Source organism: Toxorhynchites rutilus, chromosome 2 (assembly GCF_029784135.1).
Source record: "Toxorhynchites rutilus septentrionalis strain SRP chromosome 2, ASM2978413v1, whole genome shotgun sequence".
Classification (NCBI taxonomy): Eukaryota; Metazoa; Arthropoda; class Insecta; order Diptera; family Culicidae; genus Toxorhynchites; species Toxorhynchites rutilus.
Window position 1 is genome coordinate 298,375,405 of NC_073745.1, and position 72,089 is coordinate 298,447,493.

Genomic DNA, 72,089 nt, shown 5'->3' on the forward strand with positions numbered 1-72,089 from the left:
GTTCATCCAATTTCATGATCAACGCGAATCAAACAATTCATTGAAGTTCTCCTCGATTTTATTTGACGTTTAACATGCCGGACCAGTTAAAACGCAAATGTCGATAACTGGTCTTCCCTTTTCGCCCAGTTAGTGAATGTTTACTGTAGTCATTCAATCAATCTAGTTTTCGATGAGTTGTGCAAAAATATGGAGCGAAAAATGAAAGCCAACACGTCACGTCTTAACGACCTGTTTTTGAACAGCGTCTGAATTCTATAAATAATAACTCATCTCATGTTCACTTCACGATGAAAAATTGAAAAATTTTGAAACCTCTATAATTTAAAACATCATTATTGTTCAAGTCACACTCTCGCTCCAGCTAGCAGACTCTTTTTCAATGTTGATGTCACACACAACGGTTTGGCTCCATACAAAGGAGGAATGGGATGGAAGATAGATATCGCACACAGTGGTGCAATTTTGTTCTGTGTAGACCCCGCGTCGATTTCAACGTCGTCTGGCATAAGTCAAAGTTTCCAAAATGAAAGCGTTAGTTTTGGGATGCAAAGCTTTGAACGTTAATGCCTCTTTGTCGGCTGAACAATTTGGTATCACAATCACTTCATTCGAAAGATAAAAGTTCTATGAGTGATGTTTGTTACTTATGGACCCAAAAACTTGTTTCAATAGCTTTAAAATTGCTTTGAAATAAAACTTTTAAAATCCCAAAAATCTGTAAATATGGGTACCTGCTTAAAAGCCCATCTCAGTCAAGATTGGTAGTGAAGGCACTATAAATATTATTTTCGTCCTGGCGAACCTCTGTCTCTATTTTGCTACTGTGTTTCTTTTGCATTCGAAGAATACGCACGAAGCATGCATAGTGCAGAGTTTGCACCGACGCCAAGAAGCGAAGCCGAAGGAAAATATTAAATAGAACATACCGCGTTGGTTTCCATATATAACGGTTGGAGATTGTTCGTGTATGATTGAATCATATGTACAAATCGTTGATTTTATGCGTTTTCATTCGACTAAAGAACTATTTTTATAATTTCGACGTATTCTAAAATGATATCTCAAATAATGAAATGCTGATTGATGTTTATAGTTTTTGCTAGAAGAGAATTTGTGTGAATTAAGAAACATATTCAGACTTATTGGAGATGATGATCATGAAGTTCAGAATTGCAGAGGCTTTTAAATTCCTTAGTTCATTGCCTCTAGTCTAGAAGGTCAATTTGGAAAACCATATATGACTTTTATCCGATCGACAATTCAATTTTCGTGAATTCAAGCATTGTTTTTAGGTGGTGTCAATTGCAGCCGATTTCAAGCCGGATGTGAAGAAGGTATATTTCAGTGGCGAAAGAGCTGTTTTCTTCGGTTGAAAACAAAATGTGTAGATTTTTACTTCACTACTATGCTAAGATTTATACTACACTATTACAATACTACCACAACAATACCGATTCGGTTAGGTTAGTGTTTCAATGTCGCTCTAGACAGCGAACAATCAATAGTACATGTTAATGTTAAGAGCAGTGTTGGAAAAAATCATCTTCGCTAAGATCAAATGCATAGATTTTCGGGCTAGGTTGCATCGAAAACCTATATATTCCAAACGAAAATTAAAATGACAGATCCAGGCAACCATTGAATATGAGCAAATGAACTTTTGTCCTTCAATATGTTTTGATGTTTATTTTTTCCACCCAGTGTCAATTTCATCTTGATTATCGGAAACGTCAGAACTGAATTTCATTTCAGCCAAATGAATATCAGCTGTTGTTAACTTCTAACCTGAGGTTGCTGTGTGCGGTTGGGTTTTGCAGTTGCCGGATGCCGTAATCGGAAATACCTTATGAAATTTCCGATGTCGCAAATGACTTGACGGTAGCTAAAACCACTCGTTGTATCCATTCTGCATATGCCGTTGCTACCGTCTCGCCAAATAAAATTTATTTTGAACTTAAATTCACTGCCATAACGTATATCGTTTCGGATGTGATGAATATCAATTTGTTGCTTTTGATATCCAAAGTATAAATAACAGCGAAGTTATGAACCCCACTCAATGTTGCATTCATTCATTATAGCAAATTTGCTCATGCAACAGCGATATGAACAAAATGAACTCGTTTGTTATTGTCATCAATATAATGAGGGCAGTGTGTTTCAAGCTGAAAAAAAATCATTTACACTGGAACAAAATCATATTCGTTTCTCGTGAATATTTGTTGATATTTTAATACACTGGTTAAGAGTATGAGAGTATAGCACTATCTGATCAAATTGGCGTTTTATTGCTTAGCAAAGCGTTCGTGATTTTCACTCAGGGAAAGCATTTATTCATCAGCCTAAATTTATATAATATTTGTTCTCGCCGACAACAAGTATGGAATAGTTCATTCGCTCATTTCTCCACACCTGATTATAAATCACTTTTGTATATGCTTGGAATAATCATGGCGAAAAGAATGCAGCAAGCAATCGTGAGAATGCACGATGAATCATTTTACACTCCCCGACCATCTTCATTCGGGACTGATAGTGAACATAACAAAACAAAGAGTGGAAAACAACATTCAATGAATGAATACGCCTTTTGGAAGGATCGCACAAAATAAAATAACAAGTGAGTCAAAATAGACAGAATTTGCGTGTATGTATATTAATTTCCCTTGTACTCTTTTCCTTGTCAGCATTCAAGTGCACATGAATCCACCTTCTCGCTCACCAATAACTTGCGTTAAAATGGTCTTTTGCGTTGGCTTAGATCGTTTCATCTTCTTCTTCTTCTTCTTCAATGGCACTAACGTTCCTAGAGAAACTTCGCCGTCTCAACGTAGTATTACTTGCGTCATTTTTATTAGAACTTAGCCGAGATTTCTATGCCAAATAACACGCCTTGATGCATTCTGAGAATACGCGTGATCACAGTGCAAGTCGGAGGAAATTTCTTTGACGAAAAAAAGATCGTTTCATACTAGAAACAAAAAAATGTCATTGCAATCGTGCACAGGAAACAACTCGATTTCAACTATCTACCTATATTTTACTGCCGCGATCGAGGCTCAACGATTGCTATTTGAGTGAAAAACGAATGATTTTACAGAGACACTCGCTGGCTCAAGCAAAAGTTTCCAATTTGATTCTATCACCATCTAACGTCATTCCGAGGCAAATGAGGGAATGCAAATATTTCTGAGAATAGATGAGCGGAATCGAGACAGTATTTTTCCGTTCTAATCGAGAATGAACTTTGCGAAGAGGATAGGTGAATGTTTTCTGTCTCAAATAAAGTGAGGCATAAACGGAAGAATAGAAGGGTGAGTTTTATTTGTGAATGAGTGTTGTTGAACGAATTTCGATACGATTTTACCCATACCTGGTCGACAATAATTTCGTAATCCTACGTTAACAAAACCGTCGTGTCCTGAACACCACCATCGAACCGGCCAAAATTTTATTGAAGCCAAATGAAAATAAAGGCTCTATTGAATCCAAAAATCAAATTAATTTCCCGAAAAAGTACAATTTTGAGTAATGAGACACTGTTTAATGGCCATCAAAGCTAAAGTGTTCGGAATTTGAGACAAAACGGTAGTCTCCCCGGTAAAAAGTTATCAAAGTTATTCAAATTTATGTGACGTAGATAATCAATTAACGCTCACACAATACCCGTCGGCTACGGTGCGAATTGATTGTGGAGATAATGAACGATCTCCATCTGTGCATAATTACTTCCACTTTTTAATGTCTTTCAGCAATTTCCAAAATGCGTGCTGGCTGACGCAGCTCCGTCTTCTGCTGCACCGAAGTCTGCTAGACAGCATCCGTAACCTACGCGAGTATGTCATCGTGATGGTATTATTTCTAGTAAGTAATTGATCGTTTCATTTCAATTTCCATCCATCCGTCATCGCTTTTCGTGAACCCGCTAACCACTCATCGCAGAAACCACCCAATTCATGTTGGTACATTTGCAGGCCTCCAGTATCACCATATCGGCACTTTACTTTCACATCACCCCGACGAGTCAGACGGCAATCCAAGACATACGGGGGGCACTTTTCCTCATGGTATGCGAGCTACTGTATACCCTCGGTTACACGGTGTTCTACGTGTTCCCCCAGGAACTGCCGCTGCTGAGACGTGAGGTAGGCGAACGGATGTACCGCTTGTCGGCCTATTATGCCCACAAGGCACTGCTGACGGTACCGAAAGCGTTCTTCGAGTCATTTCTTTACGTCGGGATCGTGTACGCGTGTGTGCAATTTTCCACCGGTTTTGCCACCTACATCGGAATCGCCACCGTCTGCAGCGTGGCTGGCCTCTTAGCGGTCGCTTATGGTACGTTAGACCCAGGATGAATGATGAATGGGCATCTTGATTGAGAGAGAGAGAAAAGAAAAAAACACAGCTCTATAGCGTAGAGCGGCAACTGTAAATCAAAACAAAGGTCACTCGCACCCAAACTTCTGTTGCTCATTTGTCTATTTTACCTGAGTATTATCCTTAAAACCACATGCTTTCTCACCGTTACAGGCTACCTGTTGTCCTGCCTTACCGGCTCGATGGAACTGTCGATCGAATATGCAAATATAATCTTCTTACTGTACGGACTGCTGGGCGGCTTATATCTCAACATCCAGGCCTTTCCCATTAGCAAGTATTTTTCGTTCTTCTTCTTCGCCTCGGAGGGTGCTTCGGTTTATTACTGGCGAACGGTTGGCAACATCACCTGTGACCAGGTGGGAAACACTACCTGCCTAGCCGATGGGTACGCCGTGCTCGAGGATTACAGCTACGGGACGACACTTGACACCGTCTATTTCAACTACTTGCTGCTGGCAGCCGAGCTTCTGGTCGTTCATTTTCTAGCCTATCTAAGCCTGAGGAGGTTCGTCAACGGAATCGGATTCTACTGAACACAATTTAAAAAAAAACACACATGTGTGTAAGGAAGGGCAAACCGAATAAAAGCCAAGTTTTTCCAGGTAGCCAACTGCTCGCTGCTCGCTTTTCAATTAACCCGACCGCGCAAATAAACACACGTGATTAAAGTTCGAGCTAATTTTAGCCGCAATAATTATAGTTACTCGGACGTTCCAATTCAGCCACGCGAACTCTTTCTTGGGGGGTAACCTTTATTATACCCCCCTAGGCTACTGGCGCTGCTACTGGTCTGGTGGGTAGGTTCGTCATAACACCGGTGATCAGCGTGCAAAATCTTGTGCGCGGACCGCCAGCCGCAGCCGCCGCAGTGCGCCACTATTTTCGGTAAATGGAGTGGCATCAAACGAGAAAACAATTATTGGCTAAGGGGAAATATGAGCAATTATATCAAAATGAGCTGTGGTAGCGTAGCAGCAGCAGCTGCAGTGGTAGCGATAAAAAAAAAACTAACGCATACATCCTCCCCCCGCCACCAACATTCCACCCACAGGGGGAAGACGAGAGGTGCTTTTATGCGTTTTTGATTGTGCCTTACCTCGTTTGATTGGTACACATTTATACGTATTCATACTTTTTTCCTTCTGGTTTATCACAGTCATCGAAACCGTCAAATAATGAAGGTTGCTTATAGGGTTATTATCGATAAGTAGCAGAAATGGGAGGGCAACGGCGCATGCCGATTTTTCTCTGTGGTCAACGAAATTTAATAGCTTTGCATTCATCTTCGGGACTTTCCACTTCACCCAATACAGGAATCGTACAGCGAAAGTAGTAGTATTTGTACCCATTGTCTTGTTGCGATTTCAATTTAAGATTTCACCAACATGCCAATTTAGATTATTTTCTTTATCACGTTGACGAAGCCAGGATCGACGGTCAGGAGCTGTTTGCTGTGCGTTTAGGGATTATTACATTTTTAAACGGTCTTGTTTAGCTTGCCCTGTAATCTGTTTGTATGTTTGTAACATGTTTGACCGTAGCGTTGACCCACATTAATAGAAATTTGACCCTCTTTCTGTTGACCGATTGATCTGAAATTTGAAACACACCTTTATCTCAGTAGTCATTATAAAACTGCGTATTTTATGATCTTGAAAATCCAAGATGGCTGCCTCCGATTGGTTGATGTCTTACCTGACCGGTAGGAAAGCTTTTGTTGAGGTGAACTCAGCACGATCCACAACATTCGATATAGCGTCCGGAGTCCCCCAAGGAAGTGTACTAGGGTCATTGATATTTGTAATCTTCATAAATGACTTGTGCCTACGAATATCTTCTGGAAAACTATTGTTTGCCGACGACCTTAAAATTTTCCGAGTCATCAAATCAGCTGCGGACTGCTGCAGCTTGCAGGCCGATATCGATTCTCTAGCGCAGTGGTGCAAAGACAACGGCATGCGTGTGAACACAAGTAAGTGCAAGGTGATCACCTTTAGTCGTTGCTACGAGCCGATAAACTACCGATACAACATCGACACTCTTTTCTTGGATCGTGTACATTCTATCCGTGACTTGGGTGTTATCATGGACTCAAAGCTACGTTTCCACGATCACATCTCAGCTATCACCTCCAAAGCATTCTCTATCCTGGGATTTATACGTCGGAATGCGTCACAGTTCACCGACGTATATGCACTAAAAGCTTTGTACTGTAGTTTAGTGAGGAGCAACTTAGAGTACGCTGCACCGGTCTGGGCCCCATACCACGTTTCCGAGATTGTACGTATCGAGCGTGTACAGAAATGTTTCATTCGATTTGCATTGCGACATCTTCCGTGGAATGATCCCGTCCATCTTCCCCATTATTCGGAACGTTGTCGTCTAATCGACTTGGAATTGCTCACGGCAAGGCGACTGAAGATGCAACGACTGATTGTATTCGACATCCTCAGTGAAAACATCGAGTGTGCAGATCTTCTTCTGCATATTCCAATAAACGTTCCTCAACGTCAGCTGCGTTTCTCCACATTAATTGCTGTTCCCGGACATAGAACACGCTATGGCTACAATAATCCATTCAGTTCCTGCCTTCGAGCCTTCAACAATGTCTGCCAAATTTTTGATTTCAACATGACCAAAGATTATTTTAAAGCTAGGATTAAGAATATATCATAAGTATAACCAGTCTGTACGATACTCTCGAAGACGATGAATAAATAACCAGGTGAAATAACCAGATATATAAATAGTTCTGAGATCGTAAATTACGGTGATTTATTTTGAAATCAACCGAAGGAGCTTAGGACAATCGATATTCGACATAATCAAGTCGGAGATAAATAGGGCCTTGGCAACGTTTCGGCGTGAAGCTAATGAGTCCAGTCCAATCAATTTGCAGTGATCCTCGTATCTAGGGAGGTTTATTGGATCATTCCACGGTAAATTGCGCAAGGCGAAACGAACGAATTTCCGCTGTATCGACTCAATTCGCTGAACATTATTCTGGTAATACGGAGACCAAACCACGCATGCATATTCAAGGATCGAGCGTACCAATGAGTAATGGAGAGCCTTAATGCAGCGTACGTCCTTGAAATCCTTTGTGACGCGGAAGATAAAACCAAGTCTTTGAGGGTGTTGACACGGTCAAGTAAAACACCATGCAGCTTATATTCGAAGCTTATTGACGAACGCTTACGTGAGAATGAAATGACTGAACACATCCTGTTGGTTACACACCATTCGGCGAATATGTCTAGTTGCTGTTGTAAAAACTCAGCTTCTTCGATGCGGTTCACTGGGAGGAACAATTTAAAGTCATCCGCATATGAAAGTTTCAGACACTTGAGGCTAAAATTTACATCGTTAAGGTACAACAGAAATATGTATGGACCCAGGTGACTGCCTTGAGGAATACCTGATGTTACGATATAGTGTCACCTAATTTCACTGACATTTCGCGATCAGTGAGGTATGAATGAAGCCACTTCAAAAAAGGACAGCTGAATCCAAGACGATGGAGCTTAGCTATTGCAATGTCGTGGTTGATTAAATCAAACGCTGCAGAGAAATCTATGTACACCGCATCAATTTGATTTCGAGATTCTAGAGAGCGGGTGATGTACGAGGTAAACAGAACGAGATTTGTAGTCGTTGATCTCTTAGACATGAATCCATGTTGTTCATCGACAATGTAGCTGTTGCAAACTTGGGAAATGTAATCCAAAATAATTATCTCAAGTAGTTTGGAGATAGCGCATAGGCAGGCAATTCCTCTGTAATTCCTGACGTCCTTCCTCCAACTCTTCTTGAATACCGGGAACACGAATGACTTCTTCCAAACATTTGGAAAAGTGCCACAGGATGGAGCGGCGGAACAAGATGTTCAACGGTGTCGAGAGGTTGCTTGAACACTTCTTCAAAATAATAGACGGGATACCGTCAGGTCCAGCTATGCTATGGCTGATGAACTGCACCCTTTATGAACCTGACGTCGGATTGCAATTTATGTTAGAAGAGCTATCGGAGCAACCATCAGAAATTTCAAAGCAGCTGCTTGGAGCCCTGAAGAAAAGGATAAACGTTGTGTATAGGCAGATTTTTTCGCGTATAAGAATAATCATTCTGCTCGTGGTCGTGACTAGGATTGGGCGATCTTGGATCGATTTAGAGAAGATCGATCTTTTCCGTTTCGATTTTTTGGATCGATTCTTTGTACTCGAAAAAATCGCGAAAATCGATCTTTTTCTTCCGATTTTTTCGATCTTAGAAAAACTTTTTATAGATTTGATTTCCAGTGTAGCACGGACGGATTTCATGGGATGTTTGCTAGCTGAGTTCTGAACAAATACCTGTTGTTGAATTTCAAGTAATAATTTTCAATTTATTTATTCAATATTTTTTCAATAATTACCATGACCATGACAAAATTGCATTTCCCAGAGCATTCATGTTTCAAGATGCAATTTTTCTGAGCTTTAATTTTTTTTGTGGCCTTCATAATGAGTAACAAAATTTAATGTCTTTGATGTTTGAATAGAAATATAAAATGTGTATTCCCTGTTTAAAGAAAAAACGGCTCTCATATAGAGTAAATAAAGAAATTGTGAAAAAAAAAACATTTGGTTTTTCAAAGATCGATTCTTCATTACCGATTAAATCAGTGGATCGATTCCTACGCCGTTTAGAAAATCGATTGGTCAAGATCGATCTTTTTCTAAAGAGCGCCCGTTCCCAGTCGTGACATAATAAATGATGACTTCGGCGTCTTCTATCAAATGCCATTGAATGCATTGATCAAGCAGGCATTTGAAATCGTTCGTGACTTCAGACTTCAGTAGCTGGACAACAAGAGGGAAAAAATCCATTGGACGATGCAAAACCTGCAAAATAGTTGAGCATCAAGAGAAAACTTGAACGATGATTGTAGGAATCAAAGGTATTAACAGAGGGCATCAGAGGCAAATACATGACAATGGTATTCGATGCTTTTCGTACTGTACGCCCAACATCATTGAACTATGAACATGCGTTTTTCTCTCCTGGAAATTTCGTTCATATGATCTGATTAAGATCAGAAAACGACAAAATTAACATTATAACTTGTAAACTAATTATTATCAATAAAAGTTGTTTCTTCGAGAAAGTGGTTTATTTCAAAATATTTTTTCACCGGTAATTTACCGGTTTTACCGGTAAAGAAATTTTCATTACCGAATAACCGGTTATTGAAATTTTGGCACGGTAATGCAATCCCTACTACCAAATGGCGGATTACATATTATGTCAAAACCCCTTTAATATGGGTATCAAATGAAGGGGCTTGACTAGTAGTATACGGTTATTTATGAAAAATGCAAATCCAAGATGGCTACTACTACAAAATGGCGGACTATATGTTTTCTCAAAACCTCATTAATATGGGTATCAAATAAAAAGTGAAAGGGCTGGAATAGTACATTACAGTAGATCATGAAAAATCCAAATCCAAGATGGCCGCAATCACAAAATAGCAAATTACTTCATTAAACGGTTTTATTTAGCTTGAACTGTTGGTATGTATGTTTGTATGTCTGTAGGGTTGTCCCACATTAATAGAAATTTGACCAATAGAAACTGACCGAATTTATAAACCTTTATCTCTGCTGTCATTTTTAAATTGCTTGTCATGAAAAATCTAATTTGACTGTCGCTACAAAATAGCTGATTCCATATCATCTCAAAAAAAAAAAAGGTTGATTGAGGTATGTCTATCAAACGAACGAACTTGACTTGGAGGACACACTATGTATTTTCTGAAATCCACTCAATATTGGTATAAAATGATTTTTTTTTTGACTGATAGAATACAGTACAATAGTTTTATTGTAGAGACAAGCCGATATAGTGGTTCTCAGATTTTCGTGCAAAGTGGCAGTTTCTTTCTTTACCGCAAAATATTAGACCCATTTTTTTTTAATAGGGTCCCATATCCATTTTAGGGTGGTCCCATTTTTTCCCCTTTCTTCCATAATTGACTATTTTCAAAAAATGATAACTTTTAACTACTGAACCGATTCAGATGATCGGCATATCAAATTCAAGCCAATCAGCTAGTATTTCTTGAAAAATGTTATAGTTGCAAAAATTTTGATTTTGATTTAATGATTATTGATTGTATTTGTTGTTTATAGTTTACATGGTCTCGGGATCAATATTTCAATATATCAATATAATATATCAATATTGCGTCGCTGATATGAAATGTTTTTATATTATATCATATAGTGCTCGATAATTTCGAGAAAGTCGTTTGCGTTTTGGTACAGTTCTGCAGTTCTGCAGTTATTGCAAAACATCGTAAGGAAAGCAGCGCAACGCTAGTTTGTGCTGAAAAGAATGAATCACGGCTCAAACTAAATAAAAATTTCAAAATCATAGTTTGATTTTCTATTCTGCTAAGATATTTTCAACAAAATTCAGACATATAATTATTTGCATTACTTGTACGAAAGAGTGAGTGAACTGCTCAAAAGAGTTAGTTCGCTTAAGTGAACGGTTTTGCCCATCTCTAATTTGTTCCTAATTCAGTTTTCGTTTCCGTTTCCGTTTCCGAGGGTATTCATCATTGTTGGTAATTTAGCGTCATTATCAGCAAACCAGAAGTTAAAACAAGATTATATTCGTTTTCCGCTCGTCAGTTATTTTCACCCATTACCTCTATAATTGGGATTGTATGTCATTTCCGGCAATTGGGTCGGGTCAGGGCCTTCTTCCCCTATGTTTTATTGAGTCTGACATGAACGCATTATAAAATGTTCACGGCAAAGGGTGAAGAGATATTTAATCCAATTCGTTTGGAGGTGACACAATCTTAGACTAGCTGGCGGGCGCCTCAAAATACATAGGGGAAGTGGGGGTATAGTGGTCACCCTAAGGAATATGTCCTTTTCGAGCGTCCACATACCGCTTTAATTCCCGTTTCTCGAAGAATATTATATTTCAACTCATTGTTGTTCAAGATACCTAACGGCTTTTGTTATAAAAATTCAAAATAGTACACTTTTCTTCATTAGAAAAAAAAGGTGAAAAATCGAACTTTTTTTTTGCTTGGAGGTGTAAAGTGGTCACCTAGTGGGGGCAAAGTGGTCACTCGCACATATCAAGCCAAATGGCATAGATTTATGCGTTTTCTCGTCCATGTTTTTTCGAATCATATTTGATATAGTAGGTACATGTATGAAATAAGCTTGGCCTATTCACCTAGACTCTCAATTTACATTTTCTCATGCATACAAAAACGTAGTAAGAAACATACAACGTTTCACATAATGAGGCTTGGTTTTGTTGGAGTGGCATATTTTTCCAGGGTCAAAGCCACAAAAGGAACCTCGTCAAGAGTAAAATGTGATGAGGTATATCAGCTTTAGTAAGCAGAACATTTGCCCCCAAACATCAATGTAATTTCTATGCTAATTAACAGCTCAGATTGAATAAAATATCTGTTCACCTCTCCTAGAAAATGTGTACAGTCGTCTAAACTGATGATTTGTCCAACATATCAGATTGAATAAACTGAATTTCACGAGAAATTCCTTAGATACCATGCGCACAGAACTACGGCCGAATGGCTATCGAGAGAGCAATGTCTGTTTTTATTTATATTTTGACGTGCGACAGCTCTACTAAAGTACAGGGTGAATCAAAAGTCATTAAATTCTTCAAACATACTTCAAACAATACGGCATCCATAGTCGATATTATAATACCAAAGCAGGTGACCACTTTGCCCCCCAAGACCAATTTGCCCCCACTACCACTACGCGGGCGACCGGCAGATAATATGGGGCAATGAATACTGATCAAAAGTGGAAAAGAGATACAAAAACCGAAAATCATAAATGATTACGCGTGTGGATGTAATTTGTAATTAAATTCAACTAATTTAATTTGTAATTAAATTCAACTTTTTGGTCTGTTTTAATTCCAGTAAAAACATTGAAAAACATGTTTTGGGAAACATGAGTTTCCGAAGATACAGTGAAGCTCCTCTATACATGTTCGTCATACCCCCACTTCTCCTACAGTTTTAAAGTGAGTTGAATGAATGGCATTGTCTTTTAACCCTTTATAAGGCCGAGGCAACTAAAGGGTGTGTCACATCAAATTGCATCACGGAAAAAACGCTGTAGAAATTTAATTTTTAGGAATTATATCTTCAGCTTTCGCTTATAATCAGATAAGAGTGTATAGATCACGTCGGCCATGCTTCACTGTCAATTTTTCGTAAATTTGTAAAAATGTCGTCGAACGAAAAAGAGCGTCGTGAATTAATCCTGCGCACTCATTTCGAGAATCCGGAGTTGTCACATCGGGACATCGGTAAGATGCTGGGAATCGTCCAATCAGAGTACTAAAACGATACTTCGAGAACCTAACCATCGACCGGAAGGTGAAGAACGGCAAAAATGGATGCTCCGTCAGTGAAAAAGATCACAAGCGCGTAGTTAAGCAGTTTAGACGTGATCCGAGAAGTTCGGTCCGGGATGTCGCCAATAAGCGGAATTTGTCAAGTTCATTCGTCCAGCGGACCAAGCAGCGGGAGGGCCTGCGCACATACAAGGTTCAGAAGGCTCCTAACCGCGACGAAAGGCAAAACATGGTGAGGAAGACGCGAGCCCGGAAGCTGTACACCGAAATGATGACGAAGCCGCATTGCCTGGTAATGGACGACGAAACCTACGTCAAAGCGGACTTTCGTCAGCTGCCGGGCCTGTTGTTCTTCTCCGCAGAGGACAAATTCAGCGTTCCGGAGGAGATTCGCAAGCAGAAACTATCCAAGTTTGCCAAAAAGTACATGGTGTGGCAAGCGATCTGCTCTTGCGGAAAGCGGAGCGCCCCCTTCGTGATGACCGGCACGGTAAACGGGCAGGTTTACCTTAAGGAGTGCCTACAGAAGCGCTTACTACCACTATTGAAGCAGCACGAGGGCCCGACCATCTTCTGGCCGGATCTCGCTTCGTGCCACTATTCAAAGGACGTGTTGGAGTGGTACGAAGCCAACGGGGTCACCTTCGTGCCAAAGGAAATGAACCCGCCCAACGCTCCGGAGCTTCACCCAATAGAGAAATATTGGGCGATTATGAAGCAGGCCCTCCGGAAGAACCCAAAAGTTGTCAAATCGGAGGCGGACTTCAAGAGAAAATGGATTTCTGTTCAAAAAAAACTACAACCTGACGTTGTACAGAACCTTATGGACGGGGTAAAGAGGAAGGTGCGAGCATACGGACTTGGGCTCGAAGTATGAATAAAAAGAAAATGCCAAAAGTTGTTTAATACTTTTTATTTTACTGTCTAAAATTTTCAAAAGGATCTACTGGGCGAATTTCTACAGCGTTTTTTCCGTGATGCAATTTGATGTGACACACCCTTTATATTGCCACCCAGAAAGAAAATATTTTTTTCGCTGCACTTGGAATTATATTCCAATATTTTGCTTAACCAAAGAATTTTAAAGATATCTGGGAATACACCATTTCTTTAGGGTCGCGAAAAATGTACGATATTAATTTGCGAGTCATTTTTATGTAAAAAACGCGATTTTAGAGCGCCTGCAAAAAATTATGTTCAAATTTGTCGAAGATGCAACAAGTTGATAAGTGTTTAACTGGAAACATTCTATTTAGAATCTAATGTTAAAAGATCATGCATTTTTCAATAGAATAAATAGTGTATTTAATGAAAAATTCTAACAAAAAAACATTTTTTCTCGTTGCTCAATTTTAGAATGTTCTTTGGAATGACAATTTCATTGGACATCCAGGAAAATTTATCGTTGATTTTTATTTGCTATATATATATATATATATATATATATATATATATATATATATATATATATATATATATATATATATATATATATATATATATATATATATATATATATATATATATATATATATATATATATATATATATATATATATATATATATATTAAAATAGTTTGGACAAATTCCATATTTATACTCACCTCTCACAATGATAAAAACATTTTTTGGTTTGCAATACATCCAACAGATTTTGCATTATTTTATTTGCAGGCATTTTCCTAATATTAACATCTTTCGGTATAAAAGCTTTTTGGCTAGACGGGTATCTGGCAAGGAATTGATTTTGTATCAGTTTTAGAATAAATGCTGATAATACACCATCATTTGTGTGTGTGTGTGGTTTTGGCATCTCTTCACATTGAACTTCATATGTTGTTTGTTGAACTATTCATTTGCTCGTTTCTCCCCTTTAGGCTTTGGGCTCATTTCTCCCGTGTTGGACTGGACTTTATGCATATGTATACGTTTATAAAATAATCAATAACATAAAAATATCTAGTAAAGACACTGAGACATATGGGGCGGCATACGGTCAGCAGGGACAATTTTTCTTCGGATGGTTTTCCTCTTTTCCACCAACCAGGGCGATTCGGTCCACATCCGTAAACTCTCCGGCGTCTGTCTGTTTTTCATTCGTCAAAATCTGCACGCAAGAAAGAGATGTGTTGCTCAATAAAAGTGGGAAAACCATGCAACCCACTCGATTCATCCATACCTTATTGACTAACGAATTGGCAGCTTCCTCAATGTTTTTGTTCTCCTTCGCGGACGTTTCAAACCAACCTGCGAAGCCGTGTTCCTTAACGTATTCATCTACTTTTTCAGGAGTCGTTACAATACCTTGTTTGCGTTGGTCACTCTGAAAAGCACGGGTCAAATTGTGTATTATCCTGAAATGCGCATCATCCTCACCTTGTTCGCCAACAATATACACGGAATCGGCTTCCCGTTAGGCAGTTGAACCTTCGAGTCGAGATCCTGCTTCCACTTGATGACCGCATCGAAGGTAGCACTCCGAGTCACATCGAACACGATGAACGCCCCGACAGCTTCCTTGTAGTAAACACGTGTCATATTGCCGAACCGTTCCTGGCCTGCGTCGAGAGGAGATGATTACTCAGTTCGTATTCAGAGCTTTCTATACATACCGGCAATATCCCACAGCTGTAACCGAATGATGGTGTTCTGGTCCCAGTTGAGTACCTTCAGCGCGAAGTCCACCCCGATCGTTGCCCGGTAGTTCTGGCTGAAGAACTGATGAACATAGCGTTTGATGAAGGATGTTTTGCCGGTACCCAACTCGCCGATGACCAGGATTTTGTACAGATACTCGCGCTTTTCCACCGGCGTTGTACTCATGTTGGACTGTAGGGTGAAATGAAAAGAGATTTGAAAATAAGAATTTTGGCAACATAGCGATGAGACCTACTATTTTATTCGATGAGACTACTATTTTTTCATATTAGGAACTTTTCAAATTTAGACAATATTTGGGTGTTTTTAGGAGGTTCGTTGCACATTTCAGATGAAAACACAAAAATTCAGAAGTATATTTTCATTTGAACTGATAAAGGGTTAAACTTGAACTTGATGCATTTCTTTTAACCGGAAAATTTAAAACCTGAACTCGTCACATTTTGTAGGTGAGTGCACATACAATGATTCCTCTACTTTGATTTTGACGATTACTCTTCAGTTCTCAAGCAAGAGGAATTGTATCAAATTTTTCCTCGTGCAATGAGAGAACCCGAACTATTAAATCTAATCTAATAAAAATTCTGCGAGAGCGTGTGCGAGTGTGGTTGTGACGCGCGCCGGTGATGGGACAATCTTTTTTTTACGCAGTTTCTCGAAATTATGCGATTTGCTTGAAATTACGCGATTTTTTTTTACGCGCGCATCAGTCGTGTAAAAAAAGAATTCAGTGTATACATCATATTTCCATTTTTTATGAGTTTATCACGGCGCCTGTTCGTCAAACTTTGTTAAATTAGGAGGAGTTTTCAATGGGACTATACAAAACAAACGAATGGGCGTGTTTTGAGATATAAAAGTTTTTAATTTTAAATTGACACATATGTTTCCCAAGTTGAGGTTGCCACTTCGTGGAAAGAGATTTCAGTCGATCGAGGAGATCAAAGAGAATGCGGCGGGGGAACTAAAGGTCATCGCTTCGCCGGACTACCAGGGATGCATGGAGAACTGGGTCAAGCGTTGGCACATGTGTGTTGCTTCAGATGGATCATATTTTGAAGGATATAAAATAAATTTGCCAGTAATTTAACTCTATTTTGTTCTATTTAAAAATTCCCGGTACTTTCTGATCATAAGAGACGAATGAACTCTCAGAGTTTAAAGTCTCTCTAATTCAATACCTTCCTTCCTTCCTTCTGATCATAGGGTATGTCCTGGTAGATCGTCCCAGCGGCGATTAAAATATCGCTTTCGAGCCGCAGATGGGACGTCATTTCCATTTTTTGGGAAATTGGATAGTTTCATAATATTGTTATTCTCCACCTTTCCTCCTACCGTCGCTGTGTAAAACTCTATTCCCGGAAGCTTGCTTGAATTTCTATTTTGCCATTATCGCGAGCGAAATTGAAGATCAAACCTCAAAATCAAAATAGAGGAATCATTCACCACGAACACACCTATAAAATGAGGGATGTTCAACTTTTTAGATTCACACTTAGAACTTTTAAATACTTTCCACAAATGTGCCTAGTTTCTGCAAAACATACTTAATCTATATATATTAAAGTGCCAATGGATGTATGGGAAAAAGTGACCCTCGAATTTTCAAAGTGAACTTGAATAAAAATCTACTGCCATCTCGAAAAATTTTTTTTGGTCAAAGTCGACACTCTGGGACATTGTCGTTTTTTTCGGAATACGAGGCAAAACGAATGGTTTAGGGTTCCAATGAAGATCGTCATACCGATTTTTCATACGGAACTCCCTTCGAAATGTTGATTTGCACGATAAAATACCCTCTGCAAAGTATTAACTCATTCGGACTTCATTTACTATTGTCGCAGATGTCAAAATTTTAGTTTTCAGAAAATCGAAAAATCACTCAAGAAAGGAAATCGGAATTCAAAAAAAAAATGTTGATGCCAAATGTCTTAAAATTGCATGAAACATCGAGATTGACTGTCTCTAAAACTTTCATCTAAAATCGACTTTTCAGACAAAAAAAAACACCAAGCGCCAGAAAGTCAATTTTTGACAAACAAAATTTTTTCTAGATAACAGTAAATCTCGACGTTTCATGCAATTCTGAGACATTTGGCATCAACTATTCATCCGTATTCCTAAATTCGATCATGTCAGAATTGCCCGAAAGTATCGCAATGTTGTATTTTATAATCCGTTTGACTCAAGTACAATCGAGTTGTTCAAATGTGGTCACCTTCCATGTAATGTCGACATAGACGACATTGAATACCGTGTTCCATTTCTGTGAAGCTAGAATATGGATTTTCGGGACATGCTTTTGGAAAATAAGTTTTCTGTATGAACTATGTGTTCTATGTAACAAAGTAACACATTATCTGCAAGTGGTGATAAATCTTGAACGAAATTTGTGTACCATGATGATTTTACATTAGGAAAAAGGTTCGGAAAGAAAAAGGAAATTTATAGGAAAAATAAGTTAAGTTAGGGTCAAATTATGTCTCCTGTGTATTCAAACAACATCGACTGAAAATTTTCATTCTTTTTTTTTTTTACATTTTAAAATTATTTTCTGGCAATCTAATAGTAAGAAAGTGCCCTACGAATACAGATAAATTAATGCAAAAGTCGATTTGGATCGATTCGTCACTTCGGTCGAGTTTAAAACCAATCGGATTTCGGAATATGAGTCTCGTGAGAGCAGTCACCGAGCGTAGACATGCTTTTCGGTCGCTCCGTTAGCTTTATTTAGTTTTTTTTTCTTGAAGTCTGTGAAGTGATGGAGAAAAACATTGTTTCGAAAACAACCCGAAACATTTGATCGAAGATATTTCGTGATTTCGTGATAAAATATTTCTTCGAGCTCTGTGAACTTATAATTCACTTTTATGATGCATCAGATAAATAAATCTGGGTTTTTCGTTAGAGTTTATTTTTTTCTCTGTGTGTGTGTGTGTGTGTAGTTCGAGGCAATTTCCTGAGAAGACATCGAATTGCATCGCAGAGCGATACCAGCATTTACGTGAACGACAGACAGATACGAACAAGCTAAGTCCATGTACTCTATTTCTCTTTTCCTATTTCTCCGCTCTATTTCAGCATATCTCGCTTATTGTTACATACACATTTATGAATGTTGTTTTCAGCAGAATCTTATTTGATTTCTATGTGTTTTAGTTTTTTTTATTCCACTGTAGATATTTAGCTCCTTTCTGTTGAGCGATCAATCTGGAAAGTATGCAGTGATGGTTTTGACAACGTCATTTCCATGCAAGCAGCGATTGTCGGGTAGTCGTCTGCAACAGCTGTATGTACCATGAAACGACGTGTTTTCCGCATTATTAGAGTGATTAGTGCGATTGAGATACCTATGAAGAGGTAACAGATTCCACGGAAGATATGCACTTCTCATGTTTTCTATTGTATTAAATGGTACTGGTGCGCCATTTATTTATAATACTCTTTTCAGTGCAAAACTTGAGTGGGAAGAGTTCTCTTTTTCCTGATGCGCTTTTGTGTATGTCGGATGAGTCTAGTTTTGTCTCTCTCTTTCTCTCTCTCTACTCTCTTTACTCTCTCTCTCTCTCTCTCTCTCTCTCTCTCTCTTTCTATCTCTCTCTACTCTCTTTACTCTCTACCCTCTTTACTGTCTACTCTCTTTACTCCCTACTATTCTCTATTCTCTTATATACGAATGTCTTCTTATTTCTAACGCATTTAGTGTTTGCAGGAGCATTTGTTTATGGCACGTAGTCAATGTTATTAGCGATTTTCGCATGGCATGCTTAGTGACCGTTCCCGTTGAGTTGTAATATAGCGTCAGGGTTGCCAGTAGCCCATATGCGCTTAGACAACGGTACATTTGAACTATGATATGGTTTTCGAAATTTATCACTATCCGATATTTATCCCGATTTATATTGACAGTCATTGTCGTTATGACGCGGCGCAGCGAGTTTAGTTTCACTTAGGTATATGGGTGGATGAGCGTAAAATGTTAGCTTGATAGTGTTCTGTGTTTGCTTCCAGCTATTGGTAGTATGTGTTCGAAAGCAGATGGAACCTGGAATGCTTACTTCGTCTCAAACGGAATGGAATGGACTTGAACGGGATTTGTTTTGAAGTAGGACTATGTCTAACCTTTCAATATAGGGGCCCATTTCAATATTTCGGTGTGAAAAAGTGTTCAGTTTTTGAACGCTAATACCTCCTCAATTAATGAATGGATTTTGGTTCCAAATACACACATTGATAAGAAATATCCTCAGCCATTGTTTATATGCTACACATTACGTATTATTCAGCTCATATAAAGTTCAAATTGATGAAACATTGGAAGAAAGAATTCCCTACTTTCCCATACATTTTGTCTGCGCTCCCGCAGCGAACAGCTATTCCTTACAAGCAACCACAGGTACGGGTGAAACGTATGGACAAGGTGAAGATGGGGGACGAAAAACAGATTACGAATAAATACAGGCGGTCACTACAACGTTAACTATATGGCTTTAACTATATTAAGTTAACTATATAAAGAGAGCGATGGTGGGGCTTGGCCACATTCTATCATCGGACGCCAAGCAGGAAAGACGTTATCTTGAAATTGATTTTCAGCACAAGAGATCGCTGCATTTGCCGGGGATGTATGCGGTGCGATACCGCAAGAGTGGGAGACAGGAGTTTCAATGGGATGTGGAGCAGGAGAGCCTATTGAAGTGTGTTAAAAGCGGTGGAAGCGTCGCGCCGGGTGAATGAGTGGCTAATCGCGCACGATTTGATAGAATGTTGGAGTTTTGACGTAGAACTACGTCTTTCAGGAAGGGTGCCAAATCAGAAAACAGGTCACATTTTTATGAAATAAAGTTAACCCTAATAACTATTTTCACTGTGAACGAATTCTCATGATGTGCATACCAATCGAATCGGAAATCCTCTAAGATTTGTTTGATATGCTATACATCACAATTCGCTAATCTCTAAACGGTTTGAATTCATGAAAACTGGAAGAACTTCCTTTTTTCCCATGCATTCGTTTTGCCGATTTGTGTGCTAACCCTACCCGTATTTCGAATGCTTATAACTCGAACATTTCTTTACAGATCGGAAAGATGTGTCCATCAATTGATAGGAAGTATTTCTACGCGTCTATCACAATTAATAAAATGTAGTTTTTCATGAGATGAACAATTGAATAACTGTAAAATGTTAAGCGTTATCTAAACGCCCTAACTGCCAAGTTTTGATTGGCCTGGTTTACGGTTTCCCCAAACAAAGACTTCAAAATCGGTGTACCTGTGGAAATCCGCATTTCAAATATACATACATGCAAGTCGGGGGTATTTTTGTTCCCACCGAGCTGTGTTTTCCTAACACCGACTTCTAAATCAATTTGCCTGAGGGAATCCGCTTTGTCAAAACATGCAAGTCGGGAGTATTTTCCCCACTGAGATGTGTTTCTCTAACACGGACTTCAAAACTTATGTGCTTGAGGGAATTCGATTTGCAAATACATGCAAATCGGGAGTAATTTTTGGTGTTGAGTATAATTTCAGAGGGAAATGTAAAACACAATGTTCGTTTTACAATTTTTCCGTTCAAATATTTTGGTAGTCCTAGGCATCATATCAAACGTAAAAGGACGTTCATCAAATTTATTTGTAACGAAGAACATAATCTATTATAAAAATTTCGATGCATTCTAAAATAATATTCGAAGTGGTAAACATGTGGGTTGCAAAATATAATTGCGTAGTTCTACGTCAAAAATATGCGGTCGTGTCCTAGATACAACCCCTTACAGTTTTTTTAAACGGTTTTATTTAGCTGTGACATATTTGTATGTTTGTATGTAACATGTTTGTCTATGGCGCTGTACCAATTAATTGAAATTTGACCCATTTCCTGTTGACCGGTTGATCTGAAATTTGGAACACACCTTTATCTCTGCAGTCATTATAAAACTGCGTATTTCATGATCTTGAAAATCCAAGATGGCGACCGCTACAAAATGGCGGATCACATATTTTCTTAAAGCCCCATCAATATAGGTATCAAAGGAAAGGGATTGACTAGTAGAACACAGTTATTTATGAAAAATGCAAACCCAAAATGGCCGCTACAACAACATGGCGGAATACATATTTTCTCTAAGCCCCATCAATATGGGTATCAAATGAAGGACTTGACTAGTACAACACAGTTATTCATGAGGAGTGCAAAGCCCAATTATATCACGATACCAGACGGTAAATTCCTATTACGATATGCTTGCCATCAAGTGTGTGTTCGTTGCCGGCTGAACAATAACCCCTACAACATTTGCACCGCACGACAGTCGTTTTGATTGTTTCGTATTTGAATCTAAACGTTTAAGTGTTTGCTGAGTGCTGAAATTTTATTTTATCCTTTGATTATTTTCTACAGTTTTGTACATGAAAAAGCTGGTCGTTCTGGGATCTGTGCTCCATGATTTTTGAATAATGGACACCCCTTAGTGTAGTCCTACGTCTCTCCGGTTATTTTCCCGACATTACCCACCCGTCTTTTTTTGTGTAAAATAAGGGTTTCTATATTCAATGTATACTGATCTCAATAGGTATAAGGTATATATTGTAGGAGACCTTTTCAGGACATTCTTTAATATTTCCAACCGCTTCGAAATACATCCGATGTTCTAATTTTCGTTTCGTCGAGTAATTATGTCTGCGTTTACAGATTCACACCTCTTATCACAATTCCGATCCTACTGCAGAGGTGACCTTTTCAGGTCACCCTTTAATACCTTGAGCAGCTACGAAGTGCATTTGATTTTTGAATATTCGTTTCGGCGAACGAAGGTGACCTTTTCAGGTCACCCTTCAATAGCCACTACGAAATGTATTTGATTTTCGAGTTTTCGTTTCGTCGAGTGGTCGATAGTTCGCGTTCACATAATCACATCACTTACCAGAGTGAATCCTGATTCTTACCTCTTCCAATAACAACTATCCTTTTCATGATAATCGCTAGGGAACCATGCAATAGAGGCGACCCTTCTGGCCTTCGGGCGGTGATTATCATACTAACATTCCTTCCCTTCCCCTGGTGACTGTAAGGACGTGGCCGGCGTCGTTATTGACCATTTAAAGCTCGAATCACCGAATGAATTGTTAGTCCCAAGCGTCATTCTGTGTGTTCTTTGTGCAATTTGGTTGGTTCAGGTCAATCATGGAGAGCAACTACGAATTGTACAGTTTACCCAAGCCCAAGCTCAAGCTCAATCGGATTTCGGAATATGGATGACCTTTTGATACTGTTACCACAAGCATGGGTCATGGCCTATACAGTTAACTGAAACTTTTATCGCCTTGCATGCCAGATGGAATATGTACAAAGCGTTTTTTTTAATATTTCACCAACGACATTTTGGATACCCAATATATCAACGGTACATCAGCTCCGTTGAAGTTGTCTAGCGTGTCATTGATTTCCCAGTTCATGAACGGGACGCAGCAGTTATAAATTCAGCCGTCCATCTTTAAAATGGCAAGAGCATATTTTCCACCAACGAGATAGCAACTGAACGAAATGAAATTTGATTTTCTTTATTTAATTTTTTACTACAAACATATATGCCTTATTTCACTTTATATTTAACATTTAAGAGATCAAAAATGTCTGTTACGAAATACATCGACTCAAGAAACATCGTACAAACTTTCACTCAAATCGTTGCTTACATTTTTTTTATCGATCACATTCGATTAATTTCACAGACCGTTAAAACATCCAAACACGCTTACAATACATTAGTTATGTTTCATTCAATACCCAAAATATTCACCAGAAATAATTTATATCACAGAACAATGTTTACCGGGTCAGCTAGTCTTATGTCTAAAAACAGAGATCCGAAATGGCCGTGTTTTATCAATTCTTCCTAGGATTTCTCAGAATCAACCAAAATTGAACCGCATTTAGGTTGATACAATGGAATTCCGAACAAAACCGACACGTCCATTGTCGAACAAAAAAGTTTTAAAAATACATATACTGATCGGTGCAAAAAAACAGAACTTATCGGAAAGCTTTGGTGAACCCCTCGTTTGTTAATTTTTTGACAGGACAGTGGCCATGCGTTATTGTGTATTGGGTTGGGGAAAAAGAAATGTCGTATATTGTCAATATATGGCAACACTTAAACATATCTTGTGTTGTACTTATCGCATCGGGTCATACTATACGGCTATCTAAAGACGACAATCTGCGCGTCAGCGCGTCAAAGATGGAGTCCATCAAGCAAGAAATTCGCCATATTTTACGTTTTTACTACCTGCAAGGTAAAACTGCAACGAAGGTGACCGAAAAAATTCGTGTAGTTTATGGACCCGATACTGTAACGATTCGCACAGCACAGCGTTGGTTTGATCGATTTCGTTCTGGTGCAGTGACTGTCGAAGATACACCTCGTACTGGTAGTCCAATCGTCGTGGAAACCGATGAAATCGTTGAAATCATCCAAGTAGATCGGTATGTGAGCACTCGCTCGATTGGCCAGGAACTGGGTATAGACCATAAAATCGTTTGGAACCATTTGCAGAAGATTGGATTCCAAAAAAAGCTGGGTGCCACACGAGTTGACGCAAAACAATCTTTTAGACCGAATCAACGCCTGCGATGCGCTGCTGAAACGGAACGAACTCGACCCATTTTTGAAGAAGAGTGTGACTGGTGATGAAAAGTGGATCACGTACGACAACCTAAAGCGAAAAAAGTCGTGGTCGAAGCGCGGTGAGCCGGCCCAAACCATCGCCAAGTCCGGATTGACGGCCAGGAAGGTTTTGCTGTGTGTTTGGTGGGATTGGAAAGGAATCATCCACTATGAGCTGCTCAACTATGGCCAGACCCTCAACTTGGTTCTCTACTGTGAGCAGCTTGAGCGTTTGAAGCAGGCGATTGACCAGAAGCGGCCAGAAATGATCAATAGGAATGTTGTTGTTTTCCACCAGGACAACACTCGGCCTCACACATCTTTGATGACCCGCCAGAAGCTACGGGAGCTCGGATGAGATGTCCTATTGCACCCACCGTATAGTCCGGACGACCTGGCTCCAAGTGATTATCATCTCTTCCGGTCCATGCAAAACGCTCTTGGTGATACTAAGTTGGCCTCAAAAGAGGCTTGCGAAAACTGGCTTTTTGAGTTTGAGGGGGGATAATGAAGTTGCATTCTAAATGGCAACATGTTTGCGAACAAAACGGCACATATTTGACTTAAATTGGATAATTATAAGTATGTTAAATAAAGCGTCAAATTTCGATCTGAAATACGACATTTCTTTTTCCCCAACCCTATATATTAAATTACATTGAACACTTTTAGTACAGAATCGTGTAAAATGCATAAGTTTTAAATTGTATGATCTATACCCCAATCTAGTATATCCCTGGCAACTCGAACCTCTATAGTTACGAAATAAAGTGTACACGAGTATAATTTTATTAGTATTATTTGAGCGAATAACACACCTAGCTTGTATATTGAGTGTGAAGTTCGAATACACTAGTGTGCCAATTTAGGCCGAAGGGAATTAAAAATCGTTCGATTTCTTGGATAGCACCAACGTTCCCAGTGGAACTTTTGCCTTGTCAACGTAGGTACACTTGCGTCATTTTTATTAATAGTACTTAGTTGAGATTTCTTATGCCGAATAATACGCTTCGAATATATTCTGGAATGGTAAGCCTTAGCGTTACGAAAAACCCCCAGGCCCGAATGGGAATCGAGTCCAAACCCCCGGCATGATAATGTGTGACGCTAACCACGCTCAATCACGGCTTTTAAGTAAATTTCAGTTCACTAGAACACGAATTATTTTCAAACTATTGGAATATAAATTGAAGTGTATGAAATAAAAAATATTGATTCGAAAAACCGGGACTAAAAGAACTGCTCGAAAATAAAATTTCTAACACATTTTTGTTCACGATTCAAATATGATAAGAATTGAAAAATCTCGACGATGATTTGATTAACCACATCTCAAACGGAACCACTTTCTGTTGACATGTTTTATACACTACTGTTATATAGGGGAAATCAGGGTGAAACCGACACCCCCTGATTATTTCAATTAGAAGCAATGTTTTGGAAATTTTCCGATTTCCCCTGTACATACTTGTCATTTTTTACGTTTCGAGTCACTCCACAGCTGCGGAAGTCGCTTTGTTGTCAAAACAAACAAAAAACAGAACCGGTTTTCAAACAGGAGACAGTCCATGTAAAATTTCGCTCGTGGAATTTAAGTGTTTAAGTCGGAAAATTTGGAAAAAATCGATACTTTTATGAGCTTAATTCATCATTGATCATTGTTCAATGCAGTTTGCGAGACGGTAGGTGGTTTTGTTGCTTATCAATTCTCGAAAACTTTGTTTTGAAATTTCGAGTCCATTCGGTGTACGTTGCCAACGTACCCAACGTTGAATCGGGCGTGTCAACAAAAAGCCTGGCAGAGCTCATGGTATCTCTCCGTTCAACGTTCATCGGCACATTTCACGTGGATATTCACCTAAGTTGGGATGTTAAAGTGTCCACGTAGTATATAGATAACCTCTTAATAATTTGAAATTATTGTAACAAGTTTTCATTCTTTTCTTCAAAGGTGTCGGTTTTTGCCCGAAAGGGTGACATTCTCATCCGCACTACCATTTATTTCACATGAAAATATCGATTTTTGCATTCTAACAAAATTCGAGTTATACTCAAAAAATTATCAACAGATACTGTAGAATGGTTCATAAACAGTTGAAGAGAGGTTCTGTAATGATTACAGGTCGAAGACACACGTTAGATCTAGGGAATATGTGGAAATTCTTAGGGTGTCGGGTTTACCCTGATTTCCCCTATTATTGTCAATATGATGTTGACGAATGTTGTTGACGTTTTAACTCACAGAGCTCTGTTGACAGATTTGGAGCTCAGTTGCCAGATTTGCCAGAATGTCTGTAAATTTGCAGACGTTTCATTTTTGTTAGTCTTTTTTGCAATGTACAAATATTTTCTTCACAGATAATATAATTTGCATATATTTTCGCCAACTAAAAAAATTCTAGCATCTCGGAAACTGAAAGGGATAGCCTGTGTTTGTGAAGCGAGTACTATAATGTGTATTTGAGATGGACAAACGAATTTTAGAGTGAAAATCATGAATGAAAATTATTCCTTCAGAATCCATTTAGCATTCCATGTAAATGAAAATCACTTTGTTTCCGCAAGGGGTGTAAACATCCTATACGAAAATTGTGTCTGAAATTGATTTTATATTATTATGATAAGTTTTAACAGGAATATCGGATAATTTAGAGGAAATAGGTTAAGTTGGGATCAGGACTTCTTGCTTCAAGTAATTAAAACCCGCCTAGAAGGAAATTTCACTCATACTTTAACAAATTTAATATTGTCTTTGAGACTTTTAATCTGATGGAGAATAGCTTGGATACCGAACTCGAATGTAGCCGCTAGTCATCGCGGATGCTTTCGTAGTCCCGGGTTGATGTCGATATTGTACACGGTCAAAACTAGCCAGGCTATCATAAAATCTACAATTAATGTTCAACACAATCTACAGATTGAAAAAATACCAAAAACGCATTCCTGTCACGCACATGTTTTGTTACTGGAGTTAACATTATCTGTGAGTTTTCCAAATCATCCTGCGGAAAGGATTTTGTAAATCCGAAGAAAAGCCTGAAGTGAGAGAAGCTTGCTAAACAAGAACAATGATACGATACGATATTCGTTTTGTGCAGCATCAAGAAAATAATTTCTCATCTAAGGAATCCATTTCAACTTTTCAGAATAAAACCATTATTAACCATCAAATTAACGAAACGACGCTCCGCACACCGAAAAACAACATCACCATAAAAACACTCACCGCACTATCCGCCTTCTCCAAATACAGCTCACCGTGGGGCGACATTTTACTCTCGAGATAATCGGCCGACTCCTCGGTGGGAACGCTGGCCATCTGCGACGGTTTGGCGAACACGATTTCCTCCTCCTCGGTGGCGAACAACGTTGGCTGAGCCACGTAAGCGATCCTCCGACGGGAGCTTTCGCCGAGCTGCGGGTCGTCCGGGGATCCGCGGGTGTCCGAGCGCGAGCCGAAATCCTCGAGGGATCGCGTTTGATTGAAGTTACCCGACGGGGTTATATTTTCCGTCACAGGCAGTGGTCCGATCAGTGTTTGCTGTGGCTTGATGGTCGTGGTACGATCTGGACGAACTTGGCTGCCAATGTTGAACACTATCGCATCACGCTGCTCCACCTTTGGTTCACCCAAACCGGAAGTCGAAGGCTTATCGTCGCTACCGGTCGGTGCCTGCTGCTCGTTTGGCTGCTTGAACCCGGAAAGGTTCGGGTTTTTTATGTTGTTTCCAAGCTGGTATGATGATGGCCGGGGTGGTGCCTCTTGCGTTCGAACCTTCGTTGATGGCGAGTTGGATGAACTTTCAGGATTAGTGGACTTTTTCTGGGCTTCCTTCTTCATAAAAAAGTTTTTCAACTTGTCGGCGGCTGTCGACTCCGGAGAAGGAACCTGAGCTTTCACCACGTTATCATTCACTTCAAACGTCTCGAGCGCGTTGTTTGTTTCCGCCTCCGCGAGCGGTTGGAAAAATTGTTCCCGAGCTGTGGGCTGCTTGCCGATGACGGTACTGATTTTGTCGATTGAAATTTTATCAATTTCCGCGATGTAATCGCCACTGAGAGGACTCCGGGTGAGGTTTGCCTTGGTATCAGCTCCCGGATTAGCAATATTGTCTTTGTTGACCACTGCCAATAGTTCCGAGGGGTGAGCGGTGTCCCTAATTGGTTTAGAATCGATTGGAACAGCAGAGTCCGATGCGACTGACTTCGACACTGTAACACTCGTGACTGAACTGGGCCCTGCAGTGGCAACCCCACTTGACGATGAGGGCGAAGGCGATGATGACGACGATGACGATGGGACGACCGAAGCCGATTCTGATTCTGGTAACTGAACACCGGAGGAAGCCTTAGAGCTTCCCGGCCCAAAGCCGCCCACTGCGTGTTTATTGTCGATCAGAGTAAGTTTCATTTCGGTTGTTTTGGGCGCAATTGTACGCACCATTTTGGGCTCACTTTCCAGTTGCTCAATTTTGAAGGTGTCTTTCGGTTTCTCACCTTCGTACAAACTAGTCTCGGAAACGCTGAGATTGGCCCCTTCCGGGGTTCGTCTCTTGATGCTGAGTGGAGTTTCAATGGTCGAACCGGAAATTTCATCCTCGGTGGAAACTTTCGAAGGGTTGGGAGCCACTTTCGTCTTCCGGCCAGCAAGCTTCCTCACGAAACCGGCAGCGCGACTTGGTTTGCGAACTTTCTTCATTCGCAGAATTTCATCAGCCGATTTAATCGATTGGAGTACGAGTTGCTCCTCCTTGATTGCCGGGAGACTTTCGGTTGATTTCATATCCTGTAGCTCCGGTGTTGGGGGTGGCGATGGGAGAGATCCATCTCCAGATTGATCTTCTTCCTCAAGTTGATCTGCTTTTTCAGCTCTCTTTCTCCCAGCCATCAATTTCTGTGCATTGTTTCGTATCTTCTTGAAGGACAAACTTCGCCTCTTCTTTTTCTGCTGCTGTTGCTTTCGGACCGGGGAGTCCGATACCGATCCGATATCGGACGCTGCGGATGATATCGACTCGACGGTCATTTCGACCGCACTATCCTCGGAAGCGGCTCTGTTCATTCCGACTTAAAGCTGGTGCAACTTTTGAGTACCGAACGGTTCGAGCGCTAGAAAACACTAAACTCCCGCCGCTCGCCGTTTGTTTTGTTTTGCTTCGTGAAGTCTAGTACTAGACCAAAGGCGGAAACGACACCCTCGGATCGGTTCCTTGTGTCTTACCGACGTTGATGTCGTCGTCTTCGTCGCTGTCGTCGGCGGGATCTAATTTGATTACAACAAGTTCTAACCGGGTCGTTCGGAGTGTTACGTAAAATCGCACATACAAACAGCAAGTCAGCCGGCACCGGTTTTGATTTAATGTTCGATACCGCAGAAAAAAAAGTAAAGCAACAATATTCTTCTTTTGCGAAATAAAACGACTCTCGCAAAACGAGTTTTCCGTGTGATGCCCTCCTCCCCGCGTGCACCTGGTGCAGGTATCGAATTTCCACCAACGAAGAAAAACAGCACTTTTCCACCAAATGTTGCAACAAAAGCAAGTTAACGTTAACTCAAAGTCTCGCTACAAAAAGGTCGTTGTCGCCAATTCCTTCGAACCGAACTGTTAGCACTCACGTTTTAGACTGGCTGACAAAGCGGACAACGAAAATTTGAAAAATCTCAACCGTCGCCGATTTCGAAATCGGCATATTTTGCCTTCGCGAGTCGGAATCCGAGCAAAGGCTATCAGCATAGGATGAGTCAAAGTTTTGGTCATATTTTTGTCATCCCGAAACTTGCGAAAGGCGAGCTGCGAGTTGATAAGGACGAGAAGGCACTCACCGTCTGCGAACGGTTGTGTTGTTTTTGCTTCGTTTCGTTTATGCTTTACCGTTAGCTACGAGTTTAAAAATAATACGCACATAGAATTGCGGCTTGGGTCCATAGAAGACCAGTGACATCATTGGGAGTGAGGATGATTGCGGTTTGTGGTTCAGAAGAATGATGCGACTCAGATGTTGACACATACCCTTGTTCGTAAGAGAAGATTGAAGAACAAATCGAGATAGGAGATCGCATATCTTTCGCATATCTCTGCCATAGTTGCATTCGTCAAAAGCAATAAAGAAGAATTGAGAAAATTGTAAAATTCACTCTTAGCATAAACATGAGCTGTTTCCGATAGGAGACACTAAAACACTAAATTTATTGAACAACCAATTAGATTTTCAATATCCTTAGCATATTCACAACTTGAAGGCTCCCAAAAAAGATCATTTTCCAAAGAAATAATTCGAAATTATGCTACGTATCACCTTTCACAGAATGGCAACAGTGAATCCGGACCGAATTGCTTCATTTGAATCATTTGGTGGCTCTGAAGAGGGCTGTTTAAGGGTAGCAGTTGAAGATGTTTGATTTATGATTCTTTCTTGTTCTCGTGAAAGCAATAGACATGTAGGCCCTTCACGTTTTTTTTGTAGTTATGTCATTATACAGTTATCCAGTGGAGTAGCGTGAAACCCGTGGCGGGATGTCACCCGTCGAGTCAAACCTTGCTAACAAGTCTTTGTTTTCGTTCTCTAATAAAAACTCAAACTTGCTGATCCAAGAAACCCATTTATTGTAATGCTACACTCTGCCCAACTTCTATAAGAACATCCTGATTCAACCAGTTAGAATTTCAACAAGATACATTCATACATTGTTGAATGCTAATTATAAAGTATATTTAACGTCAATTCCGTTCAAATGAATTGTTTGTTTATTTATTGTGCTTAAATGTGATAATTTCAGCTGTCCAGTTTCTATAAGACCACTTCAAAATTCATAAGTATTATCAATGAAAAATTCAAAACGACCGGTGATTTGCATGCCGATAATTGGTAACCTCGGCGTGTTTTTTGGGAAGAAATATCAATAACTTTGAGTGAAGTTGATATATTGACAAGTTCTGTATCGAAAAATGTTTGTATTAGTAATCTCTAAAAGTCTTTCGAAGACAGTTTGCATATAAAATTTGAAATATAAAAGTTAGAGCAAAAAAAAAACAGTTTTTTTCATGGTGACCCTAACGTAACTTATCAAAAAGGCGCTATATCGGTTATTTCAAGAGATAGAGAAAAACTTTGTTCTACAATGATGTCTCAAATAATTGGAGCTACAACAATGTCGAACTATGTTTACCTCTATTTATAAAGATAAGAAAGTTAGATTTTTTATTTCATCGACAATTTTGGTCACCCTATTTTTGACAACATAAAAACGAGCGCTCTATCATAAGTAACAACATTGTCTAAGACAGTTTTTGTATTCTCTAGACTGTCAAACTATCTAGAGAATACAAAAACTGTCAAGCTCTAATTGCAAATTTCCACTTAAATGCATCTCCTGGATCATTGTGCAATGACACAAAGCAGCAAGATCGTCACCTAGTCTTATAGAAGTTGGACAGAGTGTAGATCGTTCGAGCAAGGAATCAAACAATCTTCACACGTCTTGAGTTAACAGCGCTGTTCGAACACATAAAGGGTGTGTCACATCAAATTGCATCACGGAAAAAACGCTGTAGAAATTTAATTTTAAGGAATTATATCTTCAGCTTTCGCTTATAATCAGATAAGAGTGTATAGATCACGTTGGCCATGCTTCACTGCCAATTTTTCGTAAATTTGGAAAAATGTCGTCGAACGAAAAAGAGCGTCGTAAATTAATCCTGTGCACTCATTTCGAGAATCCGCAGTTGTCACATCGGGACATCGGTAAGATGCTGGGAATCGTCCAATCCACGGTCAGCAGAGTACTAAAACGATACTTCGAGAACCTAACCATCGACCGGAAGGTGAAGAACGGCAAAAATGGATGCTCCGTCAGTGAAAAAGATCACAAGCGCGTAGTTAAGCAGTTTAGACGTGATCCGAGAAGTTCGGTCCGGGATGTCGCCAATAAGCTGAATTTGTCAAGTTCATTCGTCCAGCGGACCAAGCAGCGGGAGGGCCTGCGTACATACAAGGTTCAGAAGGCTCCTAACCGCGACGAAAGGCAAAACATGGTGGGGAAGACGCGAGCCCGGAAGCTGTACACCGAAATGCTGACGAAGCCGCATTGCCTGGTAATGGACGACGAAACCTACGTCAAAGCGGACTTTCGTCAGCTGCCGGGCCTGTTGTTCTTCTCCGCAGAGGACAAATTCAGCATTCCGGAGGAGATTCGCAAGCAGAAACTATCCAAGTTTGCCAAAAAGTACATGGTGTGGCAAGCGATCTGCTCTTGCGGAAAGCGGAGCGCCCCCTTCGTGATGACCGACACGGTAAACGGGCAGGTTTACCTTAAGGAGTGCCTACAGAAGCGCTTACTACCACTATTGAAGCAGCACGAGGGCCCGACCATCTTCTGGCCGGATCTCGCTTCGTGCCACTATTCAAAGGACGTGTTGGAGTGGTACGAAGCCAACGGGGTCACCTTCGTGCCAAAGTAAATGAACCCGCCCAACGCGCCGAAGCTTCGCCCAATAGAGAAATATTGGGCGATTATGAAGCAGGCCCTCCGGAAGAACCCAAAAATAGTCAAATCGGAGGTGGACTTCGAGAGAAAATGGATTTCTATTCAAAAAAAAAACTACAACCTGACGTTGTACAGAACCTTATGGACGGGGTAAAGAGGAAGGTGCGAGCATACGGGCTTGGGCTCGAAGTATGAATAAAAAGAAAATGCCAAAAGTTGTTTAATAGTTTTTATTTTACTGTCTAAAATTTTCAAAAGGATCGGTCTACTGGGCGAATTTCTACAGCGTTTTTTCCGTGATGCAATTTGATGTGACACACTCTTTAGTCAAAGTAAATAGAATACATTTACTCTTTTGACAACAAAGCCATTCCATTCAAGCATGCCTGTTCCATCGTTGACCGCAAATTATTTTTAATAATTCCAACTTTGATAAGCCTGCTTCAAAACATGCCACAGAAACGCAAACTATTCAAAAGCCCTGAAAGATTTGAGAGCATTTCATAGAAGTCCCACTTCATGATGAACTGTAACACATCCAATGCAGTCTAATGATTGGCATCATATAGGTTAATTTCAGTTAATTTCAAATGTCCACGGAATCCAGATATTGCTAGCAAATATTCACTTTCTGAAATTTCGTCGTAGAAATTTGCCAGAATCGACGTTTTCAGTTCGCAGTCAGATGTTGATACAATGTGTCTAGCTTGAATTGTTTCAAAAATTTCGTTCACTTTTTTAGACAATTTTGATCGCTTTTGTAATTCCCGATGAAAACGATCGATTTTCGATCGATTCTTAATGATTCTCAACAGAAGCCTTTTGTATTAATATTTCTGGTTCCGATCAGCTTTGCTTCCATCCTTGGTGGAAATAGTTTTAGTACTGTCATACGAAACCAAATCACACACAACATTCCTGAACAATCATTTTATGGGTGAGCCGATGATAGGCTAGTTTGATGATTCCCCACACAATTGTGTAGTTCAGAGCCTCAATAGAATGGCGTCAGTTTTATGTAACGTTTGCAATCCCAGAGACATCAGCGAGTAAGTAATTTGGTCGCGTCCACAGCTTAGTCCGAAACGGAGACATGTGATTACGCAACACAAGGAAAAACAAGCGATGTTCATTGCTTCGTATCTAGAACGATACTGAAAATTTATAATCATTTTCCTTCGTTGCTCGCCGATAAATTGCTCGTTATTGCCGGTTTGGGAAGCTCACAAACGAGCAGAACAAATGTATGGGAGAATGAAAAGTTTTCATCAATTTAAACCATTTACACACCAGGGGATTGTAACATATAGAATATATGGTCGGGGTTCTGCCAAAACGAACCAAGCGCCATTTTTTCAAAATTGAGTTACTTACACCACTGGATGCAGAAAATAATCATCTATCGACTGTAAAATGACCATGTCATTCGGATAATTGACAACAGCTCTAAAACAAAAAATCTGTTACGACAGCAAAGAAAGGCAACGCACTGATTCCTGTAGCGAGTTTTATTCAACTGCTTCAAACTGCAAATTAATTTGGCATTAATTTCAGATAGCATTATCATTTCATTTCCTTACATTTCAGTGGCCCGTTCATTAGGTTGGCCTTTCAATTCACCGTCGAATTTTAGGTTAAATCTAGATCCTAAGTAATTCGTAGGTTTAATAGTATAATTAGGCTCTAGCGTAATATATTAATATAAGTAATTTTACCTTATCTAGTTCGTAAGTAGGTTTAGAACTAGATTATAAGTTTTTATCAAATTTCACCTGAATGCTACTATACTTTATTTTTCTGACTATTTCACTACACGTTAGTTCTCCTGTTGTTTTGGTTTGTTATGTTCATTTTTCCTACAGCTTCTATACGTCACATCATCGCTGCTGACAGCTTATCATTGGAACGGTAGAACCGGTTGAGACAGGGTGGCCAGCTCGACGGTACCGTCAACATCCTCCCCCCGGTGCTTCCCACCGTCTTCTGGGACAGCACGAGCATCCACGTCGAGCACGGCGAGTTTTGATGTCGGCCGCCTGAAGGTTCCCTGTTGCGTTCGCACTAAGGCTTGCCGAATCTTGCCGTCACAGACTTGGAAGACCTGGATCACTTTGCCTCGGGCCCATTCGTTGCGCTTTCCTCCGTCTGCAACCAGCACTAGATCGCCGACCTGCAAAGGTTTGGTTTCGGCGAACCATTTTGGTTGCCTACGGATGACCGGTAGATATTCGATCAGAAAACGCTGCCAGAACTTGTCCAGTTGCCGTTGAATTCCACCCCAGGTTTCCCGCAAATTATTTTGGGATTCGCTAATCCCCACACCAGTTTGCTTCGCTCCACTAGAATTTCCCAAAAGGAAGTGATTGGGTGTTAAAGCTTCTGACTCCTCGGAGTCAAGGGGTAAGTATGTCAGAGGCCTCGAATTAACCGTTCTCTCCGCTTCTACAACCAGCGTTAAAAGTTCTTCATCGTTTAATTCCCCCTCCATGTATGCATCCTTCATAGCCGACTTGACAGACCGTACCAACCTTTCCCAAGCGCCCCCATGTGTGGAGCCCCGGGTGGTATGAAACTCCACTTCGTCGTTGTGCTGGTGAATGTCACAGACAACTCTTTGTCGATCTACTCACGAAGTATACGTTCCGCACCTTGAAAGTTCGTACCGTTGTCGCTAAAAATTTCCATTGGCGATCCTCGACGACCGACGAATCGTCGTACACAGGAGATACAGGAAGCCGTTGACAGACTATAGGCAACTTCAAGATGCACAGCCCGAACGGTGAGACACTTAAAGAGGGCGATCCATCTCTTCACTGTAGCAGAATGTAAAAAACGAAATTGCATTCAACCAAAGCGAACCATAAATCTACAATATAGCATCGGACGATAGTGATCGTTTTCTCCAAGAAGGCAGATCGGAATCTTCAACAGATTTTTGTGCTCCGGACAGCCCCTGGAATCAAATGTTGTCGGGATCTTGTAAGTAAGACAGCCTACGGGCTGCAATGAAGTGTAGAAGCGCTGATCTGCATTTTTCAAAATTCCGTTCAACCACAGCGAACCAAGTGTAATGCATTCTTAAATCAATTTATTATCATCTATAAAGATATAATTTGTCAAAAAAGCAAAAGTGAGTCAATATATTAGGCTGTCAAAAAAGTCCTGCGGTATTTCCGCGAGGTGTCGTTGTAAGCGCGTAGTTCTAGTTGTATTCATTGTATCGAGGCATACTATAGCTTGTTGGAAAGGTATTTTTGCCCGCTATAATATAATCCTTGACAGTGTTTTGTTTGGTTAAGTCGAGTTATAGTGTCGCAAATATGGAGCAAAATAAAGAGAAAATCCAACACATTTTACAGTACTACTATGACAAAGGCAAAAATGCATCTCAAGCTGCCAATAAAATTTGTGCAGTTTATGGACCCGATACAGTTTCCATTTCCACCGCACAACGATGGTTTCAACGTTTTCGTTCTGGTGTAGAGGTCGTCGAAGATGCGCCACGCTCCGGAAGGCCTGTCATCGAAAATTGCGACAAAATCGCTGAATTAGCCGAGAAAGACCGGCATAGTAGCAGCCGTAGCATCGGCCAATAAGTCATCAAACCGTTATTAACCATTTGAAGAAGCTTGGATTCACAAAGAAGCTCGATGTATGGGTGCCGCACACGTTGACGCAAAAAAACATCTTTGACCGTATCGACGCATGTGAATCGCTGCTGAATCGCAACAAAATCGACCCGTTTCTGAAGCGGATGGTGACTGGCGATGAAAAGTGGGTCACTTACGACAACGTGAAGCGCAAACGGTCGTGGTCGAAGCCCGCTGAAGCGGCTCAGACGGTGGACAAGCCCTCATTAACGGCCAGGAAGGTTCTGCTGTGTGTTTGGTGGGATTGTCAAGGAATAATCTATTATGAGCTGCTTCCCTATGGCCAAACGCTCAATTCGGACCTGTACTGCCAACAACTGGACCGCTTGAAGGTAGCACTCATGAAGAAGAGGCCATCTTTCCAGAGGCCGCATTAAACAGAGGCCGCATTGTCTTCCATCAGGACAACGCCAGGCCACACACTTCTTTGGTGATAATTTTGTTTTTTCATATTTCTAAAGGTTCTGAATCAGAAATTGACGAAGATGTGTGCTTACATCATGAAAGGGAGTATCATGTTTGACATCCTGTTTGTAACACGTGAGCGAGAAAATGATAGATTTGATCCGACCCAGTCAATTAGTGGGAGCCCAAACTTCAAATTGAAATATCTCAAAATAATGTTTTTGGCGCTTGGTTTGTTTTGGCAGAACCCCGACCATATATAGCGCAAAATCCGTTCGAGGCAAAAATAGGCATTAACGTTAACTTTATTTCATAAAAATGTTTTCTGATTTGGCACTCTTAATGAAAGATGTAGTTCTACGCCAAAAAAACAAATTTTCCACCAAATAAACAAGGACAAAATTCTACAGCGACAGCTTTTAATTGTTTCGGTAACAATGTACAAACCCTATGTGTATGACTATTTGCTCCCTCAATAACTCATCCCTGTGATCTTTACATTGTTGAGTGTAATGCAAATTGTCATTCATGTAATCTAAACCGTTACCCGCCATTTGATGAAGGATGTCGTTGCTCAAATGTCTTTGAAACGCACAGGAAAATTCACAAAGAAATTCGACAACTGGATCCTGTGAAACCTTTTTGTTTTAAGAACACCGGCTATGATTTTTTTTATTTTTTTTTACCCATTCCAATGCTTGAGAAATAGATTTTTTTGTGCTATATGTAGCTCATAAAACTGTAACTGTAATTACTGTGAAACAATATTTGAGGGATAGTTTTATTTGGAAGAGTTTAGTACTAGCGCTAGCGCAAACATCAAATGAACTAACAGCACTTGTCACTAACTAATAGTAGAACATATGGGAATTTAATTTTCCGAATTTTCCCTTTTACCTTCAGAATTTTCCGAAAATTTTCAATTTTTGTCATTTTTGGTTGATATATTTTTGGTTGAAATATGTGAAATATTTTTATTGGACCCCTCTCCATTCCAGAGGAGGAAGGGGTGTCATACAATAATAGAAACATTTGTCATACCCTAAAGCCCTCACATCCCAAATTGTGCTTGATTAGTTCTCGAGTTATGCAGAAGTTTGTGTTTCGTTTGTATGGCAGCCCCCCTTAGAGAGGGGGAGGAGTGTATTCACTATAGAAACGTTTCGTGCACCATAAAACCTTCACATGCCAAATTTGCCTCCATTTGCTTGATAAGTTTTCGTGTTATGCAGAAATTTGTGTTTCATTTGTATGACAGCCCACCCTTAGAGAGCGGGGTGGAGAGTCTTACCACCATACAAACATTTATTGCACCCTAAAACCTCGACATGCCAAATTTGGTTTCATTTGCTTGATTAATTCTCGAGTAATGCAGGAATTTTGTGTTTCATTTTTATTGTAGCCCCCCCTAGGAGAGGGGGGTGGAGAGTATAACCATCATAGAAACATTCATTGCACCCTAAAACCTTCATATGCCTAATTTGGTTCCATTTGCTTGATTAATTTTCGAGTTATGCAGAAATTTGTGTTTCATTTCTATGGCAGCCCCCCTTTAAAGAGGAGGGAGGAGTCTCAAACTATCACGAAAACCTTCTCTGGCCCCAAAACCCCCTACATACCAATTTTCATATTGATCGGTTCAGTAGTTTCCGAGTCCATAAGAATCAGACAGATAGACAGAAATCCATTTATATATACAGGGTTTTCCAACTTTAAATTCCGAAAGTAAATTGAAATAAAACACACTTAGAATTCGAATTTCTATGAAACTTTTATTTCAAATTAATATTTGGTTTATGCCATTATGTGTGAAATACAACATCATTCAAATGTCCACCTAGGGCTTCCTCGCAAACCTTGATCCAGAACAGGTAATTTTCGATGACTTTTCAGCACATATGGGGCGGTATCTCGGTCATAACTTCACGAATGTTGTCTTTCAAATGTTCAAGAGTTTGCGGAGAGTCGGCATAGACACGGTCTTTCGCATAACCCCACAAAAAGAAGTCTAGCGGGTTCAAATCGCATTATCTGGCCGTCCAGATATCACCAAAACGCGAAATTATGCGTCCCTCAAATTTCGCTCGCAATATGGCCATGTTCGGTCGTGTTGTGTGGCACGTGGCGCCGTCCTGCTGAAACCACATGTCATCCGTATCCATATCTTCAATTTGTGGCAAAACAAAATCGGTTCACATGCGGCCATAGCGCTCACCATTCACAGTTACCGTCTCGCCGTCCTCATTTTCAAAGAAGTACGGCCCGATGACTCCACCAGACCATAATGCGCACCAAACAGTGACATTTGGCGGATGCAATGGCATATACGGCAATTTTGAGTTTTCACATAGCCACCGAGCTCGAAATGTGCCTCATCGCTGAAGAAAATTTGATGCGAAAATTCAGCATTTTGCTGCTGTTCTTCGTTCACCCAATCGACGTATGCCCGACACATTCCATGGTCACCACGCTCTAATTTTTGTACCAGTTGGACTTTATATGGATGTAGGTGCAAGTCCAAATGCAAAATTCGCCACAATGATGTGTTTGACAAGCCCAATTGCTGAGCACGCCGTGGAATCGAAACATTCGGGTCATCCTCCACACTGGCAGCAACAGCAGCAATATTTTCGGCCGAACGCACATTACGATGATGCACAGGTTTCACAATATAGTTTGTTCGAATTTACGCACTACATTAGCGATTGTGTGCTCTGTAGGCCATCCATGACCAAAATCCGTCCGTAATGCTCGAAAAACATTTGCCGGTTTTTCATCATTTTTATAGTATAATTTAACAAAATTAACACGTTGTGCGATGCTAAAACGATCCATATTGTTAAATGGCAGACATTCAACTAACGATATGACGCTTTGGTTGACAGCTATGTCAAACGGTTGTCAGCGCAGGGCTGTATACTTTCGGAAGCCCGAAATGGAAAACCCTGTATATAGACATGCTATTTCACGAAAGCACGAATTTGTTTTTTTTTCGTATAGTTTGCCAAATCCCGGCCCAGACAGAGAAAGATGAAGATTCTCGTTTATGCTATTATTGTACCTCTTAGAAAATACTTTCCAACTTCATTTTATAATGAGGTATAAAATTATCACGCATGTGAGCAAAAGCACCAGTAGCTATGTGGAAAGCGTGCTCATGTAAAACAGCCTTGCATTCCAGCCGGTCTTGGTTCGTTGGATATCGGTTGGTTTTTTTTTGTGTACAATCCCAAAAGAGATGAAAAAATAAAAAAATAAATCTCTGAAAAAAAAGATATCTGCTCTCATATATACAAACACTTTTAAGCTTTTAAAACAGCGAATTGGAACCTTCAGCACACGAAAAAGCATTTTTTCTGCCAAAATTTAAAAACCGATGACGATAAGGAAGAATTCTACGCGCAGCTAAAGCGCGAATATGATCGCTGGCCAAAACACGACATCAAAAGGTCTTCAATGATCAGGTCAGCCAAGAGGAGGTGTTTATATCGGTAATTGGTAGGTTTAGCGCCCATCAGTGAACCAACAAAAACAGCCTAAAACTTATCGACTTCGCTGCCTCCAAGAACATGGCCATACGTAGCACATTCTTCCAGCACAGCCTCTGATACCGTTGCACCTGGAGGTCACTCCAGCAAACAGAAACACAAATTGACCACGTTTTGATCGACAGGTGGTCAAACTGCGTTCTAAACTATCAGTCGCCAAAAACATCAGACACCAGTGCTTCCCACGGTGCCACCCACGACGACTGCAAGAGCCGAACGTTGCTGCACATACTCGGAGCGTCTCGAAGCTGCGTTATTGGAGGTAGACGGACTGGATGCTGCTTCCATCGATGAATGCTGGAACACCTTGAAAGCAGCAATTAGCAGCACAGCAGCGACCGTCATCGGGTATCAACAACGAGGACAACGGAACGAATGGTTTGAAGACGGGTGCCGAGCGCTCCTCAACGAGCAGGATGCAGCACGCACAGCCATGCTGCAACGAGCGATTCGATAAAACTGGCAACGATACAGATTGAACCGGAGGCAGCAATCACATTTTCGGGGTAAAAGCGCCGCCTGGAAAAGAAAGAGTGTGAGGAAATGGAACTGCTTTATCGTTCTCGAGAATCGCGGAAGTTCTTCAAGAAACTAAACGCCTCGCACAAAGAATTTGTGCCGCAGACCGAAATGTGCAGGAACAAGGAAGAAGGCATCTTGACGAATGAACGCAAGGTGATCGAAAGGTGGAAGCAACACTACGATGAACACCTGAATAGCGTGCATACAAGAGACCAAGACGGCGTTGAGGAGGACTCCACTGGTACAGTGAACAACGACGACGTACCAACTCCAAGGATGGGTGGAGTTAAGGAGGCCATTAATCAGTTATAGAACCACATAATAGCTGGTAAGGATGAATTCGTAGCGGAGCTCTTCAAGGGAGGTCCGGGAAAACTTGTAGGGTGTATGCATCGGTTGATAGTCAGAATCCGGGACACAGAACAACTACCGAAGCAGTGGAAGGACGGGTAATCTACCCCATCTATAAAAAAGGTGACAAGCTGGATTGTGGGAACTACCGTTCAATCACAATCTTCAATGGTGCCTACAAAATTCTGTCTCAGATCCTCTGTTCATCGCGAAAGCTATCGCGGCGGCCCATTTGCGCAGTTGATATACATTCGACCATAGGCTTCCTTTCTTAACCTCTTCAATCTACCTTTGGCTACGCATAAAAACAATGTGTGCATGTGAGCTTGAGCTTGGGTAGATTGTACACCTCGTAGTTGCTCTCCGTGATTGACCTGAATCAGCGGAATTGCACAGAGAAAACACTGGATGGGGCTTGGAAGTAACAGATTTCAGATTCTCATTGTGCAAACTTCGGTGTTTCGAGCTTTAAATAGTCAATAACGACGCCGGCCACGTCCTTACAGTCACCAGGGGAAGGGAAGGACTAGTGATTGTCATGGGAGGAAAACATTTTAGTGGGAATGGGTACGACGAAACAGGATTCACTGTGGTAAATAATGTGATTCTGAACACGTGAACTCTCAACTATTCGTTGAAACTCTCTGCTCTGGTTCTCAATAGTTTCAAGTTCATTTCCTGCCATGCCATTGTACTGAGTAATGTATATGAATATACAAAGTATCATCAGGAGCAATCACAGCTTGCCAAGTCCTTTTCTATTCTTCAGAAAAAAATCAGTTGTCATCAGAATCAGTTTAGATTGAAGAACATCAGCAATAAATGAAAAAAAAATGAGTAATGTACCTCATTCCACTGCCTTACCGACGATGGAGGTTTCTCCGCCGACACCCACCGAAAGCTGTGAATCATTCATCACTGCCCCGGCAAACATCCGAGATTGGAATCTGGAACCTTATAACTTCAAGTCCCCCTTGCTGTCGGCAGAAGATTCGGGTAACAGAGAGTACAGGGAGCTGGCCACGGTTCAGCTCCCGGATTATCATCTCCTGATTGATCACACGCTAGGAGTTGTGTGGAATAGCATTAGGCACTATGCGAAGCTCACACCCAATCAAATCCAGTGGGCAATCAAAACGATCGAGGGACATAAAGAACCGAACAGTGGCAACTCTAAAGACACGCAGATGTTGATCCAATATTTGCGAGAAGTTGTAATAGCTATGTATGCCGGTGGTGGACTGTCGGAAGATGGCACCGGTAATCAACACCCCAAGAAAGAATTTCTGATGGAGGGTTCTTTCGTTCTGACTGATATGTTAGAAAATGCGGTCGCAGAAAGTACGGCTGTATCAACCCCTACTGTTTCTCTACTGACACCAACAGCTTCGTCAACGCCATTTCGCAAAGCTCCCTACAGCAGTCCGCAACCGGAAACTCCACCTCCGACTCCTCGATCCGGAAATTCGTCCAACGAATCCATTGCTGGATCTCAGCTGGCGCTGATTCGGTGTCTGGAATCGTTACAGCAAATGTTGAGCCGCTGGAAAAGTGATCAAATGAAGCGAATCGATCGAGATATGCTGCAACTGGAGGAGATCGAGAAGTTACTCGCTTCCATTGGAAAGTCAGGTCGGACCGGGAAGGGTCCTCCACATATTTGAAAAATTCGACTGAAGAAAAGCTTTTCCTTTCCGATCGCCGAATTTTATCAGACTAAATTCCGGTACAATAAACGTTTTCCGTCAACGGTAATTGGTTCAATTGTTTTTTCTCCCATTTCGGAGTTCTTGCGTTCATCCTTTATTTCCTTACTGTTATTACTGCTGATTTTCGTTTGAGCATTTTTATCTATGACACGTTGAACCCCTACCGAACTGAGAGACCGTTCTAATATGAGGGGCTTAGAATGAAAGGGGTGTAAGTGATTTGATCGATTTCTCTACATTGACTGTCTCTTTTGGTCACTTAGCTTAGCAGCAAATATATTCCCAGCTGTATTTGACAATGTGGAAGATAGGTCAGAACCTCATCTATCGGATTCTATGGGCCTGATAACAAACGTCACTTCACGGTGAAAACGGAATGAAATGCATACAAATTGCATACAATTCATTTCGTTTTCACCGTGAAGCGACGTTCGTGATCAGGCCCTATAGCAAACTCAAAAATCAAAATATATAATGCAACACTTTTCGCAGAACGACACCAGAAAATCCGAAATCGACGGCTATTCTAGAAATTGCCGCGGAAAAAATTTCAACTTTAGTTTTCAAACGATGAACACTGCTGTCACTGTGGCAAAAATCCGCTCCTTATCTTGCTTGCAATGAGTTGAACATTCTGTCAAATATATACCGCGAATTTATGTCTTTCAAAACTAATGCTTTATTTATCATCTAAATTTATATTATCGCCTTCAAAATAGGCTCTTTCTGGAGCAACACACTCTCCCAACGAACAACCCAGTCATCAAAATATCTGTATAGCTTCAGTACACGCAGCTAATTCGTCAATACTGGTCCCAGTAAGCGGTAATTAGAGTTTCGAAAATAAGAAAAAGTCATATGGGCCATATCTGGAGAGTACGATGCTTGTTCAATCACATTTTTGCCATTTCAGAACAAAAATTAGTTCACAATGATCGATCGATGAGCATTAGCGTAATACAAGATCCAGGTGCTATCCTTCCACAAATCTTGCACGACGAATTTTCTCTACTGACCGTTTGGCTTTCCGGAAGGAATTCCGAATGGACAACATCATATCAAAAGTAGCCGAGAAAAAAAGATAACTTGTTCTTAATGACGCTGTAAGCAAACTAAATGATAGATTAAAAATTAACATTAACACAACTGACAGTAGTACTAACTTGAACAAAAAATATTAAAAAAAAACGAAAAATGTTAAGCGGGACTATTTAAAATTACAAATTTCCGGTATATATTTCATAGAATGTATTTCTGGCTGGCTATTGAATCACTAAGTGGTGGGGGCTCACGATGCAATTTTCGATCCTCTTCATGCACTAAACAGTATGTTTGATGCAAAAATACACCAGCGCTTTCCACTAGTTGGCATGAAAACCGACGTTTCGTATCATTTCATCGAGTTCCAGCTTGGATTTGAAGTTGTGAATAAAATCACACCTCGATGGGATACTTGACTGCTCGTGTGATCTGGTTTCTGATTTGGCACTCTTATTGGAAAAAGTAATCTTAAGCGACAATTGCGCAATAATATTGAACGTCTATGGAACGCTTTACGGTAACGATTTAGCGTGGGAGTGATTTGCATCCAGATAGACGAACAGAGCGACACTTTTAAAGTAATCAGTTTTCCTGTGAAAGTAAATTACGTTTATCAATGCGTCTGCTGTGAGAAAGGGAGATGAGGAGTTAATTATTCAAAATTATTGTTACTACTGAAATCTTTGATGTAGGATTACGCCTTTCGGGAACATATTTGGGTACAAATAGAAAAACAAAATATCGGTAGCATCCCGAAGAAAAGTTCAATTTGAGCGCTGGTATTTGTTGATGGATTTACGTGATTTTTGCACCAATCGATTCGGACACTTTATAATAATCTATTGCAATATAGAAAATCATTTTCACATAGTTAGTTCAAATAACGTTCAGAGCTACTAATATCCCATACACTTCTGTACACTGTACAGGTATTTCCCTAACACGAGTTACGCGCGTCCGCTTATCAAGCGAACGATCGTCGGTTTAATCCGAGGATCCTCAATCGACTATTTGGCTTTTTTCAAGGCTAGAGGCGAATTTACTTTTACACTATAATAACCAGTCAATCATCAATCACTAACGATGAAAGCAAGCTGGATGAGCTCTTGTATCCGAGCTTTAAACTGTTTAAGAGCTCATCGTGGGTAGGTTAAAATGATAAAGCCATTTCTGGAAGTGATCAAATGTACCTGGGGTGTGTTTTTTTCAAAGATATTAAAAATCAATATGCCACATACACTGTAACGTAACCCTACGTCAATCGTCATTTATGTTTGAGAGAGCTGACCCGTGAATTAAATATCTCTCACAAGACCGTTCGTTATATTTCGGTAGATGTTCTGAGCATGAGAAAAGTCGCAGCATGACTTGTGCCAAAAACGTGCCACATTGACTGCCACGTCATCCACCGGTGACTGACACCGAGTTTTCGCTCAGGCTTCGGTGACTGACGCTATAAAGCCGGGACACTCAACGTGTTAAACGTTCAAAAAATCCCACGTTCATCCAACACCTAATTACTGGCGACGAGAACTATCGCTTCGTGGGACCCGTTTTGACAGCATTGAAGACATAAAAACGAGTTCGCTGCGTGAACTGAAGGAAACTCATGAATATAGTTACAAAAATTTTTCGATGACTGGAAAAAGTGTATTGCTTCAGAAGGGGAGGAGAGAGGAGAGAGTATGTATGGAGACTACTGAAAAAAATTATGTTTTACTCGTTACACTTTTCTGCAAACTTTCGCGATTGATATGTTTTTAAATAGAAAAAAGTTTGCAGAACATATAAAACGTAAAAGTGTCCATCTCACGATGCATGAAAGACTTGTTGGTAATTGTATGGGTTATTCATATATATTTTTTTTAGAATTAGAAAAAAAATATTTCGAGGAAAAATGAATATTAATTTGAAAAATATTTAATTTTCAATGAATTTTTTCTTAATTTTTTTTGATATTATTTATGAAAACTTAAATAATTTGCTACATTTTTTTTCAACCAAAATTTTGTAGGTCTTATAGTTTTTGAGTTGTGATGTTTCGAAAAAAAGTTGAAAAAACTCAAAATTTAAAAAAAAATCTCACTCGAAAACTATAAGGTCTTCAAAATTTTAGTTAAAGTTTGAAAAAGTACTATTCAATACTTTTTTGTTATGAATACTATCAAGCATTCACGGTTTATTACTAAGCAAACGTCCATGGGTTCAATCGCAGAACTGTTCATTGAATAATTTTGACCTATTACAAATTCCTTCTACTATACATTTTCAGAACTCGTCATTATAATACCAAATTATGTATGGCAGTCCTCCATAGAAACGTTTATCGGCCCCTTAAACCTTCACATGGCAAACTTGGTTCCATTTAATTATTTAGTTCTTGAGTTATGCAGAAATTTGTGTTTCATTTGTATGAGGAGGAGTATGAGGAGAGTTTCTGGCCTTGAAATAACGTATGAATTAAAAAAAAATGGACAAAAAATGTCGATTTTTCATGGGTTTTCCTTCACACGCACTGATGAAAATACCCATGCAGCATCAATCATAGTAACCTGTCTGTAAGTACATATACCCAGCTTGGCGAAGAGTCCGGCCCTGAACGAGTAGATACATCTCATCATCCAAATAATGTAACATAATACTGCCCATGTTTGTATAGGAGACGTAAACGACAAAATGAACAATATCGACTTTTTCGCTGTTTCGCATTCTTCACGATGTAATACGTTTGCTCAACATGCAAACAAACTTTTTTTTTTCGAAAACATTTGAGCAATTTTGAAAAAAAACGTTTCCGAAAAATCACTGTTTGTGCGCATAACAGACGTAGTTCCATACAGCTTTCATACATCGCTCGAAAATTAACAATTGTCAGTATTATGTGCTATATGGGGGTCTCCGTAGCCACATTGGTTGCGCGTTCGCTTAGTAAGCGATCGATCGTGAGTTCAAAACTCAGGACCCTCATTGACCATCTTTGTGTTGTTACTGAATAGCTACGTCCACGCAACAGTCATCAGCGATGGAGATCGATCCACGGTCGAAATAAGATCGATTCATCCATACAACTGCTCTGCTCTGCAAGACACATCGGGCTGCTGTTCTATAAATAACTCAACAATGATCAATCATCTGTCTCCGCTGTCCGGTGGTCCAACTGGATAATGGAAGAACAGAAAGAATACTCTTACGCCTAAATGGCTACTGTGTGAATGTACCATATGTAATGGTATAGAAGGTATAGTGGCGAATGGCAACTGTGTAATGTGCTAATTATAGATATATGATAACCATGTGACATGTACACGATTAAAAATTCGGCTCTGTTACGGCTAAAATGCTAATGAGCATTAATTAAATAAATAAATGGGATAAAAAAAATTATGTGCTATAAGCTAAATCTACATTTGAATCACATTCTTTGTAGAGTCCAAACATGCCTGTCACGATAGTGTCTTATTACTTAGTGTTTCCTAATAGATGAATATAAGAACCCATTGAAACACTGCTCATATAATTACTGTTTTCTGTAGACTGCAATGCGAAGCAATTGTGTTGTGAACAAAGAGAAGCAATTGTGTTTTTTAATGTTATAATTACCTAAATTTCTGCATTTGATTCTTCAAGTAGATAATGGAACTATCAGATCAGTAGTAAAATTAAAATAATATTGACTCTTAGTATTATAACTCCTCGGATTCAACATTGAATTATTTCACATACTCAGCATTTATTCATACCCTTAGTGTAAGCCGCTCCACTATCTTTATATGATTGATCGTGATATCGGTAAATCATGTTGCTAAAATTACCAACATTGCAGATTGCCTTTACAAATTCAATGAATTAAAAAAAACACGAACCTGCTGTTCTTATCATATCCCAGATTATTCAGGAAAAAAGTACTATCATAGACTCGCAACAAATCCAGAGCACCTTTTCGCGGAGGCGATCTGGCGTAGTGGTAACATCCATGCCTCTCACGCTAAAGGTCACGAGTTCAATTCTCACTCCCGACATTCTTCCTAAAATGGAAGTAAAAGTGACGAACCAGCCAAATGAGTTGAAAATCACTAATAATACAGATAAAAAAAAAAAAAAAAAAAGAGCACCTTTTCCGGGCATTTCCCGAAATTCCTTCCGAACCTTTTTGATATTATCCGATAATAACTGAAACTACCGACGGAGACGATTTGACTATTCTCGGAAATGTAAATACTAACGCTACAGACAGAGCAACCTGGTGATTACGTCTAGCTATGCGGACAAATGTTTATTGAAACAATTGATTGTCCGCATAAATAGACGCAAGCGTTTTCCAGATGGAAAAAATATTAGGCTGTCAAAAAAGTCCTGCGGTATTTCCGCGAGGTGTCGTTGTAAGCGCGTAGCACTATAATATAGTCCTTGACAGTGTTTTGTTTTGTTAAGTCGTTCGTGAGTTATAGTGTCGCAAATATGGAGCAAAATAAAGAGAAAATCCGACATATTTTACAGTACTACTATGACAAAGGCAAAAATGCATCTCAAGCTGCCAATAAAATTTGTGCAGTTTATGGACCCGATACAGTTTCCATTTCCACCGCACAACGATGGTTTCAACGTTTTCGTTCTGGTGTAGAGGTCGTCGAAGATGCGCCACGCTCCGGAAGGCCTGTCGTCGAAAATTGCGACAAAATCGCTGAATTAGTCGAGAAAGACCGGCATAGTAGCAGCCGTAGCATCGGCCAATAAGTCATCAAACCGTTATTAACCATTTGAAGAAGCTTGGATTCACAAAGAAGCTCGATGTATGGGTGCCACACACGTTGACGCAAAAAAACATCTTTGACCGTATCGACGCATGTGAATCGCTGCTGAATCGCAACAAAATCGACCCGTTTCTGAAGCGGATGGTGACTGGCGATGAAAAGTGGGTCACTTACGACAACGTGAAGCGCAAACGGTCGTGGTCGAAGCCCGCTGAAGCGGCTCAGACGGTGGCCAAGCCCTCATTAACGGCCAGGAAGGTTCTGCTGTGTGTTTGGTGGGATTGTCAAGGAATAATCTATTATGAGCTGCTTCTCTATGGCCAAACGCTCAATTCGGACCTGTACTGCCAACAACTGGACCGCTTGAAGGTAGCACTCATGAAGAAGAGGCCATCTTTGATAAACAGAGGCCGCATTGTCTTCCATCAGGACAACGCCAGGCCACACACTTCTTTGGTGACGCGCCAGAAGCTCCGGGAGCTCGGATGGGGGGTTCTTTTGCATCAGCCGTATAGTCCGGACCTTGCACCAAGTGACTACCACCTGTTTTTGTCCATGGCGAACGAGCTAGGTAGTCAGAAGTTAGCCACAAAAGAGGCCTGTGAAAATTGGCTATCCGAGTTTTTTGCCAATAAGGAAGCGAGCTTCTATAACAGGGGTATTATGAAGTTGGTATCTCGTTGGGAACAAGTCATCGAACAAAACGGCGCATATTTGACTTACAACAGATGATTGTAACTAATTTTATTAACAAATGAAAATTCCAAAAAAAATACCGCAGGACTTTTTTGACAGCCTAATATGTTTTAATCCGCAAAATCACCAAGGTCCTCTTTTTACCGATAATATCCTTCAACTGGACAGATCATTTCATCGGAAATTTTCATAGATATGCTTGTAGTCCAAAAAACAACAAAAATGCGTTTTCCCAACACTAATGGTGTTGTCGATTACGTCTCCTATGCAATCATGGGCAGAATAGGAGAGAGATAACCACAATCATCGCGCAATCATCAACTGCCGCTAATTCGCATTAGCAGCAGTGAGATCGATCGGAGAGAGATAAAAATCCTCGGCTTATCTCAACGAGAAAACATCGCAAAATCCCAATCGATAGGTCCTGGAGAACTCGTATCGAACAATAGAGTTGAGTAGATCCAGCACCGACAAACTAACCACACGGAACTCAGGACCCAGGCTCACCAAACAAGTTTATTCCTTTTTTTTTAATTTTTCTTCGGTGTAAATTTGTGCTTAATGTTAAATGTAAAATTGAGTGTTAATTGTAAAAATAAATAGTTTGTGAATTATACATAATATTGTGACTGTAATAAAAAGTGTGTGAATCTGTAAAATGCGGAAGAGTCCTGTTATCAATCCCCATCTATGTGAGGGAGAAGCCACCGGAATATCGAAGGAAAGACCCACAACTCTCGCACATAACCTATGAGTCAGCTGAAAAAAAATGACAACTCTATCAGTCGAACTCTAACCGTGATGGCGTAAACAGTGAAGCTACTCCGTTCAGAAGTGTGCGCGTTCAAAGAACGGTACTCCGCCGCGTCGAAAACGGACATCGTGCGGCACTTTGTGGACGCTGGATATGCCCGTTCCGACATCTACAACATCTTGTCTTGATTGGACAACAATCAGAGCATCGAAAGAAATCCTGGTTCCGGACGGCTGACAACCATGAGCGACAAGAAGATCCAAAGGATGCTAAAGAGGAAGATCGAGGGAAAAGTGGCTACATCGCTGCGTGCGCTTGGCTTGGTGTGCGCTCGGAGCTACAGGCAATGACGCAGCGGCAGCGGCTGAATAAGATGGTCAAGTCGATTTTCCTGACGAATCGCGACATGACGGTGGTGATGGACGACGAGACTGACAGGGGACTTCGTATTTTACTTCCCCCACGAAGGAAGTGAGCTCCGAACTGAAGTTTATTCCACACACCAAGCTCCCCAAGAAGGTGCTGCTGTGGCTGACAATCAGCGAGAACGGGTTGTCGAAGTCGTTCTTCTTTAGTTCCGGACTGACCGTGAACGGGGAAATTTATAATACGAAGGCCGCTCGCAAAGGGCGTAGATTTTTTTGGAAGTAAGATAATAGAATTACCTTCCATGGCAAAATTGATCAAACTCAGTTATCTGTCTTAGTCCGAAAAAAGCCCATTTTTTAATGCAATCGTTATTAGGCAATTGTCAAACAGAAATTCAAGAAGAGTGGAAAGGTGACTCGGTATGCGACAGAGATGAAAAGATAATGGAACAAAAAGACCGCCCTGGTAAAGGGTGTGTCACATCAAATTGCATCACGGAAAACGCTGTAGAAATTCGCCCAGTAGTCCGATCCTTTTGAAAATTTTAGACAGTAAAATAAAAACTATTAAACAACTTTTGGCATTTTCTTTTTATTCATACTTCGAGCCCAAGCCCGTATGCTCGCACCTTCCTCTTTACCCCGTCCATAAGGTTCTGTACAACGTCAGGTTGTAGTTTTTTTTTGAACAGAAATCCATTTTCTCTTGAAGTCCGCCTCCGATTTGACAACTTTTGGGTTCTTCCGGAGGGCCTGCTTCATAATCGCTCAATATTTCTCTATTGGGCGAAGCTCCGGCGCGTTGGGCGGTTTCATTTCCTGGGGCACGAAGGTGACCCTGTGGCTTCGTACCACTCCAACACGTCCTTTGAATAGTGGCACGAAGCGAGATCCGGCCAGAAGATGGTCGGGCCCTCGTGCTGTTTCAATAGTGGTAGTAAGCGCTTCTGTAGGCACTCCTTAAGGTAAACCTGACCGTTTACCGTGCCGGTCATCACGAAGGGGGCGCTCCGCTTTCCGCAAGAGCAGATCGCTTGCCACACCATGTACTTTTTTACAAACTTGGATAGTTTCTGCTTGCGAATCTCCTCCGGAACGCTGAATTTGTCCTCTGCGGAGAAGAACAACAGGCCCGGCAGCTGACGAAAGTCCGCTTTGACGTAGGTTTCGTCGTCCATTATCAGGCAATGCGGCTTCGTCAGCATTTCGGTGTACAGCTTCCGGGCTCGCGTCTTCCCCACCATGTTTTGCCTTTCGTCGCGGTTAGGAGCCTTCTGAACCTTGTATGTACGCAGGCCCTCCCGCTGCTTGGTCCGCTGGACGAATGAACTTGACAAATTCAGCTTATTGGCGACATCCCGGACCGAACTTCTCGGATCACGTCTAAACTGCTTAACTACGCGCTTGTGATCTTTTTCACTGACGGAGCATCCATTTTTGCCGTTCTTCACCTTCCGGTCGATGGTTAGGTTCTCGAAGTATCGTTTTAGTACTCTGCTGACCGTGGATTGGACGATTCCCAGCATCTTACCGATGTCCCGATGTGACAACTCCGGATTATCGAAATGAGTGCGCAGGATTAATTCACGATGCTCTTTTTCGTTCGACGATATTTTTCCAAATTTACGAAAAATTGACAGTGAAGCATGGCCAACGTGATCTATACACTCTTATCTGATTATAAGCGAAAGCTGAAGATATAATTCCTAAAAATTAAATTTCTACAGCGTTTTTTCCGTGATGCAATTTGATGTGACACACACTTTAGGCCAACAGTGTCCAAAATATAATGAGTGGTATAATTGTTTTACTATTTTTCCTCTGAAGTACAATAAGGATTCATACTTTGAAACAAAGATTCGGTTCGTACGTATAACTCACAAACACAAGAGAACAGATGGTCGGATTTGAGCTGAAATTATTTGGTTGTGCTCGTCTCTAACCAAATTAGAACGATAGAACGAATTGGAGAATATTGAAGAAAAAAAGGAAAATTCGACAACATTGATTATGCATACATATGTTCTGCAGTGAGTAGTTTGTCCAATTGGGGTTCATTTATCCAAATAGAATTAACGTTGACAACATTGAGCTTCGTGTTCCGTTATTGAAAATGTAATAAAGCTTTTCATTCATACACTAATTGGAATTCGAGTGGCTTCGATATGTTATCGATCGCGGATGAACGAAAAAAAATCGGGAGAAAATTCAAAAAAACATTTTTGACCGAGACCAAGTTTGCTGAGTTAGCTAGTTTTTCATAAGAACATATCCTCATTCATTAATTTCAATCGGAATCTATTCAATCCATTAATCTAAAAACGTAAATCGAAATTTAAAGTTGTTGGAGAGTCTACTTCAAACACACCGTTAAAAAACTTACTTGAGTTTAAAATAATCAAAATCATATCTGAAAACACCTTCACAAAAAAGTGAAAAGTAATACATACATATCTCCAGCTAAACTAAAACATATCAATAACTAAAACTGTGCAAATTGCAGTGCGGAATTGATATATCAAACCCAAGTCGAATGACTCATAGTTTCATTTTTCCGCTTTTGGCCATATACTTGCTTGCATCCCATTTCACGATTATTTATTAACATTTGACTAATTCATTTCCTCTGTGCGATTTCCACTAGCATCATCATTCCGACAAAACGTTGAAGTCATCAGCGTCGTTATCGCTCGTTTCACGTAATACAGAATACTAGATTTCGGCCTTGCGGATCGACGCTACAAAAAAGTCCTGACATTACTTGATCATCCGACGATAACAATTATTCATTCAAGTGAAACGTAAATCGTATTAACAGAGCGTGGCATTCCACGTGAGAGACTGCATTTCGGGATCAGTTTTCTTCAGTTGCAACATCAAGTAAACATTCCACTTCGAATCCTTCGACAGATATGACACACGATACATGCTGGCAATCAAGTAAACAACATCGATATTAGTGGATTATTGAATTCCATCCGACTGTATACAACAGGCCGACCGACCCACCGACAAACTGACTGTCTTGCCACAAATCGAACCTTTCCCGAAGGGTGGCAAATTCAATAAGCATAACAAATGGTTACATTTTTATTGGTTTGAACTTGTAATCCCTACAAAGTTGCCGATGGTGGTGAGTTGTTGAATCAATTCCTAGGGTGGCCCGAAGACATATGAAGAGGTTTTTCCCGTGTTCAATTATTCAGTAACCGACACAAAACCATACAGAGGTTCACTTTATGTCTCCCCGGACACAAACTCCTCACGATGGAAATGCGATATCCTGCATTGGATTGGTTTTTCTGTTCTCTGTTTGCAAACGATACGGCGACGCACACACGCATGTCCGTGAATATCATATCATGCGGAAAGCATCTCGGAACCGTTCGAGGAGTTCCAGTTGCTCGGGCGAGCGGAAATAATTTCCATTTCATTTGCTGCGACAAGAGAGTCAAACCATGAGAAGCCACAGAAAATAATCTTTCTTGAGAAACAATTTAGCCGATCCACGATGAGCTAATACATGGGCTAAGTGAACTCATATAAAATAACGTGCCACTACGGCGCACTGCAACAACAAACAACAACGAGCGTTGCAGTCACAAGTAACCGCGTCGATTACCTTGGATGTGGTTCTTGAGGCAAGCTTATCGCCAGTAATTTGTTTCTTTTCGTTTAATTATGCACGAAAAACTGATATGTTCTATAATCTTGTTATTACTCGAGCTAAGAGGACGTATTACTATGGCGTCCTGTTGTTCCATTCAGAGATAAATTCACATTTCGTTATGAATGGATGTATTGAATGGGCAAGAAGGCTATTTGTTTTGTATCGTTTTATTTTTGTATTAACAGCAAACCCCAACAAACATTAAATCGCATAACTTGGCATATTCAAAGTCGCTTATAAAGCGGTATCGAACCAAAATATATAATGTCGATCAAAAGATGTGTACGTCTAAAATCGTATAAAGTGCAAAAACCTCGATTTTGTTTATCACTACAGATTATGTCTCAATTCGGTATAACAAGCATTGATTTTATGATATACCTTATCGTAAAATTTATCTATGATGAATTTCACGTCAACTCGTCTTAGGAGTTGGCAGCACTATTTCTGATTGTAGCCAAACGTTTTGGGTGTGAAGATATTGGTCATTTAAGCAACTTTGCATACTTGAAATATTAAAAAAATAATTAGGCCCCCTTTAAGAAAAGTACAAAAAAAACCAAATTTTAACAAAATTAGGATTAGTAGTATTTTATCAAAAAAAAAGTGAAGAAGTTGTTGTTAGAAGAGCTTTTTACCTGTAAAAGTGCCCATCTTCCGATGTATGGACGACTTGTCGATAATTGTATGGACTATTCACACATTTTTTTTGAGAATGTCAATTTTTTTTATGTAAATTAACTTTGACTAAAATTTTGTAACTTTTATAGTTTTTGGAATAGAAATTTTTGACAAAAAAAAATAAGTGAATTTTTTTGGCTCTTTCAAATAATAGCCTAATTGATTTTGGAATATTTCAAGTATGCAAACTTGCTTGAAAGATCCATGTACTTACACCACAAACGTTTCACTGATATCTGAGATGGTGTTGCCAACGGCCAGTCGAGTTGGCATGAAATTCGTCCTATACAAAATTATATATGCATATCATTCTCATGCAGTTTGAGAGTGGCATATACATATAAATCAATGTACAGGTCGGACTCGATTATCCGGAGTATTGATTTTTTTTTCACTCCGGATAATCGAGTCATAAAAAACAATTTTCTCTCGGTAAGCGTAATATAATTATGAAATGCACTTATTTATTCAACGGTTTTATCTAGGTTGAGTCGTTTGTATGTTTGTGACTTTGTAACTTTGTAACTTTGTCTGTAGTGCTATACCACATTAATAGAAATTTAACCCCCTTCCTGTTGACCGTTTGATCTCAAATTTGGAACACATCTTTATCTCTGGTGTCATAAAACTGCGTATTCCATTATCTTGAAAATCCAATATGGCGGCCGCTACAAAATGGCGGATTACAGACTTTCTCAGAACCCCATCAATATGTATATCAAATGAAAGGAATTGACTAGTAAAACACAGTTATTTATGAAAAATTCAAATCCAAAATGGCACCATAAATTTTTTTTCGAAGCCTCAACAATATGGGTATCAAAAGAAATTTCTCGACTAGTAGTACATAGTAGATCATGAAAAATACAACTCCAAGATGACCGCAGTCCCCAACGACTAATTACTAATACATGGGCTAATTACTTTTTAAGTGGTTTCATTCAGCTTGAACTGTTTGTATGTAAGGTTGAATGTTTTTTGGGTTGTCCCACATTAATAGAAAATTGAACCCGTTCCTGTTGACTGATTGATCTGAAATTTGGAAGACACCTTTATTTCTACTGTCATTATAAAACTACGTATTCCATGATCTTGAAAAATTCAATTTGGCCGTCGCTAAGAAATGGCTGAATGACTTGACTTGGAGAACTCGAAACATAATAAACAACAAAAATTCAAAAAGATCGCTGCCACTAAATGGTAGACTTTGTATTTTTTGCAATCCCTCAATATAGGTATCAAATGAAATGATTTGACTAATAGAACACAGTACATCATGAAAATATTCCGAAGAAAATTAGGTAAGAAACGTTGGATTTTCATTATCCACAGTTAGTTGTTTCATCATATACACCACGATTTTACTTTAGTCTCAGAATTGCCCTTAATTAATGAAGGAACGGATGTGATAACTACTAACTGCTACTTGTCTAATTATTTTATCCTCAATATTTTCGGGATTGAAAAATACATAGTCGACCATTTTGTGGCGGCGACCTTTTCGAATTTATGTTGTTTGTTGTGTTTCGGATTTGGTCACCAACTCTTTTTAGCAACACGAAGTTTTTCTGTGTACGCTTAAAGCTAAAATAATGTTTTATTAAATATATTACTTCTGATTGAATTCAATTATTTACAAATTTGGTGGGCTATGGTTGCAGAAGTGGTATTGGGCCGAAATATTCCGGAATCGAAATTAAATTAAATGCTTTAAAAAAAACCTTTTAGATGGATACTACACTACACGGCTTGTTTTTGATGAGAGCTCGATCCAATATGGGGATTAACAAAGGAATTTATGTACAGTTTCTAGCAGGCGGTTTCTGGCAAGCGTGTTACCTTTGGATGAGCGAAATAGGGCTGTCGCTGGTACCGATATCAACAGTGGTACTGTGTTGAGGGGTCCCGTCGTGACATACCCCCACCCGTAAACCTTGGTGAGAGTAAGAGATTTCTGGATCACTGGAACCGGGTTTACTCTGTTCCTCGACGTCCAGTACAGCCAACTTCACAGCTGGCCTACGCAAGATTCCCGAAGACGTTCGTACCAACGCCTGTCGTACTCTGCCATCGTGCCCTGGAAAAACTTCTTCGATCCGACCTCTTATCCACTGGTTCCGCCCCGTTCCGCCAACTACTAGTACCAGGTCACCAATCTTCACGTCCCTTACATCTTCGAACCACTTGCCTCTTCTAGTAATTGTCGGAAGGTACTCTTTGAGCCATCTTCGCCAGAAATCATCGGCAATGCATCTAGCCATTTTCCAGCTGCTTCGAGCGCTACGCGGCCGTCTACTCTTACAATTAATGGTCCAAAGTAGTCCAATCCGGTGAAAGTAAACGGATGCAGGAAAGCAGTCAAACGGGTCTCAGGAAGAGGTGCCATCGCTGGTGGACTTGGATTTGCTTTCGCTATGCGGCAGTGTAGACACGCACGTTGGACTTTATCTAGTAGACGTCTGAGAGCAGCTATCTCGAAACGTTGACGAATCTCGTTGAAAATGGTCTCTCGATTGGCGTGGCGAAAGCGGCGGTGGTACCAGTCTACAATGAGGAAGGTTATTTGATGTTGTCTAGGAAGGATGATTGGGAACTTAGCTTCCATCGGGGCATATGGCGCAGCACCGATACGGCCGCGGCACCGGATGACCCCTTTCTCATCCATAAATGGGCTCCTAGTGTATATAGTACTGGATTTGTTCATGGTGGGATGGCGTTCATTGGGCGAGCCTCGAGTTTTGTAGAGAGTGTTGATTTCGTCCGCATAGAATTCACCTTGAGCAGTCTTCACGAGTGTTTCTTCGGGGGCTACTTTGGTTTTCGCTCCTGCTAGTGCGATTTGCACGCCGGTTGCCGTCTTCAAGCGGAAGTATACTACGAATAGATGGATTTGTAGATGTTCGAAGCCGTTCTGAAGAGACGAGGAGAAGTAGCAGCGTGGTATACGTATCGAGTCGAGATTATGAAGCTGATCTGCCCACAGTCGCCAGCGTTTGTTAATATCTTGTGGTATTCGTTGGTTCCATCCTGTCCCTTTGGACCAGAGCTCCTGAATGAGCATTTTACCGGTGACGAGGTAAAATGCAATGAAGCCAAGTGGGTCGAACAGGCTCATGACTAGTATGGCAACCTCACGTTTCGAGGGAACATGATCTTGGCGTAGAATCTGTTGCAGATCTTCCCTGTCCCCGAAAGTGTAGACAAATAGATCGTCTCGCGGGATCCATTTCATGCCCAATACCGACTCAGTTTTCTCACCTCGTTCCAGGTCCAAACTTTTGAATTCTTCTTCAGTAATCTCGCCGATTCCTTGCAGGACCTTAATTTCATTTGATAAAAATCGACGAAGAGTGAAGCCTCCTTTAGAGTGCACCGGTTGGACCTCATTCACTACGTCGATCGCCTCTGGAATGGTCTCGAAGCTGTCCAAGTAGTCGTCGACGTAGTGTCTGTCGATGATAGCTCCCGCGGCACGCGGGTATTCTTCGACGGATTCTTTTGCGTTAAGATTTTTGATGTATTGTGCTGAGGCCGGCGAACAGGTTGATCCAAAGGTGCCCACATCCATGACGTAAACTTGCGGGGGGTCAGTTGGCCTTTTTCGGGACAGGAAACGTTGCGAATGACAGTCTGGATGTCGAATCTTAAACTGGTGAAACATCTCCATCAAGTCACCACACACAGCCACCGGATATTGACGGAATTGAGACAAGACTTTCGGGAGAGGTATCAATAGATCTGGCCCCTTAAGTAATTTACAGTTGAGCGATACGTCACCCACCTTTGCAGCAGCGTCCCAGATCAATCTAATCTTCGCAGGCTTTTTAGGGTTAATAACTACACCCAGGGGAAGATACCAGACGCGATTTGGTTCAACCGAAGTCAACTCCGTCAAGCTAGCCTTATGTATATATCCCTTCCGCTCATATTCCGTAATCATCTCCTGTACGCGATTTTTTAGTTCCGGTTCTCGCTGAAGCCGCCGTTCTAAGGACTCCAGTCGTCGGACGGCCATTGGATAGCTGTCAGGAAAGCTCGTGCTGTCGGTCTTCCACAATAGCCCCGTTTCAAATGACAATCCGGATGGTGTACGTCGAGTTGTTTCCTCTAAAAGCTGTCTTGCGCGTTTTTCGTCTGTTGACTCCAGCGGCTCACGAAGCCCAACTACTCCGATGTCTTCCAGAGTAAAATAATCGCGAAGCTGTTCGTTCAGTTCACGATCCGAATCGGATACTGCCCCAATATGAAGGCCGAGGATCGCTGATTGATTTGGTGAGTTAGGAACGCACCCGTAAATGCTCCATCCCAGTCTGCATTTCGCTCCGATTGGATCCCTTAATCCACCTTCACGCAGCTTTAGTGGAACGCACAGGCGCAAATTGTCCAGACCAATGAGGATTTGAGGACGTACTAGTTCGTAGGCTTCAACCGGAAGCTCCCATAGATGAGGATAACGATTTGCGAGGTCTTCATATTTTAGACTTTGAGTAGGTAGCACAAGTCGACTCACCGTACGAGTCTGAGAGAGTGTATATCGGGATTTGTTGTTTTTACCCGAGATGCTGAGGCACACACATCGCGATTTTGGCTCTACCCTCGTTACGTTCCCAGTCCACTTCAAGGTAAGCGGCTCAAGTTTGCCACTGACGTTTAGTCGGTCTGCTACCGATTCATCAAGGAGTGTATATGATGAGCCTTCGTCAATAAAGGCGTAAATAGTTTGAGATGTATTGGGACCGTAGAGGGTAACTGGGAGGATGCGAAAAAGGGGCCACTGGAGGTTTCCGGATGTTACATAGCTAGACGAAATATTCACTCTTTCATGAGTAGTGAACGAATGAAGAAGTGTGTGGTGCCGCTGACGACATTCTGGTATACCACAACCATGCCATGAGCGACACGGCCATTTACCGTGACTGTTAAGGCATGTTCGACAAAGCCCCTTCTGCTGAACCAGCTTCCAGCGTTCGTCGATGCTGGCGTCGCTGAATTGTTCACATTCGGCTACACGATGGCCCGCTCGGCCACACGATAGACACTGTTTATACGGTTTAGGCTCGGTTGAAGCGCTATTGGACGCGGCACCTTCAGCTTGTTCAGTGGAATGTGCTTGAAAAATACCAGTTTTTCCACTTTTCTGTCGGTTAGCTCGGATATCCGACTGCAATGCAAATTTCTGGAGAGTACTAGGTTCCGGATGGGTGAACGAGACTTCACTTGCGGCTGTCACTAGCCCCGACATGAAATCGCCGAAAACGCCAAGCGTTGTTGGTTGGTGTTGATTCTTATAAATCGCCCAGTCGAGCCTTAATGAACCAGGCAACTTCTCTACCAGCTCCTGTAGGAGAACTGGGTTCGAAAAATTATTGTGTTGACCCGCTGCTTTGAGATGGTCCACCAGATTTTGTACAGCGAGGCCGAAATGCATCTGGGTTTCCAGACGTTCGTATTTTGGAGGTGGGAGTTGATGGATCCTGTTTATCAATGACCTGATGATGAGATCTGGTCTCCCAAAAAGAATACACAGTGTCTGAACGACGTGTGGTACACTCGCCGGCAGAAGCAAACGACTTCTAACGGAATCTAGAGCGTTGCCCTTTAAGCATCGTTGGAGGCGCACCAAGTTTTCTGCATCTGATTAACCACAAGTGGCCGTAGACTGCTCGTAGTTACTAATGAAGACCGGCCAGTCTTCTGGATTTCCACTGAAATTTGGTAAATCTTTTCCGAGGACTTGTCGCGCAGCTATTTGCGCTTGAGACAGTGTTTGAGTAGAAAATGTATGTGCGGGGGTTGAAGGTGGCATAACCGAAACGGAAGAATTTAGTAGCACTGGAGCTGGAGACATCTGTAACGCTGGCGGCTGCGAGAGGGGTTCAAGCTCTGCTGGGTCGTCGGGAATCCTGTTCAGGTTGGGATCATTTATTCGTCCAACTCGATTTCCCTCTGATCTTCCAGTATCCTGTCCTTCCAGCCAATTTTTCACCTTTTGTTCGGAATTGACGACAGACCCACCTCGGCTGCTTGCCTCTGCTATTTCTCGGATAATCTCCTGACGCTTTTCAAACGATTCTCACCTCGCTCGTTGTTGTTTCTGTTTTAGCTCTAAATCTTCTTTCAACTTGCGTTCGCGAAGCAATTTAGTCTCTTCTGCAAGCTTCCGCTTCTCTTCTAACTGGCGCTCTTTTTCTTCCATCATTCGCTTATTCATCTCTTCTTGCTCCTTCAGCTCCTGTTCCTTCATGACCCGTTCTTCTTCATTCAGCTTCAGCTGTTCTGTTAACACTGTCATACGAACACTCGATGATACGCTTCCAGTAGGATCGATGCACTTCGCTCGGTGTTTTGAGCCCTTCCTCGAACTAGTTTTCGGACCTGTCTTAGATCCCTTGGCAGGATGATGGTCGGTAACGGGAACTTGAAGATGATCGTCACCGGACGTCCCTTGCTTATCGCATCCCTTGCAGAAGTAAGAGGCACTTGACTGCTTGATATGATCATCGACACCGGCACAGCTAAAGTGTTCCCAAAGCTTACATGCATCACATTGCAACATTTCTGCCTCTGCAGAGTCCTTCCGGGCACAGGACTGACAGTTCCGGGGAGAATTAAGGTCTTCCATACTTCTAATACCGCAAATTTCTTTAAGATTGTTGTGTTTCGGATTTGGTCACCAACTCTTTTTAGCAACACGAAGTTTTTCTGTGTACGCTTAAAGCTAAAATAATGTTTTATTAAATATATTACTTCTGATTGAATTCAATTGCTTACAAATTTGGTGGGCTATGGTTGCAGTAGTGGTATTGGGCCGAAATATTCCGGAATCGAAATTAAATTAAATGCTTTAAAAAAAAACCTTTTAGATGGATACTACACTACACGGCTTGTTTTTGATGAGAGCTCGATCCAATATGGGGATTAACAAAGGAATTTATGTACAGTTTCTAGCAGGCGGTTTCTGGCAAGCGTGTTCCCTTTGGATGAGCGAAATAGGGCTGTCGCTGGTACCGATATCAACAGTGGTACTGTATTGAGGGGTCCCGTCGTGACATAGTGTAGTGTATTCTCCAAGCCAAGCCATTCAGCCATCTTTCAGCGGTGGCCAAATTGAATTTTCCAAGATTTAAGTTTTATAATGACAGTAGAATTAAAGGTATGTTCCAAATTTCAGATCAATCAGTCAACAGGAACGGGGTCAATTTTCTATTAATGTGGGAGAACCCTACAAACACTCAAACATACATACAAACAGGGCAAGCTGAATGGAACCATTTAAAAATAATTGTTTATATGGGAACTCCGGTCATCTTGAATTTGGACTTTTCATGATCTACTGTGTTCTACCAGTCGAGCACTTTCATTTGATACCCATATTGGTGGGGTTCTGAGAAAATATGTTATCCACCATTTTGTAGTGGCTGCCATCTTGGATTTACATTTTTCATAAATAACTGTATTCTACTCAGAAATCGAAATGCTCGTCGATTTGAGACGAAAAACATCCGTTTTCACCCACAGGGAAAAATAGCTGAGAATATAGGAGGCGAGAGAATGTTATACGCTCACTTCGATTCTCGTGAGAAACGCAAAGCCGATTTTTATTTTTCGGTGAGTTATGATTGCCGAAAAATGGTTTCGTTTTCAGTGACTCCTTGATGCCGATAATGGTTTTTCACTTCTTCAGTACAGCTGAAAACATTGCATGAAAATATGCGGCAATATTGGGTTTCATCGTGAAGTGAACATGAGATGGATTAATATTTGTACAATTCAGACGCTGTCCAAATGCAGATCGTTTGGACGCTGTCCTAACAAATTAACGTTGGTAAAGTTAGCTATGATTTTTCGCTCCATATTTTCAGTACCAAATGAGAGACGAAAAACCATTCTCATTGAACTTCCGAGAACGAGATTTCCCACATCTCTTTCTCTCTGAAAAATAATTTTCGGTGAAAACGAAGAGACGAAAATATCAACAATACATGGTTCATCGAAAACTAGATTGATTGATTGAATATTTATCGTGCATTCGAGCGAGGATTTCGATCTCTGATTCTACTAGTCAAGGCCTTTCATTTGAAACCCATATTGATGGGGTTCTGAGAAAATATGAAATCGGCCATTTTGTAGTTTTGGATTTGCATTTTTCATAATTAACTGCAATCTACTAGGTAAGCCCTTTCTAGTAGATATATATTAGCTATTCAATATGGAATCAGTATACAAATTATTCAAAATTTCCGAAAATCAAAAATAAAATGCTCCGGACAATCGTGTCTAAAATTCCGGATAATTGAATCTCGGATAATCGAGTCTCCGGATAATTGAGTCCGACCTGTATATGTAAGTCTGCCTATAAAAATAATGCTTTTGTTTTCCTGAAAATCGGCGCGAAATTTCCGGAAAACCCAATATGAGCTATCATGATTTCTTCCTGATTTTTGAAAATTTTAGTTGGCAACCTTGTGCACCATCCAACGACTAATCGCCATCCTTCTGTCATCATCACTCGGTTGTAAACACTGGTAGAGTGTACAAACAATACCCAACAACCAAACAAAACGGGCCTTTTCAAAGTTCAGAGTCAAAGAGTTTAATGATGTAATTTTTCAAACATATCCAAAATCAGCATGCAACAGATAATCTAACGGAATCCTACGTCTACTATGCGGTCGTGTCTCGGACACAACCCTCCTGTGACTTTTTTCAACAGTAAAATCCGTTTGAAGTTCAGATTAGTTCATATAGGGGAGAGTCGGGAAAGACGGACTAGGTGGGAATCAAGGAAATCAACGTTTGTTTAGGGTGCCCGTCTTTACTGCCCTTCCCCTAACAAAGGGTTTTTCTAGAGCCACCATTTGGAGTATTGAATGAATTTAATTTAAAGATATCTAAGCAGTTACAAAATGTCCTGAAAGCTCTACGTCAAAATTCCGTTCGTGCCTGTAGGCCCTGACCCTTTCACTTTTTTTTAAGTAACAGTAAATTATCTGCATTTTGATATTAACATATTTTTTGTACCTTTAAACAATCCTAAAATACAACTGGTTTTGTGATTTTGGATTCTAAATAATAAAATGCATTATTCCACCGTTATGCTCCGCAATATTTCGTCACCTTCTACGCAGTTTTGCCGGGCGGTCGAAGAGACAAGATGTCTCATTTATCACCTTTAGTTTGCATCCACCCACAGTTTCATAGTATGTCTTATTCATTCAAAACAATGCCACAGCCCTGCATTGATCTGCACAGTTCCTGGAATAGAACAGCTGCATCCCGCGCCAAGACCAATTAACGGAGTGAATGGCATGGCCGACCACTTAACCTCTTGCCTCTTCCAATCCTTCGTACTTGATAGCCTTGGTGCAGGTAATGGCGCATTTAAAGCTTGAGTAATTTAATACATAAATGTTAATAATTAAATATAAATAATTAATTATTTATTTAATTATTTAAATTTAATTATTATTTAATTATAATAATTAAATTATAAATAATAATTAAAAAATGAAGGTCATTTATTACACTTTAACACGTTATTTATTTTATTTTTATTTTATTCAAATTTGATTAGTAACTTGAGACTTTCGTCTCTTTAATTGTCACACTGGTTTAAGTACAAATGGTGCATTACTGATTATAAATTTATTATCTGTTGCTTTGAAAAAAATCTTGAGTTTAACGACTAAAGTGCTCTATACATTTCCTTTTAAATACTGTTTGTGAATTTACAAGAGTTAACTCATTTGGAAATGAATGCCAGTGTTAAATGCCTCTCGCGAAGAAATAGTTACTATACCTGGAAGTGAAGTGTCGTGAAATTGCATATTTTTATGAGCGTGAACCTCTGAGAGCTACTAATTTTTCGTTTAAGTAGCCTTGAAGGTTTGTCCTTGCAAGGTTGAATAAAAAGATGCAACATCTCATCGGAGCAAATTTACTAAACGGACATCCAATCAGACGATATTGGAGGTGAGAGACTCTGGCAAATCTACTCAGTCTGAAAACATATCGAACACAAGCGTTCAATGCTACTTGTAGTTTAGATTGCGCGAAAACTGATGAGTTAGATAAAAGAAAATCGCAGGCAATGATATGCGGCAATACAAGGCTTTTGAAAAGCTTAAGTTTAGTGTCAGTGCTGAGGAAAGCTGTGGTAGCATACAATGTACGAAGGGTACAATATTCTTTTCCACATTGCTTGAAAATATATTTATCAAAGCTAAAATTAGATTGAATAACTATACCAAGCCTCAAACCATGCTCAACATATTGAATTACTGAGCTATTCAACTGCAGCATTGGTTTGAGAATATTGTTAGATTGTGAGTTGTTTATGAATAATGCATTGATTTTATTGACATTCAGCAGAAGTTTATTTCTGTACGACCATTCATGTATTCTATCAAGGTCCCCATTTATTTTTCTTCAAATAGCCGTTGCTGTATTATCCAGACAGTCGAAGTATTTCTGGAAATCGTCCGCAAAAATGTGTATTTTACAATATTTTAGAACACCAGGAAGATCGTTAATATACAATGAGAATAAGATTGGTCCTAATATCGAACCTCGAGGTACTCCAGAGGATATTGGAAGAAATCTAGAATAAACATCGTTATTAAAAACGGTCTGACTTCGTCCTATTAGCAAGGATCACACCGATGCCGTTGCATGGCTCGAGAAATCAAAGTTTTGCAACAGTTTTTCACACAAAATTTCGTGGGAAATCGGTTGACCCTTATCCAGAATAAGTCTTATATCCTTTCTTCCTTCAGCAGTGCGGTTTTTGTGCTGTGATGGGGACGATATCCAGATTGCATCGAACTTAGCAGGTCATTTCGATTTATATGATGACAAATTTGCTTTTTAATAATTCGTTCAAATACCTTGGACAACGCACAAAGTATACTTATAGGGCGCAAGGTTTAGGATGTTATTTATGTTTGCGTTTTATCTTATCGGAACTATTCTAGATTTTCCATTCATCGGGGAAAACACTAGTAGTTATGATAGAATTAAATGAATGAGTAATCGGTTCAGCCACAAGCGAAATGATTGCTTTTAAAAATTTAATTGGATTTTATATGATATAAAGTAATTATGGCATCAGTTTCATAAATCATATCGAAATAAAGTGAATTTCGATTTTTTTTTTATTAAATCGTTTATTTTTACAAGCTCAGTTACATAAGTTTAAAGGAGCCAAACTCCTGACTGTATTGTTACAAGTATATATAAACATTTTTCCTTAATTCTAATGTTAATGGTGTAGAAAACCGATTACTCGCGGTCTACTCGAGTTTAGAAGGGTGACATATTTTCTTCAGGAAAAGGAAGGGATAAAAGGATATGTTAACAATGTTCACTCTCACATTCATTACACTCAATTCTTAAGCTTAATCTTATATCTAATATGTATTTACATTTCACCTTATTCTATTGTTAATGAGAAGGGATTTGATTTCTCGCGAAGGAAAAGGAAAAGGAGAATATAAGGATATAAGGACAATCAGACACGAAGATCGATAACTTTTAGGAAGACATATATTTGGGACATGTTATCAAGGTCTAAACCAGCCAACACATCTCTCACCGGCACATTGGGCTGCCTTCCTCTAGCCCGAAGAGAGTTTTCTAAATTCGATCTGGCAACAAGATACTCCTCGCACGACCAAACAACGTGTTCGATGTCGTGGTAACCTTGGCCACAGGCACAGATATTGCTGTCGGCGAGATCAAAACGAAAGAGTAGCGCGTTTAACGAACAGTGATTGGACATGAGTCGGGAGAAGGTGCGAATAAAGTCCCGACTCAAGCCCAGACTTTTGAACCATGGTTTGAGGCTAACCTTAGGGATAATTGAGTGGAGCCACCGGCCCAATTCATCTTCGTTCCATTTGCGTTGCCAGTTAACAATGGTATTTTTACGAACTAAAGAATAAAATTCATTGAAGGCGATTTTTTTTTTATAATTCGTTTATTTGTACAGGCTCAGTTACATAGGTGTAAAGAAGCCAAACTCTCAACTATACTTTTACTATTAACATGTTTTCTTAATTCTACGGTTAATGAAATAGGAAACCGATTACTCGCGGTCGACTCGAGTTTAGAAGGGTGACACATTTTCTTTAGGAAAAGGATGGGATGTAAGGAGATTGTAACCATGTTCACACTCACACTCACACTCACTTTCACATTCATACTCACACATCACACTGAATTCTTAAACTATCCTCACATCTAATATGTATTAACAATTTAACTTATTCTAATGTTAGGGAACCGATAGCTCGCGAAGGACCAAAAGGAGTAGAAAATGGGGGGGAAAGGATGTAAGAACAATCACACTCGAAGATCGATATCTTTAAGGAAAACATATATTTGGGACATGTAATCAAGGTCTAACCGAGCCAACACATCTCTCATCGGCACATTGGGCTGCCTTCCTCGAGCCCGAAGGGAGTTTTCTAAATTCGATCTGGCGACAAGATATAGCTCGCACGACCAAACAACGTGTTCGATGTCGTGGTAACCATGGCCACAAACGCAGAGATTGCTGTCGGCAAGCTTGAAACGAAAAAGCAGCGCATCTAAAGAACAGTGATTGGACATGAGTCGGGAGAAGGTCCGAATAAAGTCCCGACTCAAGTCCAGACTTTTGAACCATGGTTTGAGGCTAACCTTAGGGATAATCGAGTGCAACCACCGGCCCAATTCATCTTCGTTCCACTTGCGTTGCCAGTTAGCGATGGTATTTTTACGAACTAAAGAATAAAATTCATTGAAGGCGATTTGACGCTGATAAATATCGCCTTCAATTGCACCTACCTTTGCTAATGAGTCAGCCCTCTCATTACCCGAAATGGAGCAATGTGAAGGGACCCAGATAAAGGTAATGACATAACAGCGTCTGGATAAAGCACTCAAAATTTCTCGTATTCTCTCAAGGAAGTACGGCGAGTGCTTTTCCGGCCTCACTGAACGGATAGCTTCGACAGAGCTAAGACTTTCCGTTACAATGGAATAGTGTTCAACAGGTCGTGAGGCGACGCTGTCCAGCGCCCAGTGTATTGCTCCCAATTCAGCAATATACACTGAGCAAGGATTCTGAAGACTGTGGGAGGTGCTGAAAAATTCGTTGAACACTCCAAATCCTGTGGACTCATTCATAGAGGACCCATCAGTAAAGTACATATTATCACAATTGATACGCCCATACTTTGCATTGAAGATCGTAGGAACGATCCCCGATCGATGATAATCTGGAATTCCATGGATTTTCTCCTTCATGAACAGATCAACATATACAGAGGAATTGATGTAGTCAGGAAAACAAACACGGTTGGGAATATACGAAAAAGGATCAACCTGCATGGAGACGAATTCATGATATGAAGTCATGAATCCAGAATGAAAATTTAGCCCGATCAGCTGCTCAAAATTTCCGATCACCAATGGGTTCATAAGCTTACACCGGATGAAGAACCGAAGAGATAATAAATTGAAGCGATCTTTTAGTGGGAGTACGCCTGCCAAAACCTCGAGACTCATGGTATGCGTTGACGGCATACATCCCAACGCAATACGGAGACAAAGATACTGAATTCGCTCGAGTTTAATGAGATGTGTTTTGGCAGCTGATTGAAAACAGAAACTGCCATACTCCATCACTGAGAGAATAGTTGTTCGATACAACATTATAAGATCTTCGGGATGGGCTCCCCACCAGGTGCCGGTAATTGTACGGAGAAAGTTTATTCTTTGTTGGCATTTTTTACTCAGATACCTAATATGGGCCCGCCAAGTACATTTGGAGTCGAACCAGACCCCAAGATACTTGAATGACATAGCATGAGTGATCGGTTTACCCAAAAGTTGAAGCTTTGGTTTTGCTGGTCTATGCTTCCTAGAAAAAACCACCATCTCTGTTTTCTCCGTGGAGAATTCGATCCCTAGCCCAATGGCCCAGGTTGAAAAATTGTTCAAAGTATCTTGTAAGGGTTCTTGTAGGTCGGATTCTGTTGATCCTACGACAGAGACCACTCCATCATCTGCAAGTTGTCTTAGGTTGCAATTTTGTGTAAGGCAATTGTCGATGTCGCTTACATAGAAGTTGTACAAAAGGGGGCTTAAACATGAGCCCTGGGGGAGGCCCATGTAAGAGACCCGACTTACTGCCGAATCTCCGTGAGAAAAGTTCAAATGTTTCTCACAAAGCAAGTTATATAACATATTATTCAATAGAAGCGGCAGACCCCGAGAGTGTAATTTGTCTGACAAAACCTCTATTGAAACAGAATCAAAGGCCCCCTTTATGTCCAAGAATACTGAAGCCATTTGTTTTTTTTTCGGCGTAAGCCATTTGAATTTCTGAAGAAAGCAACGCAAGACAATCATTCGTCCCCTTGCCCCTGCGGAACCCATATTGTGTATCTGAGAGTAGGCCATTCGTTTCAACCCATCGATCAAGGCGAAACAAGATCATTTTCTCCAACAATTTCCGTATACAAGACAGCATTGCTATTGGGCGGTACGAATTGAAGTCGGACGCGGGTTTTCCGGGCTATAATTCAATAAAGCTATAATTCGCACTTGTCTCCAATCATCTGGAACAATATTATGCTCCAGAAACCGATTGAATAAATTCAATAAGCGATGTTTCGCCACATCATGGAGGTTTTTTAACAAGTTGAACTTAATTCTATCCGTTCCTGGAGCCGAATTGTTACAAGAAAGGAGAGCAAGAGAGAATTCTACCATCGAAAACTCGGAATCAAGATCGCACCTATCTTGTGGTATATCTCGAACAATTTTTGCACAGGAGCGAAATCGGGACAAACCTACCGTGCAAAATTAAAAATCCATCGATGTGAATATTCTTCGCTTTCATTTGATGAATAGCGATTTCTCATGTTTCGAGCCACTTTCCATAATTTTTTCATTGACGTTTCTCGTGACAAACCTCCCACGAAATTTCGCCAATAAGCACGTTTTTTCCCTTTGATTAAGTTTTTAAATTGATCTTCAAGGGCTAAATACGTTAGAAAATTTTCAGGGGTTCCACGTTTCCGAAAAGCTTTAAATGCATTCGATTTTTCTACATAAAGCTTGGAACATTGGCTATCCCACCATAGATTGGGAGGCCTTCGGGAAATGGTGGAACCTGGGATGGGTTTCGTTTGAGCGCGAACCGCGCTGTCATAGATCAAACGAGAAAGGAAGTTATACTCCTCCAATGGAGGTAAACCATCTCTGGAATTGATGGCTAGAGCAATCGCGTCCGCATATTTTTTCCAGTCAATGTGTCTTGTGAGGTCATATGCCATGTTTATAGATTCAGAAGAATTCAACCCAATGGTGATGGAAATTTTGATTGGCAAGTGATCACTACCGTTGGGGTTCTGGATTACATTCCACTTGCAATCTAACGATAGTGAATTCGAGCAAAGCGAGAGGTCAAGAGCACTTGGGTTAGCAGGAGGTTTAGGTACACGTGTTGTTTCCCCAGTGTTCAAAACGGTCATATTGAAGCTGTTACAAAGGTCATATATCAACAATGAACGATTGTCGTCGTACTGTTCCCCCCAGGCAGTTCCGTGAGAGTTGAAGTCTCCCAAGATCAATCGTGGCTCAGGAAGAAGTGAGCACATGTCAACAAGTTGCTTGCGGCTAACCGCAGCTCTCGGAGGCCAATACAAGCTGACAATACAGAGGTCTTTGCCTCTGATGTTTGCATGACAAGCAACAGCTTCAATCCCTCCAATAGGTGGAAGGTCAATTCGATAAAATGAGTGGCACTTATTAATCCCCAATAGCACCCCTCCGTATCTGTCATCACGGTCCAAGCGTATAATATTGAAATCATGGAAAGAGAGATCATCTCGCGAAGAAAGCCAAGTTTCGGACAGAGCAAAAACATCACAATTGAACTTATGAATTAAAAATTTGAATGTATCCAATTTAGGGATAAGACTACGACAATTCCACTGTAAAACAGTGATATCTCCGACCTCTCTATTTAAATTAGACATCAAGAGAGATAATCATTGCAAGGAGGGGCCACGTTTGCATCAATTGTTGCAAAATTGTCTTTAATACTGGAAGCATTGAAATGACAATGGTTCTGATGGAGTCGGAAACGTTAAAACACTTGAAGATTTGATCCAAAAGGTCAGACAACTTTATAAATCCCGATTGGGAAGTTGAGTTGGACGGAAAAATAGGGACATTTGGGGTTTTTGATGTCCCCTCGAGTGCTGGGTCGTTCGAAGGTGAACTATTGCCACGGAAGCCAGGAGGAACCTGATTTTGCTTGTCCGCTGCATTCGATTTTTTAGGCAAGCTAACAGGGGTTGTCACCGGAGGGACTTGTCCTTGAACTTTGGGAGTGGTTTTGCGCCGGGGATTCCCTTGGAAAATTAACGGTGTGCCCCCGTTAGCTGTGTCCGCTTCCATTTCGTCAACGGGCAACGTGGCGAAGGCATTTTGTGTGTTGATAGGTTGTTGTTCTTGAGCCGGTGGAGAAGCGCCCTTCAAAATTTCCGCAAAAGTGCGCTTCGAGCGTTCCTTCAAAGAGCGCTTCTGTTTATCCCAGCGACTCTTATAAGTTTCACAAGCTGAGAGCTCGTGTGGGGATCCCCCGCAATATGGACATTTATGCTCAGTTGCACTGCAGGATTTCCCCTCATGTTGCTCTCCGCAAGTGGCACAGCGCTCCTTGTTGGCACAATAATCCGAAGTGTGACCAACTGACTTGCATTTGTTGCAAGTCATGGGCTTTGGCACGAAGAGTCGCACTGGAAGCCTTAATTTATCCACCATAACGTAGTCAGGGAGGGCAGAACCAGCAAAAGTTACTCGAAACGAGTCGGACGGCGTGAACTTTTTTTCTTCCCCATTCTGGGAAACTTTTCCTAGTTGATGGCAGTCCAAAATTTTAATTTGTTTCAAAGGGAGCTGTTTAAATCTGCCATCTCCCTTTTTTATTATTTCGCTCGTCAGACCCGTTTCCGTAATCACCCCCGAAATTTCTACGTTATGGCAGAGCACATAGGCGCGATATTCTATAACAAACCTATTGTCGACAACAATATCGTTAGCGGGCTTCCGATTAGCCACGACAACACGCAGTTTGTTCGGTCTAACCTTGGAAATTTCAACCACGGAAGAGTAATATCTTGCCAGATCTTTCGAAATTTGGATGACATTGAGGGATTTTCCCTTTGGTTTGGGCCGGAAGAAAACAATCCATGGGCCAGATCCAGGTGCATCTTCTGGATAGACCTTGACACGGGGAGAGGAAGCAACTGTGGGGGAGGACGAGGTCGATTGTT

At 40.6% G+C, this 72,089-nt stretch overlaps 4 protein-coding genes across 4 annotated transcripts in view; 1 reads left to right on the forward strand and 3 right to left on the reverse strand.

The window, feature by feature from the left end:
• LOC129770764 (protein brown) overlaps positions 1-5,004 on the forward strand; it is a 7,426-nt gene extending 2,422 nt beyond the window's left edge. Inside the window, exons 6-8 of the mRNA XM_055773817.1 lie at positions 3,756-3,867; positions 3,978-4,341; positions 4,537-5,004. Coding sequence (XP_055629792.1) covers positions 3,756-3,867; positions 3,978-4,341; positions 4,537-4,919 — 859 coding nt within the window. The 3' untranslated portion in view covers positions 4,920-5,004. The remainder of the gene's footprint in view (positions 1-3,755; positions 3,868-3,977; positions 4,342-4,536) is intronic.
• A 9,406-nt stretch (positions 5,005-14,410) lies between these two features.
• Positions 14,411-29,654, reverse strand: LOC129765321 (mucin-5AC). The gene is made up of 5 exons (XM_055765498.1): positions 27,352-29,654; positions 15,409-15,625; positions 15,173-15,354; positions 14,976-15,119; positions 14,411-14,903 (listed from the first exon to the last, which is right to left on the reverse strand). Exons 1-5 carry the CDS (start codon positions 29,185-29,187, stop codon positions 14,793-14,795), a joined length of 2,490 nt encoding a protein of 829 aa, XP_055621473.1. The 5' UTR covers positions 29,188-29,654; the 3' UTR covers positions 14,411-14,792.
• A 4,565-nt stretch (positions 29,655-34,219) lies between these two features.
• On the reverse strand, positions 34,220-36,013 carry LOC129765322 (uncharacterized). The gene is made up of 2 exons (XM_055765499.1): positions 34,326-36,013; positions 34,220-34,257 (listed from the first exon to the last, which is right to left on the reverse strand). The coding sequence occupies exon 1, from the start codon at positions 35,111-35,113 to the stop codon at positions 34,508-34,510; it is 606 nt and encodes a 201-aa protein (XP_055621474.1). The 5' UTR covers positions 35,114-36,013; the 3' UTR covers positions 34,220-34,257; positions 34,326-34,507.
• Positions 36,014-56,923: 20,910 nt separating this feature from the next.
• Positions 56,924-60,184, reverse strand: LOC129766992 (uncharacterized). Its single transcript, XM_055767592.1, has one exon. It carries the CDS (start codon positions 60,182-60,184, stop codon positions 56,924-56,926), a length of 3,261 nt encoding a protein of 1,086 aa, XP_055623567.1.
• Between the last annotated feature and the right edge of the window lie 11,905 nt (positions 60,185-72,089).

Coding starts and splice junctions, on each gene's coding strand:
- LOC129765321 (XM_055765498.1), bottom strand. CDS start 29,187: ATGAACAGAGCCGCTTCCGAGGATAGTGCGGTCGAAATGACCGTCGAG. Junction 15,120..15,172: donor GTATATTGTTGGCGAACAAG/GTGAGGATGATG, acceptor CGTGCTTTTCAG/AGTGACCAACGCAAACAAGG. Junction 14,904..14,975: donor CCAATTCGTTAGTCAATAAG/GTATGGATGAAT, acceptor TCTTGCGTGCAG/ATTTTGACGAATGAAAAACA.
- LOC129766992 (XM_055767592.1), bottom strand. CDS start 60,184: ATGCATTTCGGCCTCGCTGTACAAAATCTGGTGGACCATCTCAAAGCA.
- LOC129765322 (XM_055765499.1), bottom strand. CDS start 35,113: ATGAAGGATGCATACATGGAGGGGGAATTAAACGATGAAGAACTTTTA.